Consider the following 69,635-nt stretch of genomic DNA (forward strand, 5'->3'; position numbering starts at 1 on the left):
CTTCATTTTAAAGATGGCTCATCTGTGGCCAAGAGAGGTTCAGTGACTTGCCCAAGGTCACATAGTCAGCAACTGGCAGAATTCCTATTCAAATCCATATTTTCTGACTCCTTGTTCTTTCCTGGTTGACTATTATGCAATCCTCAATGGCTATTCCAACATTCTCCTTTCTCCTCAAATCCCTGTTACCACTCACATATCTCCCAATAGGTGACTTTGCCTTCAACTTTTACATTTCCTCTACTACTCAACTTTTCTATCTTCCTTTCCTCTTTTCATCTAATCCCTGAGGAAAAAGTTGCATTTCTCCTTGTCAAAACTAATGACTTTACTGATGCCCTTGATCCCACCCCTTCCTGTCTTCTCTGGAAGCTTGCCCCTTCCACAGTTAACATTCTCTTTCTCTTTCATCTTCAATTTCTAAATGTCTTTTCCTACAAATAGGCTCAGGTGTCCCTATCCACATGTAATTCTATAAACAGTATCCCCCTCCTAGTTTGCTCCAACTAAAGGCCACCCCATGTTATTCTCCTGATCCCGGACTCCAGAGAAACATGCTTCTCAACCCTGAAAAGGCTTGTTACTTTGGATTCTTGGTACCCTACACCATGAAGGCTGGAGGATAGGAAGAGGCTATGTCAAAGCTTTGTCAGAAAGAACTGGTCACTAAGCCAAAAGTGGCTCACTCACAACTCTCTCTCTCTCTCTCTCTCTCTCTCTCTCTCTCTCTCTCTCTCTCTCTCTCTCTCTCTCTCTCTCTCTCTCTCTCTCTTCCCCCAAGCTGCCCCCCCCACCAGTGAATTCTTGGAGGAATTCCTTAGACTGTTAAGGGAGGAGCTGGTGCCCTTCCCCTCTATGATAGCACCACATTGGTTACAAGTACATGCCAACTAAAACACATATCCTACCTAAGCAAACCTAAAACTAGGTCTTGAGCCACTTTTCCTGTTTTGTTTCTTTCCTAAGTATAGATGACTAAGCAGAAATTCTAATACGGACTTTTCCAGCCTTGGCAGTCACCTTATGAATTAGACTGATCAGGAGCCCTGGGGCCTCAGTCAGAAACCGGCTGCCCTTTGGGAGGAGACCGAGTTTCTTCTGAGTTAAGATGACTGCTAGCAGAATGAGATCAATGCTGATCTGGCTTACCAGACAGAAAACATGGATCTGTAGAGATTTGTTTAGACAGTGCAAGTCGAGGTGAAGGTGAAATGTTGATTTAGCAGTCACACAAAATGCTTCATGTTTTGATGTTTTAAGTATCTGCTTCCTCAGAGAATGTAACAATAGTTATAAATTATTACTGCTGCTTATTTAAGTATCCTACACCTATAGGAGCACTGCTCACTTATTCAATAGCTCATAAACTACCTCAATTTTCTCCTAACTAATTTTCTTAAAGCATCATCCTTAGTTACTCTCAGATTCAGCATGTTTTTTTCTTGAGTGATTACAATTTAAACAGCTCAAGCCAGGAGAAAAACATAAATCCAATAGCAAAAGTTTCCCATTATGAAAAGAGCTACTATACATATTTCTGTACATATTTTAAAAGTAACTATATGTACAATAATATACACAGCATCTCTTTTTGTAATGCCAAAGAACTAGAAACTAAAGAGGTGCCTATCACTTGGGGAGCTACTGAACTCTGATCAATGAAATGACTATCCATGATTCCACGCACTTAACCACAACCACATCCATCTAGTCTCAGACAGAACCATAATACTCAGCCAATCAGAAAGCAGTGCCACCAGGATGCCCAAGCAGGATGTGGACCCCAAAACTATAGAAGGGACTTTCCCTAAGTAGGCACCTGCACAGTAATAGCAGAAGCTGTCCTTTAGGTGAACTTGTGATGTAAAGAGGCTTATATTTATATTATATTATATATAATTATATTAAATTATATATTTATATATGTTATATAATATACATAATATATAATTATAATATGATATATAACATTATATTATATATTTATATAACATATATTTATAAATATATAAAATAATTATTTATTTATATGATATATATATAAATATCATACGTACATAGCCCCCTAATGAGTTTTTCGTGGGTATTGCACGTGCAGTTCTACTGTGGCTGGGACTTTACTATTACTTAATCCTTTAACAAATCCCTCCTGCCTTTTAATATTCATAATTTCTGTTATGGACTTGCTTATTTACCCTACAAAAACTCATCTTGCTTTCTCTCAAGTTGCTGGTCCCTCTTGGAACTTAGCCTTCTTCGTGAGAGGCATCAATTTCAATAAATGCGTATACTTAGATTAGAAGTGATCTAACTCTGAACTCTTGGAGACGGTTCTGCCATTACACATCATGAAGCCACAACAATTTTTGGCATCCCTGGGTGGGGCAGAGTCTCTAACTCTGCCCACCACCACCTCCTCCATGTGGAGCAGAGCTTTTGATTTGAACCCCCTCTAATCCAAAGATAAGTCTACCTTTTTCCCTTCTCTTAGCTGGGAGGTCCTTCAAGCACCTAGAATTTGCCTTCCAGCACCTAGAAATTGCTTTCAAGCACCTAGAATTTGCCAGTTGCAAGCATCTTGGGCACCGCTGCACTCTAGTGCCCAAGGTCCTTGCAGTTGGCAAATTCCCTGTAGACAGAGCACACTGAGAATTTTGAGGAGAGTTCTTTCTGAACTCAATTTTTTTTCTTCATCCTTTGGTGGGACACCACTGAAAAGATGAATGTCGCTATAGGGGAGAATATCTTAGGCTTACTGGCATTCAGTCCCAACTCCCATCCCATGGGACTACTAAACTGTAATAGAGCCTGGTTTCTGTCTAATCTGGAAGACCAAAAAAAGCTATCAGTATCCATGCTTTCTGTTTGTATTTGCCTACTCTGTGTCTGTGCAAAAATCTCTCTGCATCTGCCACCTTATAAGATTTAAAATTCAGCCAGCCAGAAAAGAAAACAAAACCGTACCTGGACTGGAAACTCTCTCTCTCTCCCTTCCTCCCTCTTTCCTTGAATCCTCACCAAGTTCTGGAAGTGGAGGAACAGACAGAAAAAAGAGGGGGAAACTTCTCCCCTCACGTCCATCTGAGAGAAAAAGGGTCACTTCACTGATCAAAGAGAGGCAGGGTTTAAGGCTTCACTTTGCTATACGACTAGCACTTAACCCTTTCCTGGGTCACAAAAAGAGAAAAGGTTTGCGTGAGACTGGGGGTGAGGGGGTGGCAAGGTAGGGGCAGTAGGTCTGCTTTTCAGGGGGACCTATAAGGAAGTTAAAATATTGGGGCTGGGGGCAGCTTTATTAGGATTCCATCACTGTTATTAAGTTGCAATTGAGGAAACTAAGGCAAAAGACAAACAGAGGTTAAGTGACTTGCCCAAGGTCACAAAGTCAGTAAGGCTAGTGTGAAGCTAGATTTGAACTCAAGTCTTCCTGACTCCAGACCTACATTCTACCCACTGCACCAACTAGCTGCCTCTGAGGACAGGAAAGCTTCCAGTGTTTTGGGTAGATCCTCTACAGAAAATGGGTAGGGAAATGTGGAGAAGAATCCCACAGGATAAAGAAGCTTTAGGTTTAAAGGCTAGATCTAAAGCACTGGGTTATAAAACTTTCAAGACTAGGCTATGGATGAACTACTAAGTGAAAAGGAATCACTATACAAACAAGAACCTAAGTAAACTACCCAGAACACCTAGGCTAGCAGAGGTGTGAAATGGACCTTGGACCCATCTAGTTTTAATTGCTTCAGTTCTCTGGGGGGCAGGGAGAGAACTGAAGCCAGAATTTGATAAGAGGTTACAATTTCCATGCTTAAAAATTAAGTCATCAGTTCTGAGCACTGAGCCACTTAAAGAACTGGCTTTGAAGCTTAGAAATGGCCAAGATGCATAGAGAAAAATGGACCAAGTCCCTCAGACTAAGGCAATAACCTGAGACAAAGAAAATAAGTTTCATCTAAGTACCAGCCATAAGTACACCCAAGGAATGTGATAGACTCATAACCCACAGAGTAAGAGTCAGAAGTAAGAATGGGCTATAGAAATAGGGCCACCAGGGCTTAACAAAAGACTAGCTTTGTAACAAAGACAATTGTGCTTCTGAACCATATTTTGTGCTTCCCCCCATGGCTCCCTAATGTGATCTTGTTACTACTAGTAACTACTACTAGTTGGTTCCCATATGTGACATTAGCATATGAGTTAAATTTATGGACACAAGAATAATAAATACCTGCGATGTCATATTCTCTTGCAGTATTGGCTCATATTTGCATGAATTTCTTTTAAAATGCCAACAGGTTCAAATTAGATCAGACTACTATATCTGAGTATAGTTCACCAAGGGGAACTGTACTCAAAATGGTCCCCCAGGCCTTCCAAGCTTACATTCAGTCTTATTGGCTTACACCTGTTAGCAGGCTAAAAACCTAAACAAGCCCAGAAGACTTTCTTCATTCACAACATGGCATCTCCCTGGCATTTCCACCCCACCCCCATTCCCGGGTTTCACTGTAATCTAAGAGATGAAATGTTGATTAAATATTAAAATATGACATCTGCTACTTGTGGTTTAGACTCATTATCTCCAACCCTTAAGGATATTTTATTCTCTCAGCTCTCTTCTGTCATCACCCATAGACTCAGACACTTATGATGCTGGGATCACATTGTTTTTAATAAAATGGAACTGAAACGCAAAAGACAATATAGACTCTTTCTTTCACATTTTGTCCTTTTTAGGTCTTTGGTGTGGATGGAAAATTCCCCGGTCACTCAAACCTGGCTCAAAAAGAGGAAAGATTGGAGAGATATTCACTCTACCATTTTAGGTTCACAGATTAAAAGAAATGGAAGAAAGATGAAATCCCCCATTCCTAGTTCACCAACAACAAAATATGTACAACTATAAAATATGTCATATCTGTGGGTCCTTAGCCAATCTTGGACAATTCTAGCTTTGCTAATCAAATGAGTTACTATTTGTAAAACTCTTAATAAGTGCTTGGCACACTTATTCCCTCCTCTGCTGCATCAACTACTCTCTGGCTGCTGTAGCATTCCTCACCAGGCTTCTTGCTACCAATGCCTCTTCTACTTGTCTCCCAAACCCTGTAAGCTCCTCTACAGGAGTCTGAATCAGAATGATGAAAGAAAAAGAAATGTGAACGAGAGAACATGTGATGGATTGATCAGTGTTATTCAACTACTCCTATTTGCCCCACACCTAAGTACTTTTTTAAATTATTTTTTCAACTAAGAATCAGTCATTTTTTTTCTCCTTCCCACCTCCCACTCAGCCCTGAAAAAAGAAAATCTTCTTACAAACAGCACAACAAACTCCCCCATTGTTGCTGAGCTGTGTCAGTTGTGTGTGACTCTTCATGACCCCATTAAGAGTTTTCTTGGCCAAGATACTGGAGGGGTTTGTCATTTCCTATCCAGTTCATTTGACAGATGAGGAAACTGAGGCAAACAGGGTTAAGTGACTTGTCCAGGGTCACCTAGCTTCTAGGAAATGTCTGAAGCCAGATCTGAACTCAGGTTTTCCTGACTCCAGGCTCAACACTCTATCCACTGCACTACCTAGCTGCTCCATAATGAATTTTAATGAATTTTTACTGAAATTTTAACAATCGGTTCTCATGACATCTATATGACATCAAGCCACTGAGCAGTGTTCAAGGTTTCAGACCAGGCCCCCTTGCCCCAATGTGGAAAAGTATTATTAAAAAGTGGGAGGGGGTGCCTATTGCCATCTGGAAGAATTCCAACTATCCTCTACCTCTTTCATCATCTCACTCCCATGGTTCATTTAACTCTGTTCTTTAAGAAATAAGTCCCTGTGAACTGAGAGTAAAGTCCAAACTATAAACAAACATTGTAGTGAAAGTAGAGACAAAAATTTTGGAGTCTAAACAGTTCCAGGCAGAAAGAAGAAATCCGGTCACAGAGCGACAGAGAGCTCACCCAGGACCCCACCATGAATGTCCTGGTTTTTGCTCTCCAGGTAGTCCTGTGTCTCCTGACTCTGCCTCTTCACCTGCTTGCCCTGCTCGGCTGTTGGCAACCCCTATGGAGTAAGTACTTTCCCTACTTCATGGCCGCAATAACTCCCAAGAGCAACCAGAAGATACAGGGTAAGAAACGGGAGCTTTTTAGCCAGATCAAGAAGCTGGCCGGAGCCTCTGGGAAGGTGACTTTGCTAGAACTTGGCTGCGGTACAGGTGCCAATTTTGAGTTCTACCCGGCCGGCTGCAGGGTCACCTGCCTAGATCCCAACCCCCACTTTAAGAAGTTCCTGACAGAGAGTATGGCCAAAAACAAGCACCTCCAGTATGAAGATTTTCTAGTGGCTCCAGGAGAGGACATGAGTCAAGTGGCTGATGGCTCCATGGATGCAGTGGTCTGCACCCTGGTCCTGTGCTCAGTCAAGAGCCCAAAGAAGGTCCTACAGGAAGTCCAGAGGGTGCTAAGGCCGGTGAGTAGGAGGACAATGGGCGTGAGGGCCGTGGAGTGAGTGATGGAAAAGACCCCAAGACAGCAGAGGTGCAGGGGAATGAGTCAATGCTAATACAGGCATTATTTCTAGAGGTAATAGAATTAGGAGAGCAGAGTCTTCTTGAAAGAAGGAGCTCAGGGTAATTACTATGCTATCATGGGATCCAGGTGTTTGGGGGACCAGAAAGTACAAAAATTGGGGTGGGGGTCCTTACTTTGATGTTTTGAAAGACCCAAATTTTCAAGGCCTCAAAAAAATACAATTTTCCAGGGATGGTGAGGGAAGGCCCTGAGGACTTGGCTGGGTGCCCTGATAGTAACTCTTAAAAAATATTGGGGATGGGACATACAGCCTGGTGTGCTTAGGACATGAGATATTAGATCTAAAGTTGGAAAGGACCTTGTAGGTCCTCAGATCCAACTCCCTCATTTTACAGAAAAGGAACCTGATACAGAGAGATTAAGTGACTTGCTCCTTGTCAAGCCATGCTACTTGTTGTCTCTCACTAGGTCAGCAGGAACAAAGAAAGGGGTAAGCCTTTCATCCTATGGCAATCTGCACTGCCCATCAAGGGTTCCTACAACCTTCTCAGCCTCAGTAGTCCAAATCCCAGCTACAAGGGGACCAAAGAGCTTCACTGCTGAGAAGGACTGGGCGTCACTCTGGATGTGATCATAAGATGAAAGATTAAGAGTTGAAAAATGCCTTATTGGTGAATGAGTCAATCCCTTCATTTTATAGATGGAGAATCCAACTGATTTGCATAATAATCAAAATAATTCATATTTAGGCAGAGCTTAAAGTTTTCAGTGTTCTCCACACAACAATCCCATGAAATAGATTTACAAGTACTGTGATGCCTATTTTAAAGACAAGGAGACTGAGTTTCAGAGAGGGTGCTTTGTTCCATTACACAAGTATTAAGCATCAGTCAGGACTCAAATACAGTTCTCTGGACTCCTGAGTTCTTTCCATAGCCTGGTAAGCCCCTGAGGAGTTAGAGGAATGTCAAGGTGGGTCAAAGGGACCAGACTCCCACTGAAAACTGTCCCTTGACTCTCACTGAACTAAAGTGAGAGGTGGAGGCAGAGGAAAGAAAGAGGACGTCTGCTCCAGGGGTCTGTATGGAAGAAGCATCACCTCAACAAACATAGCTAGAACTTCAAATGTGGCACCTCTGTAACAAGCTCTTGGCCTTTGTATATCTCTTTACCTTCCAAAGTACTTTCTAAATTATGGTCTAGCCTGACCTTCCCAACACCCCGAAAAGAGGGTATGGCAGAGGTTACAGTCACAAGATCTCAGCATTAGAAGGGCCTTCAGTGTGTCAGGGTCTCTACCAACTCTGGCTTGTTAGGTGTTCATTAAACATGACATGTTGAGGAAATAACTACATACCCCTTCCCATTCAAAGCATGGATAACTTTAAAATATCCTCAATAAGTATTCATCCAGTTTCTGTTTGAATATTTGCGGAGATAAGAAACTCAGTAACTCTCTAGGAAGTCCAAGTATTTGGAAGAGTTCTAGTTTATTAGCAAGTTTTTTCCTTTTCACCTAGTGATATTAGTTTGGTCTTCTGGAGTCACACAATTTAAGCCTAATAATATTAATCTCGTGCTAGCGAAGCATTGTGAGATTTGCAAAGTCTGTTCTTTCACAATAACCCTGTGAGGAGATATTATAAGCATTCTGACTCCTGTTAAATGTAAGGAAAATTAGGCTTGAGAAGCATTTTACCCACAATCACACACATAAATTTCCAAGGCAGTATTTAAATCCACTAGGTGGCACAATGGATAGAGTGCCAGACTTCCTGAATTCAAATCTGACCCCAGACACTTATTAGTTGTATGACCTTGGGCAAGTTGTTTAACTCTGTTTGCCTCAGTTCCTCATTTGTCAAATACTTGGATAAGGAAATAGCAAACCACTCCAGTATCTTTGCCAAGAAAACCTCAAATGGGGTCACAAAGAGTCGGATGAGACTGACAAACGACTGAACAACAATTTGAACCAAGATATCCTGACCTCTACTCCCATGCATTTCTACCTCTCTAATACATCTTATTAAATGTATTTCAAATATTTGGAAACAGCTATCTCACCTCCCACCCACACCCCATGAGTATCTCCTCCAGGTAAGCATCCCTCCAGCCCAGTTCCTTCAACTGATCTTCAAATGACAAGGTTTTAAATCCTTGCTAAAATGTGGAACTCTGAACCAAACACAATACGCCAGATGGAGCTGAACCATTACCCCAGCTATTCTATCAAACCCAGCATACCATCTCCAGTTTCTGAGCACCCCCACAGACTGACCCCCTCCTTCCTCCCACCATGCTGTGACTTACTCCCTCCTTCTTTTCCAAATCCTCATCATTCTTTGAGAATGATAAGGCACTCAGTTCATGGGCTGCCATTTCCATAGTCTTCTCTGACTCCCCCTGATTCCTGATGCCCTCTTCTTTCTCAGATTTTCCTAGAGCTCTCTGTCAGATATCTCCCTTGATCCCATCACCCCCTACCTTGTATTTGCTCATCTGCCAACATGTTACATAGGGCTATTTTCATCTGTTGCAATCAGTACCTTGTACATGGTAGGAACTTAGTAAATATTTGAGGAATCTGAATTTTTAGATGAAAAAACTAAGACACCAAGTGGTTAAGAAATTTACTCAAGCGAATTCATGACAGAACCAAGATTACAAACTAAGACCTTTGACTGGGCAGAGGCAGGCACCTTCCCACTCTGTTCTCAGGTATACCCACCATTCAAATATTTGTAAATAACAAAGAGCATGGACTTTGACTGGGGGGAGGGAGGTGGGGAGAGGAGAGGGACCAGAAAGGATCAAAAGGAAAAATGTCTCTGACTCTAACCTACCTTTCCCAAAAGTTATAGCCCTTGGCTTAAAAAAAATTTGGGTTTGGCGAAGATGGGGGGAGTTGAAAAAGGCAGACCCCTGAGTGACTTTGTAACTCTACCCCTCCTCGACAAAGGGAGGCATCTTCTTTTTCTGGGAGCATGTGGCTGAGCCCCCTGGAAGTTGGGCCTTGATGTGGCAGCAGGTGGCCGAGCCCACTTGGAAGCACATTGGTGATGGCTGCTATCTCACCAGAGAGACCTGGAAAGAGCTGGAGAGAGCCAAGTTTTCTGAACTACAATTTGAATGGCAACCCCCTCTCTTCAAGTGGCTACCAGTAGGTCCCCACATCATGGGACTGGCTGTGAAGTGACGTTATGGCACCATGAGACCAGCTGGATTATTCTATGCCTCTCTTTGCCCATCTCAGCCTGTTCTCTCTCTCTAAGAATACCCCATGAAAGGAGATGCCCTTGACCTCTCTATCCTCTACTTTCACTTCCTGCTTCTCCTTCCTTAGCTGGGCCTCCTCACTTCTCTTACCCTCTCTGTTGCCATCTCACCAGACCCCCATTCCCTCTTCAACACGCCCTCTCACTTATCCCTCCCATGACTTTACCATGAAACCTCTACTCTTTACCTGACCAGTTCTTCAGGAATTGATCTCTATTCTGAAGTGTAGACTTATCTATACATATCTCTCATCCTCTTTCCTCTCTTCTTCCCCTCTTTCATCTTCCTCTCCTCTCTCTCCCTACCTCCCCAGGCTGCTATTTCAGTCTACCTTCCTCCCACCCAGGTTTCCTATCGTCTCCCCAGCCCAAACTTTACTCATGTCATCTCTCCTCTCCCTAATAAAGTCTGTGTCTAAAAATCACTGGATTGATCTGTCAATCCCACCCCATACTCAACGTGGTATGGAAAATATAGGATCAAAAAACTAGGCCAACTAGGAGGCATGGGGCAAGTAAAGGGGCCCTTTGTGGAGTACTTAAATACTTTTTAATAAATAGACACAAAAGCCACTGAGACAGCCCAGAAAAGTGAGGTCAAGGGTTTAGGGGGGAATCCCAGGCGAAGCCTCTCCCCCTCCTTCCTGCCCAGAGCTAAGGCACTTCTAGAGAGGCACTAGGGATTTGGTTTTTTCAAGAATTATCAGAAGTTAAGAGAACCATGATTCTTTCTCTAGCCCCTTCCTAAGTCCTTGACATAGTGGTCCTGCTTCCTCTCTCCTGGTTACTACCTCTATAAGCTCCCAAAACCAAGGAGGATAGGATTAGGAAGGTAGAGAGGGGAGAGAGAGCAGTAAGGCAGGGGGAGAGTCTGTGATCCCAGACTCTTCTGGTAAGCCAACAACCACTCTCTCTGCACCCATGCTCCCCACGCTAAGAAGGCATCTCTAGGAAAATGTGGGGAGGCAAACTGGCTTTAGGACCACAGAGAAGAGAAGTGTCAGAGCCATGCCAGGGAGACGTGGAGAGCTGAGCTAGGCACTTCCCAGCTCTGGATGGCCACTGGTTCTTGGTTCTGAGTGTCCATCGGGACCCAGGATAGGATGTCCATCAGTACTCTCTCTCCGGGGGGTACCCCAGTTATTCCTCAAGATGGTTCCTGTTTTCTCCTCCTTGAATAGCTGCCGGTCCTCACGGGGTATCTTTACCGCATGGTATTGGGGTACTGTGGCCTCGGGGTACCGCGCCCGCTTGAAGAATCCCACCTAAAAGAAGATCCCCAGAAGTAAAGGGTTAGGCAAGTCATGGCCACAGGGACACAGACACCCAGTTCCAATCAGTGGCTCCCCCTCTCCTTCCTCAGGATGGAGGAAAGGTGCATGTGGTTCAATTATAATAGGAGCAGGAGAGGACAGACGACAACCAGTACAGGGCTCCAAACACTAACTGGCAAGAGAGGTAAGTACTGTCTGGCCCGAGTACACTGGGCCAAGGAAGCATTCTCTCATACTCCTTCCTTCTCCAGGGGTCAAAGGGACCTGAGGTTAGAGTGAAGAGCCAGAGGTAGAGAAAGAAAGGTGATGTTAGAGAAGGAGTAACAGAGTGGGCAGAATGCTAGGCCTAGAGCCAGGAAGGTGTAAGTTCAAATCCAGCCTCAGACAAGCTATTTCACCTCTATTTGCCTATTTTCCCATTTGTAAAATGGGAACAATAATAGCACCTCTCTCCCAGGATTGTTGTTAAGGATAAAAAGAGAATATTTGTAAGGTGCTTTATAAACCTTAAAGTGCTCTGTAACTGCTAGTTATTATTATAATTAGACCTGTCACCTTCCTCAACACCAGGAGCCCCATGGTGAGATCTTATGGGCCTCCTACCTCTGCCGGCAGTTGTGGCTATTTTTCACTCAGACTGGCTCCTTCCTGCCCACTTCTCCTGCCAGAGTGTCCCATCCCTTGTATATTTACCCCTCTATGCCCCCATAGACTCCTACTGAGGCTGGGTCCATTATACTTGAGCTTTGGCCCCTTATATGTGCCATTTGCAGACCCTACACCTTCTCAGCTTTGCAAATGGAGGTAGAGAATCCTGAAACTATCCAGTCATGCCTCTTGTATATAGCAGGCTAGGACCAAGTCACATGCTCAGACTCCCACAATCCTGTGCCACCCCTTCACAGGCTAGCTCACACTCACCGCTACACAATCATGCCTCCTGGAACACACATGCAGGATATCTCCCCAAATCTCCCACATGCTCACACTTTCCAGGTCTATGCACATTCATTCCACCATCCCCAAAGCTGCATATACTCACCCTTCCATACTCAGGCATGGTCCTTCCCTCCCAACTCCTGCAGGCTCACACACACTCCTGCCTCCTCACTTCCCTTTGCACACTCATGTCCCCAGAATGCTGAAGGGACCAACCTCCCCAGGGGCATGTGCACACATACACACAAAGTTCTATTACCCCACAGTGCCTGGGCCCCCTTGGTCTGCAGCCGAAGGCTGCACAGCCAGATGGGCCCGGTGATAATTGGTGGTAAATTGTAGGCCTTGGTTGCTCCGATGAAAGAAACCACACTGGAGTATTGGAGGAGGAAAGGGTCAAAAGAGAAAGGGGATGGGAAGGCCCAAGGGCAGGAGAGAGAGAGAGGATGGAGGGAGCAAGGGGGCTAGCATTCTAGAATCCCTGGAATATTCTGTTTGTCTATCTGAGAGAGTTACATAGTTCCACAGGATTCCTGCAAATTTTAATGGGAACAGGGGATTGAAGCTCCAGGGTTGATTTTATGTGGGGGTCACCTTCATCAGATCTTCTCCAGAAAGTTCTAGACCACTCCAAAAGCATATCAGAGCTTTAACATGGATGAGGGTAGACATGCATGGGTCTTCATCAACATATGTGTCTCCTTTCTCTCCATATGTGTCCCTCCTTTAGAGGATTCTCTGTCCCATGTCTTGGGGGAAAGGGAAGTTCTAAGCTCATTTTTCACTGCCTCATGTGTTTCTAAGTACCCTCAGACTCCCCCAGGATCTGGGAGCCCAGCAGAGCCACCAGCCTTGCTGACCTGTCCCCAGCCTCATTCTCACCTTCCACATGAGAAGAACAAGCAAAGCCAGCACCAGGATCCCAGCCAAGACAGCCAGTAAGATGACCCACCAAGGCACCCCACCAGCCACCACAGCCATGGGGTCTAGGTACACAGCCACAGGGATCTGCAAAGGAAAGGTTAACAAAATGACAAGGAGAAGGAAGGGAGAGGCAAAGACAGGAAGGAATAAATTGTTCTTCTTCTCCCATTTCCAAGCCCTGAGCATCACCTGTGTAGAGAAATCTCTGAATTTCAGATTCTGTATAGATGACTTGACAGCGATATTGGCTCGGACAATCAGATCCAAGGACTTCACGTCAGTATATTCCTGCAGTTGGAGATAGAGAGAACAGAGTTCAATGAAACATCTACACACACACACACACACACACACACACACACACACACACACACACACACACACACACACACACACCTCACTCCCCATATCTAAACTCCCAAGCCTCTCTAGGGTCCTAATCTCCCAAAAGCTTCATACAACTCTATGACAGTTATTAAAACACTTACTATGTTCACAGTAGGATGCTAAGGGCACAAACAAAAAAAATGAAGTTTCCAGAAGTTTCAGGGGTCTTTAAATTAATCCACAATTCAGGTGAAAGCCAGCACAGTGAAACCAACCATCTGAGTTTCCGATGGAGAAGGAAAAAATGAGGTAGCTTCTGATAGAGGAAAGTATATTTGCTGCTCTAAGGTCACCTGTTCCTACCCCTGCCCTCATCCTAAGCTGGAGCAATGTTTGGGGCCAAGGTGGAAGAGGAAGGCCCAGAGGTTCTAAAGTACAAAACTACTTGGGAGGTTCAAAGGGGCCACAGAGAGAAAAGAAGCTCAAATACCCTTGACACCCACCCAGTGCCCTTTACCTCCAGGAAAGTGCTGTTCCATAGGCGGCCCCAGACATGGAGCACAGCCTCTCGGTCAAAGCTGTAGAGTGGGCAGCTGTAGACAATGCATCTGGCAGTACCATTCTTACAGTCCTAGATGCAGACAGGGAAAGGCTCTATTATCAGACCTCACTATACATCCAGCTATCCAAAATCTCCAGATCATCCTCTTCCAACCACATTATTTGCTCCAGGCTCAGAGTTTCCCACAGGCCACCGCCACCCCACTCCCCATTGCTGTTTCCAACATTCCATATTTTTCCTTTTCCTCTGTACAGGAGGTGTAACAGATCACTCTGGCAGTCTGATGAAGCCCATAGACCCCTTCTCACGAATAGTGTTTTTAAATATGTAAAATAAAATACACAGGATTCAAAAAAACAATTACATTGAAATATAGCTATCAAAATTTTTATTAAAAATTCATAGGCCCCAGATTAAGACCCCCTCAAAAAAATCCAAAGTAATATTAGACTTGCTCCGTTTGGCCCCAAAGAACAAAACCAGGAGAAATATGGGTGAAAATTGCAAGGTTTGATGTCATTAAAAAAAACCCTCCTAACAATTTATAAGTATGTAGTAGGAAACTTCAAAAGCAGTGGGTTTGGGGGAGTTTACCTGCCAAGACAAACCCAGGAACTATATGAACACAATTACAAAACACGTTTTACACAAATACAGTCAGATCTAAACAATTGGAGAAATATTTAATTGCTCATCAATATAATAAAAATGACAATTCTACACAAATTAAGTACTTATTCAGGGCCATACCAATCAAACTGACAAAAAAAACTATTTTACAGAGCTAGAAAAAGTAATAATAAAATTCACCTGGAAGCACAAAAGGTCAAAGAATATCAATGGAGTCAATGAAAAAAAATATGAAGGAAGGTGGCCTAGTAACCAGACCTCAAATTGTGTTAGAAGGCAATAATCACCCAAAACATCTGGTACTGACTCAGTCGTAGAGTGGAGATCAGAGAAACAGACTAGGTACACAATATACAGTATTGTGAACATAGTGATCTAGTGTTTAACAAACACAAAGACACAAGACCTCACTATCTGACAAAAACTGCTTAGGAACACTGGAAAGCAATATGCCAGAAACCAGATATAGACCAGCACCTTATACCATATACCAAGATAAGGTCAAATTTATAATTTAGATGTAAAAGGTGATATCATAAGCAAATTAGAGAAGTATGAAAATTTTTACCTGTCAGATCTATGGATGAGGGAAGAATTTGCGATCAAATGAGATAGAGAAGGTCGTGAGAAGTAAAATGGATCAAATGATCATTAAATTAAAGGGGAAGTTGTACAAACAAAACCAATGCATGGAAAACTAGAAGGGAAATTTTATAACATTTCCCTGATATAACCTTTGTTTCTCAACTAGATAGAGAACTTAGTCAAATTTATAAGAATACAAGTCATTCCCCAACTGACAAATGCCCAAAGGATATGAACAGGCAGTTTTCTGAAAAAGAAGTCAAAGCTATCTCTAGTCATGTTAAAAAATGTTCTAAATCACTACTAGTTAGAGAAATACAAATTAAAACACCATTCTGATGAGTACTTTGGAACTATGCCCAAAGGGCTATTAAACTAGGCTTATTCTTTGACCCAGCAATACTACTACTAGGTCTGTATCCCAAAGAGATCAAAGAAAAAAGAAAAGGATCTATATGTACAAAAATTTTTATATATTTATCTTTCTGTGATGGCAAAGAAATGGAAATTGAGGACCTGCCCATCAATTAGGGAATGGCTGAATAAGTCGTCGTATATGATTGTGATGGAACACTATTGTGCTTTAAGAAGTGACAAGCTGGGGGCAGTTAGGTGACACAGTGGATAGAAGACCAGCTCTGGAGTCAGGAGGACCTGAGTTCAAATCCAGCTTCAGACACTTATTAGCTGTATGACACCCTGGGCAAGTCACTTAATCCTGATTGCCTCCAAAAGAAAAGAAAGTAAAAAGAAATGATGAGCAAGATGCTTTCAGAAAAATCTGGGAAGACTTATATGAACTCATGCAAAGTCAAGTGAATAGAACCAGAACATCCTATACAATAAGAGTAACAATATATGATGATTGACTATAAATGACATACAATGATAAATACAATGATCCAAGACAATTCCAAAGGATCCATGAGGAAAAATGCTATCTAACTCCAGAGAAAGAACTGATGGAGTCTGAATACAGATTGAAGAATAATTTTTTTACTTTATTTTTCTTGTGGGGTTTTTTTTGGTCTGTGCTTTCTTTTGCAACATAGCTAATATGGAAATATGTTTTGCATTATTTCACATGTATAATCTGTATCAAATTGCTTGCCTTCTCAAGTATGAGCAAAGGGAGGGAGGGAAGGAGAGAGTTTGGAACTCAAAAACAAATGTTAAATTTTTTTACATGTAATAAATAAAATAAGAGAAAAATAAAATTAGAAGGGAATATATGGGGAAAATAGTGGGTTTTCCTCCACTGGAGGTCCTCAGACAGAGGCTTGAGGCTTGTTGGATATGTTATAGTGGGAATTCCTTTTCTACTGTGTGTTGAACTATATGCCCACTCAAAGTCCCTCCAATTCTTAATATCCTGTGGTTCTGTGATCCCCAACAATCATCTAGCCTCCACTAGAAGACCTCTAATAGGAGGAAACCTACTTTTCTTGAATCAGTTTATTCCATCCTGGATCAAGGGTTCTTAATCAGAAATCTGTGATCTTTTTTTAGAAAAATATTTTGATAACTGTATTTCAATAGAATTGATTTCCCTCATGATCTGAAGTATTTTATGGTATACATTTAAAACCATGATTCTGAGAAGGGTTTCCCCAGACTACCAAAGGGGTCCAAGACACAAAAAATATTAAGAACCCCTGCTCTGTATCATCAATGTACTGCCCAAAATGGAAAAAATTTAGACAATTAGAAATGGAGTTAGGAAGACTTAAGTTCAAATCCAGCCATCAGCACTTACTAGCAGTCTGACCCTAGGTAGTAATAATAACAATAGCTAACATTTATATAGCACTTACAGTGTTATGTGTCAGACCCTGGACTAAGCACCTTATAAATATTATCTCGTTTAATCCTCACAACAACCCTGGGAGCTAGGTACTATCATCATCTCCAGAAGAAACTGAGGCAAACAGAGTTTAAGTGACTTGCCCAGGGTCACAAAGCTAACAAGTGTCTGAGACCAGAACTCAGATCTTCCTGACTACAAGCTTTGCATTCCATCCACTGGGGGTGGCTCAGGAGGAGAAGCGAGGCTGGTGACCTGCACAACCTTCCCTCACTCAAAGCAAAGTCAAGTGCAAGTCATGTCATCATTTCTCTGATGGTATGGTCCTCTTCAAAAACAAAGGACGAACACAACCTATGAGTAGACCAAGCTGCCTGAATGAAGACCCAGCTAGCTGGGTAACTCAGCTCATCCTCTCCCTTCTGTCTTGCTCTCCCCTTCCTTCTCCTCTCCAAAGGAAAGGAAATTTAGATGGCCAGAGGATGCTTAGTTAACGGGGTTTACTGGCTAGATTTCTTTCCTTCCTTCTTTCTTTCTTTCTTCCTTTCTTCTTTCTTAAAACCTTAAACCCAGTGCACTCTGAAGCCCACAGATTGGAGAGTAGGTCCCTGCCCAAACTCCACTTAATGGCTGTGTTGTGGACCCTGCTGGCTTAAGAGCGATTATCAACAGTAATTGTTGCTGTTTCCCTCCCAGCTTGATTTAGTTATATTTTTTTCTTTTGCTCATTAAAGGGGTCATTCCCTGACTGCTTCTTAAAGAGACCTATTCACTGAATGGGTGTTACCTCACTCTAAGTGAGTACCTGAATAGGCCTTAGCTGAAAAAAGACCAAGGCCTCCCACTGCATCCTGGGTCATCTCCAGTCATCATGATGAATATTTGGTCATCGTATTCAGATGGCTCTGGAGGAGAAGTGAGGCTGGTGACCTGCACAGCCCTCCCTCACTCAAAACAAAGTCAAGTGTAAGTCATGTCATCATTTCTCTGATGGTATGGTCTTCTTCAAAAACAAAGGACAAACACAATCTATCCACTGCACCACCTAGCTGTCTCAGCCTCTGATTCACTTTCCTTATCTGTAAAATGAGAATAATAACAGCACCTCCCTTACAGGATTGTGGTGAAGATCAAATGAGATAATATCTGTAAAGTTTTTGCAAACCAAAGCATTACATCAAGGCTGTATGTTATTATCAATAAAGGCCGGTAGGTGGCATAGTGGAGAAAGCACCACGTCTGCAGTTAGGAAGACCTAAATTCAAACATGAAAATGTCTTAGACATTTACTTGCTGTGTGACTCCGGGCAAATCAATTAACCTATGTTTGGTTCAGTTTCTTCATCTGCAAGGTCAGTTGTTGTGAGGATCAAATAGCAAGTACTATATAAGTTTATATAGGCTGAAGAGTTATTGTAAAGTCTCCACAAACGCATATCCACACCAACCATGCTATTCTGATCTTTCTTTAGTGCCAACAAAATATGCAGCATTACTCAATATAACAAATAAGCAAACATACCTTTTGAGAACAGAACAGTGCCTCTCCAATAATCATCTTACTATTTTTCAAATGTGAATGTAGTGGTGAAGAAATATATACATTTATTTAAAAGCATTATTGAACTCATGTATTTTCTCAATCAACAAATACTGATAGCCCAATTGCTATCATGTAAGAATCCTGGAATTTTTTTTTTACATTAAAAAGAGAGTTCTTCATTGTTCTAAATACCAATGGACCGTAAGATTCCATTAGTAATTTTGACCACCGTGTCACAATGATGACTTCTATTGAGTTTGAAGTCTACTAAAGTCCACCAGGTCTTTTCTCATAATTAATTGTTGTCTAGCTACATCTGCCCCATCCTGTACTGGAGCAGTTGATTTTGCTTTGACCTAAGTGCACGATTTTGTTTTTATTCCTACTAAATTTTATCTTGTTTCCTCAAGTCAGCAGTCCAGTAAAAAAAATGTACATGCCATTGCTTCCCTCATCCAAGTCTTTGTCAAAAATTAGAGAGATACCAGAGATTCAAGTAAAAAATTACTAGAATTAATAAACAACTTTGGCAAAGTTGCAGGGTACAAAATAAACCCACACAAATCTTCTGCATTCCTATATATTAGCAACAAAGTCCAACAGCAAGAGATAGAAAGAGAAATCCCATTTAAAGTTAGGGTAGACAGTATAAAATACTTAGGAGTCTACCTGCCAAAACAAACCCAGGGATTATATGAACACAATTACAAGACACTTTTTGCACAAATAAAGTCAGATTTAAGTAAGTGGAAAAACATTAGTTGCTCATGGGTAGGCCGTGCTAATATAATAAAAATGACAATTCTACCCAAATTAATATACTTATTTAGTGCCATACCAATTAAACTATCAGACAATTACTTTCTAGAGCTGGACAAAATAATATCAAAATTCATTTGGAAAAACAAAAGGTCCAGAATATCAAAGGGACTAATGAAAAGAAATGCTTGGGAAGGTGGCCTAGCGCTACCAGACCTCAAACTCTACTATAAAGCAGCAATTATCAAAACCACTTGGTATTGGCTAAGAAACAGAGAGGTAGACAAGTGGAATAGACTTGGCACTCAAGATGCAATATGCAAGGAATATAGCAACCTTCTGTTTGATAAACCCAAGGACCCCAGCTTCTGGGATAAGAACTCATTGTTTGACAAAAATTGCTGGGAAAACTGGATAACAGTGTGGCGGAAATTAGGCATAGACCCATACCTGACACCGTACACAAGAATAAAGTCCAAATGGGTACATGATTTAGGTATAAAGATTGATACCATGAATAAACTGGAGAAGCAAGGAATAGTGTATTTATCAGATCTATGGAGAAGGGAAGAATTCTTTACTAAAGGAGAGATAGAATGCATTATGAAATGCAAAATGGATAACTTTGATTACATTAAACTGAGAAGTTTTTGCACAACCAAACCCAATGCAACCAAAATCCGGAGGGATGTAGTAAATTGGGAAAGAATTTTTACAGCTAAGCTCGGGGATAAAGGCCTCATTTCTAGAATTTATAGAGAACTGATCCAAATGTATAATCATACAAGTCATTCCCCAATTGATAAATGGTCAAAGGATATGAACAGGCAATTTTCAGAGGAAGAAATTAAAGCTATCTATAATCATATGAAAAAATGCTCTAAATCACTATTGGTTAGAGAGATGCAAATCAAAACAACTCTGAGGTACCACATCACACCTATAAGATTGGCAAACATGACAGAACAAGAAAATGATAAATGCTGGAGAGGATGTGGGAAAGTTGGAACACTAATTCATTGTTGGTGGAGCTGCGAGCGCATCCAACCATTCTGGAGAGCAATTTGGAACTATGCCCAAAGGGCTACAAAAATGTGCATACCCTTTGACCCAGCAATATCGCTACTAGGACTATATCCCCAAGAGATCATAAAAATGGGAAAGGGTCCCACATGTACAAAAATATTTATAGCAGCACTCTATGTAGTTGCCAAAAACTGGAAGTCAAGGGGATGTCCATCAATTGGGGAATGGCTGAATAAATTATGGTATATGAATGTAATGGAGTACTATTGTGCCATAAGAAATGATGAACAAGAAGACTTCAGAGAGGCCTGGAAGGACTTATATGACCTGATGCTGAGTGAAAGGAGCAGAACCAGGAGAACTTTATGCACAGCAACAACCACAGTGTGTGAGAGTTTTTTCTGGTAGACTTAGATTTTTGCAATAACACAAGAACTTCTTACCAAAAAAAAAAAAAAAAAAATCCCAATGGAGGATCTCAAGGCAAAATGCCTGCCACACTCAGACAGAGAAATATGGAAGTCACTCACATATTGTAGCAGATCATGTTTGTGTATGTGTATGTGTTTGTGTATCATGTTCTGATTTGTTATACGATTTCTTTCATTTATCTTAGTCTGACTACATAGCATGACTATAGTGAAAATATACTCAATAGGAAAGTATATGTGGAATCTATACAGAATTGTATGCAGTCGTGGGGAGGGAGGGGGGTAGTGGGGAGTAGGTGGGGAGGGATAAAATCGCAATTGTATGGCAGTGATTGTTAAACATTACAAAATAAAAATAAAAATAAAAAATTAGAGAGATAGAGAGAGAGAAAAAGAAAGAGAAACAGAGACAGAGAGCACCAAGGATAGAGTCCTGTGGCATTCTACAGGAGACATCCATCCCAATTGACATTGATCCATTAATCAGTACTCTGAATCCAAATATTCAGCTGGCAGTCCCACCTAACTATACCATAAAATCCAGCCTACAATACTCACTCTTGTCCACATCCCTTCAACGCTTATATACAGTCAGCTTTCAACTATCTAGAACAAAAGAAGGAAATATCTGGACCACAGGGTATGATTTCTTTTAACATATATTGTCTTTCCTAATTCAGTCAACTATGAAATGAGTCTGCAGTCTCTGAGCTCAAAATGACAGGATCATAGGAGGTTGCCTAGGATAATGAAGAGGCTGGAGAAAAATCAGCTCAAATTAAAACCTTACTCACACAAATAGCCTAGAACTAGCTACTCAGCTATCATCAAATACATTTTCACTTGTCCCTGCATGCTAAGTAAGCCTTAGGGAAATCAATCTGTGGGCATATGTTGCTTCCTCTAATCCCAACACCCATCCTCTTGGGAGCCCTCCCAGGACAAGAACCCTATCATCTCCTGCCTCTGGAGATCCTCCTCATCTCTACTCACCACCCCATGCTCAACACAAGACTCTGTCCACAATTCATGGTGCTGATTTTCACTACCAGATTATGCTGAATACCTGCCCACTATAGGCTCATAGGATCTTTGTATTTAGAGCTAGAAAAGATCTTAGAAATTAATCATCCCAACCATCTTCTTTTGCAGATGAAAAAACTGAGAAACAAAGACGTGAAATAATGTGCAGATCATACCTGTAGAAAGTACTAAAGGCAGCCTTGAACAAAGATCTTGTGATTCATAATTCAGAACTCTTTGCCTGTTGTAATCACCCAACTCTCATGTCTTTCCTGCATTGCCCTTACCAGGGTAACCTTTTTCTTCTTCTCTGCAGAGGTCACAGACCACCTGAGGCCTGAGCTACTGGACTTGGGCTCTGGCTGTCCCAGCTCCCGCCGCTTCCGATCTCCACTCTCAAAGTCCTAGAGAGGGAACACAAGAAGTTCCAAACTCAGAGCCTCGGGGGAATGTCCATTCTTTTTCCTTTCCCAGGTTAGATGAACACCCGGAGGAACCAGTATTAAAGTGTTGTCCTCTCCACCCCTAGACCTATAAGATATCCTCTTCAAGAATTTGAGCTCCATTTATATAGCTTCAATAGTGTAGCTACCACCAATCCCAGGCCTCTCCCCTCAACCCTAGCCCCAACCATACCAGTCCAAGGATGTTAGCTTTGGGGATACAATTCCCCTGTTGCCCAGGTCCTCGACCACCCTCCAATTCCACTCGCATTGGATATAGGAGCCACTTCCCATTGGCAATCTCATGTGGCCACATGATATTTAGAAAAGCTGAGCCCAAAGTTTTCAGTGACTGGCCCTGGTTAGAGACCTGTGGGTATAAAGTAGAATATGGAAGAGGAATTCAGTGACAATGCAGGACCTGGCACTCCCTGCAGTTTACAAATACACGTGATTGTACAAAGATAGAGAGCTAGGAGGAGAAGCCCAAGGTGAATAGAGAGATGGGATGAGAGGTGGACCAAGAAGGGGAGGAAGGGAGCAGGGCAGAGATTCCACTGAAGACTCAAGAACCAAGACTTTGTACCAAGTACTATCACCTAGAGAGAATGCTGGAGACCACAGTGGGGAAGTAAGAGAGATCAGTCCTGATAAGGACAGAAGTCTGGGAAGCAAAACAAATATCCCTTCCTCCCCCTACCTAATGGATCAGGGGAAAGGCATGTTTCTGTCTTCACTGCTCAAGGGCCACCATTCCTGTTGAACAGGGATTCTTAACCTAAAATCTCTGAAGCTGGCTTTCTAAATATACATTTTTTGATAACTACTTCAATAAAATTGGTTTCCTTTGTAATCTAATGTAACTTTATTTTATGCCTTTAAAAACACATTTCTGAGAAGGTGCCTATAGGCTTTATCAGACCATAGCCAAAGGGGTCTAGGACACCCACAAATAGGTTAAGAATCCCTGAGGGGTGAGATTGATTCAATCCAACCAAATGAATATTTATCAAGTACTTGCCACATACAAAATACTATGCTAGGCCCTAGTCTAAGTCACCTCAGACATCCTTTCCACCACATGGACATATGGACCCTTTTCCTGGAGACAGTCCCCCCCTTTACAGGTAAGGAAATGGAAAGCCCAGACCAGTTAAGTGATGTGCCCAAAGTACACAGGTGATGAAGAGGCAGAGTCAAGATTCATGCCCAGGTCCTCCAACTCTACTGTATCATACTCCTTACAAGGAGTCTGGGGTAAGTAGAGCAGCCCTGGGCCCAGCCATGACTCAACTAGGTTAGTGAATAGAAATGGACAGAGTGGGAGGGGATGTGTCTAAGGGATCACTCACCGTGATCTCATATTTGACCTTGCTGCCCACATCCCTCTCCGACTGCATGGCCCTCTCGCCCCTCACCACACCAGAGAAGAAGAGCTTCTCAGGAATTACCTTCCTAGGGAGAGAGATTGGGGAGAGGTGGACATAGGAAAGGGAAAGGGAAAATAAGCACAGAAATTAGGGGGAGTTAAGTATGGAAGTGAGGAAGAGGTGAAAACGTGATTAAGGTCAAGAGCCCAAGGGAAGGAGAATAGTCCAAGCCTAGAAGCTGGTAGAGGGTATCCCATCCCCATCATGCTTCCCACTCATCAAGATCCACTCAGAATACTAGAAGTTTACTCACCCTACAATAGACAGGGGTAACTCAATGACAACTCGGGCAAGGGCAGTGACTGGATGCAGCTCCTGCTCGCTGATTCTGGGGGGTGGCAGTGGGAACAGGGTTGCTGGAGGTGAAAGTATAAACAACACAGGCTTCCAAGCCCTGTCCACCCTAAAAATGGCAAGTACCCCTTTCCACTTCTCTATGACCTCTCCTAGCCCCAACACGGCAATGCCCCTGGTCTTACGTGGCCAGTAATAGCTCCACCTCTAGCTTAGTGGTCTCGATTGTGATGCCTGAAGTTCCCAAGATGAGGTAGAAGGTAACCTTGGGGGGAGGCATGGGAAAGAGAGAGTGAAGGAAAAGGGCTGAGTTTTGAGCAGTCACCAGACATGAGTACAGGAGGCAAAGAAGAAGTCAGAGATCCCAACCTGGGCTCCTCTCTTCATGGGGTTCCCCAGCTCACATTCCACTCGAGAAGCATTCTCATTAGACACACAAAGGGGCTTTTCCTAAAAGATAGGTAGAGTCAGGCTAGACTGTTGGATATCCCTGTACCTCTGTTCTTTCCCAGGTATTTATCATGGGGCCCTTACCGCAGGCTCCAGAGCCCGCACCCCCACATAATTCAGAGCGGTGGGGAGGGAAATGAGGAGCTGAGCTTCATGGGCATCATCCCCATCAGCCTCAGGCTGGTCTGGGTCTGAGGGCAGATTGGTGACAGTCAGCTCCAGACCAATGACTGGCTGCCCACTCAGGGCAAACTCAGCTGTGATTCCATCTTCATCCCTGGAAGAGTTAGAGATGGCATTCACTACAGGAGCTATTCTCCTCATCTCTATCTGTTTCTGGTCTCACCCCACCTAACCCCAGTCTTTCTCTGGTATCCTCCCTTCAGTTCATTCCTCCTTCTGCCTCCTTTTCTTCCACCCTATCTCTTTTCTCTCAATTCTCCACATACTCCCTGCTACAAACTCATATCCCAGATCCAAAATACAGGATCAGTGTTTGGTCTGGAAGAAAGTCCATCAGTTCCCTTTACTCTGCCTCTTCTATAGGTGTATCCTATGATCAAGAACTTCTCTGAGGTTAACCTCTTTCCTCAGTCCCTCTCATCAGTCTGTCTTCTTTGGGAAAAAGAAAAACAGGTCTTCCTACTTCAAAGACTTCACATGTAACCCTACCACCTCTGAGATTTCTATTCTGTGACCCAGATACTCTGGTCTCTTCATTTCTCCCATGCCCTCCCTCCTCCACCTCCTCACATTGGCAGTGGATGGAACTCTGTGTCCCCAACCCGGGCACAGAATCGGGCACGGGCAAGCTGCAAGTTGCTCTGGCAGATCTTATCTTCTCCACAACCTTGCTTGAGGAAGTGAATCTAAGGATGATAAAGTAGAGAGAGAGGGGAAATCACTGTAAACCTCTCCCTCTAGCAATGGTCTTCCCACCCAAACATACGGAATTCCATGCAGGGCAATGATCTCTCTCACACACACACACACACACACACACACACACCTCTGCCCTCTGGGTACTTGGCTGGTGGGCATTAAGGATGGGTGGCAGAGGAAGCAACTCTTGTCCAGAGACCTGACGCTGGATTCGGGAAGACCGGAGGCTGTAGGACAGGGTCACTATGACAGCCCGAAGCTTGTCCTTGACATTATCCTGGGAAGGCAGATGAAAATAGGGAAGAAACCAGGTTCTAATGGAGCATACATATAGTCCCCAAGTCTTCAGCCCTCCTCATGTCCCAATCAAAGGCCCAGTTCTTATTGAGCTTGGGCTAAAAGAAGCTGAGAGATGCAAGCATGAGGCAGGATAAAGCTAGAGAACATCCAGTCTACAGAAGGGAAGGCTAGAATGCTCCAGACATTGCCCTAGATGAAAAGTTCTAAAAAAAAAAAAAAAAAAAAAAAAAAAAGAATTTCTGGAAAACTATGTATAACAAAAGCTCACAATTGTTCACATGTCCCTTTTTTGCTCTTTGTATATTGTCACGTTCATAATAAGACAAAAGAATGAGTCTATGGAGGAATAGAGCCTATCAATCCTCTGGACAAAGATCAAGAAACAATTTTCCAAATTTTCAAGGTACCACTACCAGGAATAATAATATAGAGAGAGAATTATATATTAGTATTAATAGTAGTGATAAAATTAGAATATATCAACAGATATATATATATATATAAAACTAGGATAGTATTTCAAGGTTTGTAAAGTCCCTTCCTCACAGCAGCCTGATGAGTGAGGCAGCACAAGTATTACCCATCCCCCATTTTGCAGCTGAAGAAACTGAGACTCAAAGGTTAAATGTATAGCTGAAAATGATACTCGGGTCTTCTGACTATACTAACTCCAACAGACCTCTGGAAAACAGAGAAAAAAGAGTGAAAGGGAAGGGAAGTCACATCTCTATAGTAGCTCCAATGCTCCAAACACTATGCTAAGCACTTTTTGTCAATTTTATCTCATTTGATCTTCACAACAACTCTGTAAGGTAGGTACTATTACTAACTCCATTTTATAGTTGAGGCAAATAGCAGGTGAGTGACTTGCTCAGGGTAACATAGCTAGTAAGCATCCAAGGCTGGATAACTCTATCCACCAGACCTCTAGCTGCCAAGGAAGGGGAGTGTCTCTATATCTCCTGGCATTGGAGAAAAGCCCATCCATGGGGACCTGGGGCACAGATGAAGAAGAAAAATGGGATGATACTGGGAGGGAATTTAGGGACATTTTTTGAGTACTGGATAATAAACAGAGAGAAAGGAATGACTGGAAAAGGGAGCTGAAGTGGAAACAGGAGGGATAAGTCAAGGGCCTGCTCACCTGCAGCTGGAATGTGGCATTCCCACAGGCTCGATCATTCTGGTGCCTAAGCCACACAGTGCCTGAACTCTGGTGTTTGAAGTCAGTAGGGCTTCGATTCAGGAAAGACACACGAGGAACCTGACCCCGGAGCCGCCTATCTGTGTCCCCATCTAATATATAATTCAGGCCTGGTAGATGGGAAGAAAGGGCTGAGAAACAATCCCAGCCTACCCCTGCCCACTTCTCCGCCTCAGCACCTTCACCCTCACCCATACTGGCTATCCTGGAAAAAAAAAAAATCAATGGCCTTCACTCACCAACACTAGGATTGTAGCTGCTGGGATTGGCGATATAACTGAAGCAGACTCTGAGGTCCACACTATGGGCAGAGGGAAAAGTTCTCCAGGTCAAGTATTGTGAGAACTCAGAGATCCTGATCCTGCCCAGCTTCTGTCCTAGGGATGTATTGGCTATGTACTTGATGCACCAAGTCAAGGTGAGGGAAGTCACATTTGGGAAGCAGGGTTAAAGGAGGGAGGAACTGAAACCCAGAGTGTCCAGAGCCACTGGCCCTAAGACCAAACACTCTGAGGATTTATTGTTAGGTAGATTAGATTATCTCGTTCAAACTCCTTGTTTTAAAGATAAGCAAAGTAAGGTTCATGGAAGTGAAAAGGGACCATATTCCCAAGTTCTCTCAGCTGGCAAACATCAGGCAGGATCTGGACTCATACCTAGATCTTCTGACTTCTACACCCAGTGTTATTGCTCTGACACCAGCTGTCTCCCTCAGTTGAGCCTTTCCCTCCCAACTTCCCCAGGGGCCCTGCCTCACCAGACCATCTGACCATCAGCACAGTTAGGCAGCTCTAGATCAATGGCTCGAGGTGAGATAGAGATGTCATGAGAGACGTGGAGGACTGGATGGGACCTAGGGATTGACATGATGGTGCAAAGTGGAGAAGGATTATATAATTAAAAATCAGGGACATCATCAAGAATACAATAAGGTTACATCATTGCATGAAGGAAGGAAGGAAGGAAAAGAGGAAAGGAGGGAGGGAGGAAAGAAAGAAGGAAAGAGAGAGGGAAAGAGAGGGAAAGGAAGAAGGAAGGGAGGAAGGGAGGAAGGAAGGAAGGAAGGAAGGAAGGAAGGAAGGAAGGAAGGAAGGAAGGAAGGAAGGAAGGAAGGAAGGAAGGAAAAAGGAAGGAAGGAAGGAAGAAAGGAAGGAAGGGGGATAAAAATCTAACTTTTATGGTAGTTATTGTAGAACATTAAAAAAATAAAATAAAATAATAAAAAAAAACAATTGGAGAAATACTAATTGCTCATGGGTAGGCTGAGTCAATATATTTAAAATGAAAATTGTACCTCAATTAATTTACTTATTCAGTGTCATACCAATCAAACTACAAAAAAGTAATTTTATAGAAATAATACTAACAAGATTCACTTGAAAGAACAAAAGGTCAAGAATATCAAGGGAGTCAATGGAAAAAAATGTGAAGGAAAGTGGCCTAGGAGTACCAGATTTCAAACTATATTATAAAGCAACAATTGTCAAAACAATCTGATACTGGATCAGAAATAGAGTGGAGATGAGTGGAATAGTTTAGGTAAACGAACACAGTCATCTAGTGTTTGACAAACACAAAGATGCAAGCTTTTGGGACAAAAACTGCAAGAAACTGGAAAACAATTTGGCAGAAACTAGGTATAGATCAATATCTCACACCATATGGCAAGATAAGGTCAAAATGGGTACATGATTTAGACATAAAGGGTAATATCAACAGCAAATTAGGGGAACATGGAAAATTTTCCCTGTCCGATCTATGGATAAAAGAAGAATTTGTGACCAAACGAGATAAAGAAGATCACAGGAAGTAAAATGAATCATTTTAATTACATTAAATAAAATAGGGGTTTGCATAAACAAACCCAATGAAGCCAAGATTAGAAACAAAGCGGGAAACTGGGCAGACATTTTTACATCAAGTTTCTCTAATGAAGACCTCACTTTTAAAATATATAGAGAACTGAGTCAAATTTATAAGAATACAAGTCATTCCCTAATTGATAAATGCTCAAGGATATAAACAGGCAGTTTTCACAAGAAATCAAAGCTATATATGGTCATATGAAAAAATTCTCTAAATCACTATTAATTAGAGAAATGCAAATTAAAACAATTTTAAGGTACTACTTCACAGCTATCAGATTGGCTAATAGGACTGAAAAGGAAAATGAAAAATATTGGAGGGGATATGGGAAATTGGGACACTAATGAGCTGTGGGTGGAGTTGTGAATTATGAATTGGTCCAAATTGTGAATTGATCCAGACATTCTATAGAATAATTTGGAACTGTGCCCAAACAGCTATAAAATTGCTTATACCCTTTGACCCAACAATACTACTACTCAGTCTGTATCCCAAAGAAATTAAAGAAAAGGGAAAAGGACCTAAATGTACAAAAATACTTATAGGCTTCTTTTCGTGGTAGCAAAGAATTGGAAATTGAGGGTGTGCCCATGAATTGGGCAATGGCTGAACAAGTAAAAGTATATGACTAAGACAGAATATTTTTGTGCTATATGAAATGACAAGCAAGATGGTTTCAGAAAAATCTGGGAAGACTTACATGAACTCATGCAAAGTGAAGTGAGCAGAACCAGGAGAACATTTACATGGTAACAGTAATATTGGAAAGATGATCAACTTAGCTACTCAGACCAAGACAATGATCCAAGATAATTCCAATGATGAAAACTGCTAACTCAGAACTGATGAACTCCGAATGCAGATCAAAGTATACTTTTTCACTTTCTTTATTTTTCTTACTTTATTTTTTGTCTGTTTTCTTTTGCAACATGGCTAATGTGGAAATATGTTTTACATGACTTCACATGTATAATCTATAACAAATTGCTTGCCTTCTCAAGAAGGACTAGATAGGGATGAGTGAACATGGACCTCAAAAAAATTTAAATAGATATTAAACATTTTTATACATAATTGGAAATATTTAAAGAAATAAATAAAAATATTTTTTTAAAAAATTAAAGAAGTGGTTTCAGAGAAATTTGAGCAGATTTCTATGGATAGATGTAAAGTGAGAAGAGCCAGGAGAATAATTTATACTGCACTATCAACAATGTAAAAAACTATAATTTTGAAAGACTTAAGAATTCTAGTCAACACAATAATCAATAGTGATTCCAGAGGCCTGATGATGCACCATGCTACCAACCTCTAGACAGAGTGGCAATGGACAGTGCCAAAACGGGCATCTATTTTATTTAGCTAAGCTTATTGGTTACAAGGGGTTTTTTTCTTTTTCTTTCCCCACTGGGGAGAAAAGGTGGGAAGAATCAAAAATGAATTACTGATAATTGAAAAAAATGAATTACTGATAATTGAAAAAAATTTTTAAAAAAAGGAAGAGTGGGATGGGAGACAGTGGGATCAGGACCCATGTCAGGAATCAGAGATATGGTCAGACCCTTACCTGAAGAGTGCAACAGTATCAGCCAGTGACCCCACCAACAGGTCAGGATAATCATTCCCATCCACATCCAGGCCCCCGGACAGTGAATAACCAAAGCTCTCTATACCCACGGTCTCACCTTCCAGAACCTGGGAACCAAAGATAGAATACCATCTTTGCTTCAGCCTCCCATCTTTTCAAAACTCCTCCAGTAACCTCTTTGCACTTCTTTCAAGCCTCCATGCACCCTCACCCCTCCCTCTGATGCCTGATCCTCATTCCTCTGGCCAATCCAGCCTCACCTGAGCAGGTTTGGGGACAACCCCCAGGCTGCTCCCATGATAGATGAAGACCTTCCCTTGTCCATCAAAGGGGGCACCTACTGCTATATCTGAGAGAAACAAGCAGGGATGGGGAGGCTCAGGCAGGAAAGATAGTCTAGGCTCCCAAACTTCCCTGACCCAACTTGAGTCTCTCTCTTCCCCTAACCCCAGCCCATCCTCCCTCCCTCTAGTCTCTTTATTCTATTATGTCACTCTGATCACTCACAGACCTACCTGGAAAACCATCCTGGTTGAGGTCCCCCAGGGTGACCACACTGACCCCAAACATAGAACCAGGAGATCCAAAGAGCCGAAGGGGAGAAACCCCTGCCCAGCGCCCTGCCTGGTTCACGTATACATACACAGCACCCCCCAGCTCCTCCTGGCGCTCAAAGAAATAGGGAGCACCCACCATCAAATCTGCCCAGCTGGGAAAGGACAGAGAAGAGAGGGTCAAGTTTGGAAAACCCTGCCCAGAACCTTCCCCAGTCTAGGAGAAAGTGGCCAGAGCAAAGAAATTACCCAACACCACCCAACAATAATCAAAAATAAGACAATAGCAGTCAGAATAGGGTCCTGGACCCTGAACCCTTTCCAGTTAACTCTTCAAACTTTCCCTGCCCTTAAACCATTACGAGTTAACTAAAATCCAAGAGCCTGCTTTCCCAGTGCCAGTGGTGAGATGCGGGTACTTGAAGCCCTCCAGGCTAACTCTGGCAGTGCCCCTCATACTGGCCCGTCTTACCCATCATTGTTGAGGTCAGCCACAGCTAGTGAATAGCCAAAGGCAGATGTCAGGCGATCCCCAGGCAGCACAGCCTCGGGCACCAGACGGCTAGCACTGTCCCTTCGAAGAATCACCACAGCACCGGTGTGGTTGGCCCTCGGGGCCCCTGCCACAAAGCTCAGCTCATCTGCCCTCATCAGCCCCTTCCCCGAGTCAATGGAAAAGCCTGGGGAGAGGAATCAGAAGCAGGAGAAAAGCTGACAGATAAGCACTCCACTATCCCCCACCTCCATGCATTTCTCAATACTGGAAGTCAGGAAACACCAGAGGAGCGGTGGCCCACCCACTGCTCCCAGGCTTCTTTCCTAGATCTGTCTCCCCATCCCTCCTCCAAACACAAGAGTACAGCCACACACTATCTCTCCCCAACCCTAAAAGGCAGGAGAAGTGGGACTCAGGGCTGCCTGCAACTGCATGGGGGGGGGGGGGAGAGAAACATCACAGTGCATAGGATGGGGACACCCTAAGGCTTCCAGAAAACCCAGATTCCACAAGGCCAAACAGAGCAGGCAGTAGAAAAAGTACATGGGGGGAGGGGCAGAGGAGTTAGTCCCACCCCAATTTTTAGATGGGTAGGGGAAGAAAAGCCTTCTCCCCATTCCATACAGTGCCCCAGACTCCACGAAGTCTGAGTATTCCTCAGTACTTTATCTTTCCTGACACCCACCCCCCCATTCTTCCTTCTATCACCCAGAGCAATAAACCCTCCACAGAGTGAGAGGCCATTAGGCAAACCTCCCTCCACTCCCACAGCTCTCAAGCCTCATTCTCTCCCCACAGGAGGAGATGTGAGGGTAAAACAGAAACAATAACTTACCAACACCCAGGCTGATTTGACCACATTTTTTTTCCTTTCTCCCTTCTCCCCCTTACCCTGGGGCAGAAGAACTTTCTTGTGACCTCTAAGGAATGAGATGCCCACCCCCTCTCCATACATCTTTGAGTGTCCCAGATCAACAGAGAGTCCCCCGTGATGGCTAACCCTCCCCCAACCTACTATAATCATGACCCTGGTTCTGTTCATAGCAGGAATAGGGAATGGTAGTTCTCCCCTCTTGGATATGCCTATAGAGTTCCTGAGTCTCCATTTCCCCCCTCAGTCTTGTCTTCTCCAAATGCCCACACACCCCCACCAGCTTCATTTCTGTCTCAGAACCCAAAGTTGGCATCACCTTAGTAAACAGGGAGAAAGGAGAGAAGACCAGTGTCACCCAGGAGAAAAAAGGAATCCTATAGGTGAAGACCTCAATGGACCAACAGATGGGTGGGGTGAGGGGCTTACAAACCTAAGTAGCTATTGAGGGCCAAGTCTCCAGCTGATCCCGTGAGCCGGTCAGCGGGTTCCAGGGTTTTATACACCAGCTGATCAGGATCTGAGCTATCAATGTTGGTCATAAAGAGTAACCCTGCGAGAGGAGGAGTGAGAGGGGAAAACACCAGGGAGAGGAGGAGAGGAGACATCCAGAGGTGGGGGGAGGGACATCAGTATGGGGATGAGGGATGGAGAGATAGACAGACCAAGAGACAAGGTAAAGGAAGATAGAAAATGAGAGAAGGGGTAACAGAAAGAGAAATATAAAACCAAGGACAGGAAAAGACAAAAGAGAGAGACCAGTATAGAGACAGAGGGAGGGGAGTATGGAGGGGAGGAAGAGAAAGGAAAGCAAAGGGTTAGAGCAGCCCCGGGCTGGAGAGCCCCATACCAAAGTAGCTGTTGGCAGGGACAGGGATAAGGCGGGGGTCCTGCTCCTTTTCTCCCCCCGCCTCGTAGGGCCCGTCGTCCAAGTGGGCCAGGTCCATGGAGCCCTGGGCACAGAGTTCCACCCGGGCAGTGCCTGTAACAACATTCCCATTTAGTGCCAGGGGAAGGAGTCACTCCGTCTGAACCCTGAGTAAATCAAACAACTCCCCTCAATCACCCAACCACCCTCAGCCCCAAGCCTCCTAAAACCTTCCAAACTCAGCACTGCACTCACCAGGTGTCAGCTCAGCCAGGAGCAGCGTGCAGAGGTGTGGGCTCTATGTGAGAGCACGGGCTGCAGTGCTCATGCATTTCGGATGCTGGAATGTGCATGTGTCTGACCTCAAGTGGACCTATCCATGCATTCAGGTGATCATGCTGGGATATTTATTCATGTGTGTACTTGAACAGAGGAGGACACATCACATGTTCATACATGTGCTGGCCTAGTAGGGTATATATGCACACACATGTGGCCCATGCCACCAGGACACATGATTGTGTACATACTGGGTTGACGGGCCCTTGGCTCTATCTCTAGAGCAGTGAGGGGTGCAGGCATCCCAAGATCCCAAAGGTAGGAGAAATGGTTAGAAGAGGGAGATTGGAGACAGCTTGCATCCCATTCTACACCCTCCGTAAGGAGAGACTCACCTTTCCAATTGTAGGTGCCAGGTGCCCCAAAGAGGAGGTAATGGTTGTCAGGGGAAAAAGCAGCTGAGGTTCCCTGCTGACAGAACCCAAACTGGTCGTGGCCCTGGGGACGCCCCTCGCAGAATTTCCAATCCCCTCCATCCAGCTCATCCCGAATTGTCAGGTCCTCACTCAGCACAAAGCATCGGCCAATTACATCCCGAGTCTCCAAAGTCTGGGCCACGCGCTGCCTTGCCTCATACAAGTGGGCACAGGTCTACAGGATATGGGGAGTCAAAGGTGTCAAGGTTCCTCACATGCCACCACTGCCAAAGGTACATGGATACAGACAGGACCTTCTCATACCAACACATACTGAAGTGCCAACCAAAAACTGGACACAAGCTACATCCTTACCAGTACTACATGCCCTGGCCCACCTTGTGACACATAGCCACGTATCATGCATATCTGAGGTATTTGCATGCACATAAGACCATACCATCTCAGAGGCTTACATGTTCCACACTGCCCCAGGTGTCCACATGCGCAAAAAAAAAAACCACATGATCAAACCCCAACACGATCTAGATACACACACATGCAGCTTAAGACTTAGTTCATGCTGTCAGTAATCATACAGAAGTCAGAGATTCAGAGATGGAAGGGAAGTTACCTAGTTCAGCTGATCACTAAGTATTTAAAAAGTGTGCTAATGTGCAAGGCAGTGCTGGAGATACAAATACAAAAGGGAGACAGTACCTGCCCTTCAGGGAGTTTACATCTTACTAGGTTAATACAACATGTTCACAGATAAGTAAATACAGTATACTTACAAAATAAATATGTACTGATTGGGGGTGAGGATGGATTAGGAAAAACACTTTGAAGCAGGTAGCATTTGAACTAAGCCTTAAAAGGTTTATAAGACAGAGGCAGGGGTGAAGTCCTAGGCATGGAAGACAGATAACCTGTACAAAGGCATGGAGGTAGGAAATATCTTGTAAAAGAGAAAAAAAAAATAGGCTAACCTGTCTACTTCATAGAGTGAATTGAGAAGTGGTTATATGTAATCAGCCTGGGAAAAAAAATGGACTGGAACCAGATTATAAAAAGACTTAAAATGCCAGGAGTTTGTACTTTATTCCAAAGACAATAGAGATGTACTAAAGCTTTTTGAACATTAGAACGGCACAATCAGACTTGTGCTTTAGGAAAATCGATAGGGCAGGGGAGAGAATGAATAAATGAATGCAGGAAGACCTGCCTCTGAATCATTCCTATCCCCTTTTCTCTGCTTTTGTAAATCATACTCATCCTTCCAGGTTCTTTCGTGTCCTCTAATCTCCTTCATGAAACCTTCCAGGACAAATCCATCCTTTTCTGTCCTTCTCTTGTAATTTACTGCCCCTTATTCATCCATAAACCATATCTCACCTGGTGGTGTTGCTGTTTGCCAGAGAACAAAGTAGGATCCTTGAGGGCAGTACCCCCTGAAGTCCCAGAGTTCAGAACAGTACTTTGCATATACTAGATGATCAGTAAACGCTTGTTGAATTAATAAATGATCTGGTACCATGACAAAATTTTAGTACTTTTAGTTAACTTTTCTCACCCCTCCTCCACTAAAGCCCAATTTCATTGCTTCCCCCTGGCATTGATATGATCCTTGGATGCCATCAGCAAAGTGGAGTCTCTGCCAGGTCCTCCAAGCTGGAAGGATTCACAATGTAGTCATCAGGGCAGGCTGTCTGTCAACAGGGCACCAGCCTAGCTAAGTTTGGAAAGGCTCAACATGAGAAAGTGGGCCAGGAGGTTAGGATTTTTTTCCCCCACCTTGACAACTCACAAAGAACAAATGTCTAAAATATCCATAGTGGAATAGTGGAGAAAACTCCCACATCTCATCATATATTCTTTAAAAATTCAGCTAGAGTGAAATGAGCAGAACCAGGACAACACTGTCCACAGTAACAGCAACAGTGTGCAAGGACTGCTTCTGATAGACTTAGCCTTTCACAGCAATGCAAGGACCTAAAACATTCCCAAAGGACTCTTGAGGCAAAGCGCCATCCACATCCAGAGAAAGAACTATGGAATCAGAACACAGACTGAAGTAGACTATTTTCTCTTGTGTTACGTTTTGGTTTGGTTTGGTTTTTCTCATGGTTTCTCCCATTCATTTTAATTCTTCTATGTAACATAACTGACGTGAAAGTGTGTTTAATAAGAATGTATGTGTAGAACCCATATAAGACTGCATGCTATCTTGAGAAGGGTGGGGGGTGAAAGGGGAGAAAAATTAAGACTTATAGAAGTGATTGCTGAAAATTGAAAACAAATAAATTAATTTTTAAAAATTAATATAAAAATAAAAACTCAGCTAGGTGGTACAATTAATAGAGTGATAGATTTGGAGCCAGGAAGACAGTAGTTCAAATACTGACTTAGAAACTTACTACCTATGTGACCCTGAGCCAGTCACTTAACCTCTTATCTCAGGATCCTCACTTAGCCTTAGTGTCCTCTTCTGTAAAGCGAGAATAATAACAGCACCTCCCTCACAGGACTGCAGTAAAGCTCTCAGTATAAATGGTAGCCCTTAGCTAGGACTATTATCAAAAATTCAAAGTATTCCAGCGTTTCTCATGTTTTATCTCTTGCATTGACCCTGTATTCCAAAAAGAAGAAAGTAAGATCCTTCAGGGCAAGGGTGGAGTACATTTGTCTTTGTATCTCCAGCACGCAGGATAGTACTTTACTATACTGAGCACTTAATAAATGTCCTACCAATAGATAATCAATTTCTTAAGCGCCAAGAGACTTCTTTGTATAAGAAATAGCCCAATACAGTGTTAAGTCAAAGCTCAGAGAACACTTGCAGAATGAATGAACACCCACTCACACGCAGTAAACACTCACCACAACTTTGCCCCCAGGGCCCTGGCTCCTAAGGCTGACTCCCAGCCACTGGTTTTCTTTGCTCTCCTTCTGCACTTGAGCTGTAGAAAGGACAGCAGAGAGTGAGGGGAGAAAAGTCAAGCTCAATATTCCTACTCTCCTCCCTTCCCCGTCCAACCTAGGTGCCCTCCCAGTCTCAAACCTCCTTGGTCAATGTCCACTCGGTAGCAATCATTCTCATCGCTGGTCAGAGGACAGGCGTAAAGACCTCCAGTGCGGTTAGCCGCCTGTCCTGGGAGGGCTACAGCTTGGGGGGCACCTACCAGAAGCCTGTAGAATGGGAGGAAGGAAGGGAGGGAGTTAGAAGAGTCTCATTCTCCTCCAAGACTTATTTATCCTCCTGACAACTCTGTATAGAAGGAATGTCCAGGCTGAGAGGCCCTTGGACGCCAGGTGGCATCCTGACATTGAGCACAACTGAGCACTGGATCTAGAGTCAAAGGACCTGGATTCAAATCCCTCCTCAGACACTCCTGCCTCAGAAGTCCCTTGTGCCTTAGTTTCCCTCTATGTAATAAAAACAATAACAACAGTTATCATTTATGGAACACTTTAAGTTTTGCATAGACATTGAATCCTTACCACAGCCCTGAGTGGTGGGTGCCATTTTACAGATGAGGAACCAGAAGAAGGCAGAGGTTAAATGACTGACCCAAGGACACAATTAGCAAATGTATGAAGCTGGATTCACTTCACCACCTAACCTCCTCTAGACATACAGATGTCCCAGAAAACACCAGAGTTGTCCGCAACTCTTACCACAGCAGATTCCCCCACAAATATCTCCATTCAAAGGCCACAGAACATGTGTTTCCTCTCTGCTTATTATTGTTAATTTGAAAAAACCGCTTATTCCCAGCACCTGTTCCTAAATGCCCCACCCCCTCCACAGTCCAGAGCTCCTTTGCCAAGTTTGCCCCCTCTCTCTGACCTAATTTGTTCCCTATCAGATGCCAAGAATGCTGGGGGTGAAGGGAACAGGTGACCACAGCTGGCATGGAGAGGCGGTCTGGATGCCCCATTTCAGGAGGTTCATTTTAGTCCTGCTATCCCTGCTGGTCATAGCAGGAATGACCACCATCCCCCAATTCCCCAGGATTCTACCAGTCATCTCTACTGTTTAGAGTTAGGCTCAGGGTGAAGGGAGGAAAGAATCAGAATGGTTTCCCTGTCTCTCTCTAAAGTCCATTCTCCAGCCTCCACTCTTCTCTCACTCTCCTCCTCATTCCAATGGTTCTTCCTCTCTATTCTGCTTCCTCCTCACTCCCATTCTAACACAATTCCCTTTTCACATCCCTCTATACTCTCCCTATTTTCCCTTATCCCTTTCCCCATTCTTTCTCTGGCCCCTTTCATCATCTCCCCATTTCCCCTCCTTCCTTCTACCCTCAACCTTTCCACCACCACCACTCCCACTTTCCCAGCTACAATTTTTTTGGCCCAACAATTTTCCATAGTCACAGCCAAGGCTCTGGCCCCAAGGGTGAGTTATGCTGGGAATGGAGGATGACTGAGCCCCCTGGGGCAAAGTAGCAAAGAGGCCAAGAGTGGGAGTGTAGGGGTGGGCTTGGGAGCTGAGGAGAGATTGAGAGGGAAAAATAAAATATGCCCATTTAGCCACATAAACCTTCCAGGACTCAGGACGAAGGCAGGATTGGAGGCAAACAGTTTTCTTCAACCCTCTTAGGGTCTTCTGACTCCTTGCTCCACCTCCCCTACCAACAGTAATCATTAACCATTCACTCACTCCCCCTTTCAAGAAGCAAAGCCAGTGGCAATGGTAAGCTGGAGAGAAGACACTGTCACTTCAGGGGTGCAGGAGGAAAGGGTAGATAATTCCGGAGCTGTCAACCTGTAGAAGCCTATACCTTTAAGACCCCTGGACGGGGCAGTAAAACTTTTAAGGGAGCCAGTCCAACACTTCCATCCAAGGGGGCCCTGGGAACATCCCTGAAGAACAGTGTGGCTCTGTGTCAGTGGGTACGTGAGCACAGAGACCGACAGCCCCTCCAGTGTTCAGAACACTGACACCAGAACAGTGATGATTAGCATTTATACGGTGCTTGATGGCTCAGACACACTTTACATATAAGGCTCAGGCTTTGTATTGCTTGCAGCTTTTAGCACAGTACTTTGCACACAGTAAGTGCTCAGTATACATTTGTGGAATGGATGGATGGACAGACCCATGGTCAAGTTAAGAGAGATGAAAGTCTCAGCAGCCTCAGGATAGCCTCCAAATGCACCCAGCAAACACCTGAGAGCCCATCCGCTGCACACACATGCTGAGCCCTGATTTGCAGAGGGTCAGGGTTGTGTGGAAGGGGCTGGAGAAAGTCTTTCCCTCCAGCTCCTCTGGGGACAGAAAAACTAAGTGTACAGATGGGCCCAGCCCCATGGGAGAAAAGGAAAAGGGAGGAGTCTGAGAAATGGAGAAGAGACTCTTCCAAGGACACAGGCACAGACAGACAAAAACTTGGGCCTCAACCTTCTCTCACCTTCCTTGGCAACCCTCCCCTCCTCACTCCCTGATCTTGACTCAGGCTTTCTGGGCTCTTGTCAGCTCCAAGCTCACGAATTCCCCAGTCCCTGGCTCACTCCAGACTCTGGATGGGATAGTAGCTGCAGTGGCAGCCACTGCCAGGAGAAAAAAAAGGAAAGAAATATTCTCAGCATTTGGGAAGGATAGGAAGGTCAGGGGCAGCATGAACTTGGGAACCTTTGTCCATGTCACCCTACATTCCTCCAGGACACCACCACAGAGGGGCCTGGATTGATAGGTCCCACTGGACCCAGGTCTCTCCCTGGGGGGGAGGGGAGGAAGAAAAAGAGAAGTATCTTTTTGGGAATTCTCATGCTTAGGGTACCTCCTATATGGGGGTCACTCAGTCTGGGGGAGATTCTCCTGAGACTTCCTCTGTGGATTCTGCTGGAGGAAATACTATGAGATCTCTCAGGCTGGTGAGGACTTCCTTCTTTGGGGTCTCCTCTATGAGTTCTCTCAGTCTAAAGGTTCTCTCAATCTAGGGTACCCTCCTCTAGGGGGTCTCCTCTATGGATGCTCTCAGTATAAGGGGTTTCTTCTGTGAAATCTCCTCTGTAGGATTTCCCACGCTAAAGGTTCCATCAGTCCAAGGGGGTTCCCTTTGTGGAGTCTCTATGTAGGTTCTCTCAATCTAAGGATTTTCTTGGTCTGAGAGGCTTCCCTCTGTGGGGTCTTCTCCATAGGTTCTCTCAATCCAAGGATTTTCTTGGTCTGGGGGGCTCCCCTCTAGGAGGTCTCTCCTGTGGGTTTCCTCTGTCAAGTCTCCTCTGTAAGGTCTCTCAGTCTAGGAATTCTATCAGCCTGGGGGCTCCCTTTGGTGGGATATCTCTGCAGGTTCTCTTAGTCTTAGAGTGCTTCCCTCTATGGGGGGTTTCTCTCTAGATTTTCTCAATCTAAGAATTGTCTTGGTCTGTGTAAGGGGGTCTCCTAGTCCAAGAGCTTCAGTCTAGAGCATTCTTCTGTGAGCATCTCTCAGACCAGGCATCCCTATAAAGTGCTGGGCAGTTTTTTTTTTCCCTAATTTAGAGAGAGAGGGAAGGAGAGGATATTTGGGGTGCATAGAGAAGAACAGCAAGGCTGAAACTACAACAGGAAGAATTTTTAGTGTCTTCCTATCTTTCCCCTCAACAATAGGTCTAGAAACCTCCCCTGTACAGATCTTTCTGTCATTCTAGAATGAGGAAGGGGCCCTGCAGCTTAAGCAGAAGAGTAGTAGAGATGACCCTGGCAGTGTATGCTCATCCACCAAAGTCCCCCCCACCCAGGCCCAGCATACCCCAGGAGAGAGGATTAGGCTCTACCTTCTAAATCAGTCCTCAGAATGGCAATGGGGGAGGGGGGAGAAGGGGCTAGGAAAGCTGGGATGGGGTGGGGGGAAACTAAGCCGGTAAAAATAACTTAGAATTTCCCTCGAAATAACAGCGTTCATCATGTCCTAAAAAGGCCTCCAAGTCTGGAAGACTTGGGAATCTGGCAGAGGGCTCCATGCTGGAGGATGGGAGGGACTCCAAAAGAGGACAGCTACTCTTCACACACACACACACACACACACACACACACACACACCCTTATAAGATCTTTAGGGACCCCTGGGACCACAACCTACTCTCATTTGACAGGGAGCAAAGAAAGAGATAGAAACTAGCTCTCTCTCTTTAAGAAAGAAAAAAAAAAGAGGATGAAATGGCAGCATCTCCTGGTACTACTGCCCCAGCCCCTTCCAGAAAGATTGATTGACAAGGGGGAGGAAATCCCAGGGGGCTGGCACTGATCGAAGTAATGGACTCAATATGACTTGGGGGAGGCTCTGGAGTGGTGAGTTGGGGTAAGCTAAGACCCCAGCCCTAGGGTAATCAGAGTAACAAGCATCATAAAAGAGAAAGGAGGGAGGATGCTGGTGCAGGCAGATTTTTTTCCCCTTCTTATCTTTATCCCTCATGAAATAACCCCTACTCACACAGGTAGCTAAAGAAGTACCCATAGCACACATAAATTATGAAGGAGTCCACCCTGCACCCAATGGAGGCACTCTTAACAGGTCCTAAACGATCCAAAACCAACCCCGTTCCCACCCCCAACCTTCCCATAGATAAGATTCCATGATGCTAAGAGTTTGGAGTGAGAGGAGGGAAAGGAGCAGCAACACAGCATCCTTCCTGGGGTCTAAAGGGAAGCTGAGGCTCAAATTACTTGGATTCTTTTTTTATAGCTCCTTCTTTTGAGACCCTGTTTGCCTGGACTTCTGCCCACCCCCAGCTAGAAGAGTGAATCATAGCTTCCAAAGCCCATTCCATCCCTCTGCCTGCCCTACCCTTGCCAACAGAGGTGCCAGGTCTCTATCTCATTTTTTAAAAATTAAAAATTAAAAAACCAAACTCCTGGAAAGGAGACTCCATCAGCCTTCCTCCCCTCCAGACGACTATCTCTCACTACTCTGACTGCTGGGAAGTTATTTCTGGTGTCTAACCTTCACGCCTTCCACAGTAGTCTCAGCCCCTTCCCCCTCGTCGGAACAGCCTGAGAATGGTATGTCTCCTCCCTTTATGGAACCTTTTCTGGTGAGGACTGGGTACTGTCAGTTACTGAGTCAACCCAAATAACAGGTCCTAATGCTATTAAGGTTGCTACTAGAATAACACCCACTCTTAGGGCTGAGGAAGGCAGGAGGCTAATTAGCAAAACTTCAAATTCCCAGTCCTCACATAATGCAGAAGTTGGGTATCGTAGGGATATAGGAGAGGAGGGTGGGGCTCTGTGCAGAATACAAGAGCTAAGGTATGAGGGAAAGATCAGGAGCAGATGGGGGAAATGAAGGTAGGGAGATAAAGATGGGTTGAGGGCAGGGGGCAACCTAAGACCACTAGAAGTGAGTGACTCACCAGCTCTGAGGACGGGGCCGAAGCTGCTGATGCAGGGCCACGGAGAAGCCAAACAGGCTCCCAGGATCGCCCTCCTTGCGCAGCGCACTCATCACGTCTAAGTTGAAGGCATCGGACCCTGAAAGCAGCCACCCCAAGAACAGGGAGCCCCAGAGGCAGCAGAACCGCAGGGAGCGAGCTCCAGCCATGGGGACCGCGGACCGCCGAGCCCTTCTTCAAGGACCTAGATCCGCGCTGAACCCTCTTGTTTCCAGGATCTCCTCTGATTTCTTTTCTGATGTCTTCCGATCGCCCTCTCCTCTCAAGTACGCCTCCCGCACTCTCTGTCCCTCATTCCCTTATCCAGCGACTCCTTCTCCAACAGCTCTCGGTCCTCAGCCCGGACTGCTGACCTGCTCAGCTCTGGCTCAGTCTCCCACTCCTGTCCCATCCCCCGGGGGCACCGCCCCTGGCCCCTCCCCTGGCTCCTCCCTCAGTCCTAGCAGGTGGAAGAAGCCGGTAAGGAGTCAGGGTGAGAGGGGACCCTTTCAGTTCCCCTTCAGGAGTCAGCCACGCCTTCCCCACCCCACCCCATCCCACCCCCACACAAAGCATCGGCGGCTCGGGCCTCCCCGCTACCCTCCCCTTGGTGAGAGCTGTGCAGTGGCTGCCGGCCTGGGGTGGAGGCGGCGCGCAAGAACCCGCGGGAAAGAGAGGAAATTAGAGGGGAAAGGGAACTAGGCAAATTTGGGAAGGAGAAACAGAGAGAAAGAAAGAAGAATGAAAGGAAAGAGGAGGTTGGGGAAGAGGAGAAGGGAGGAGGACGGAAGAGATGCTCAGAAAAACCAAAGAGAAGATAGACACGGAGTGAGACAGGCAAAGGGCTGAGGAGCCTCTGCTCCTGAATATAATTTGGGCTAATACCCTGGCTTGTGAACGGATACCTTAGCATTCATGCTTCCCCCTCTCCCTCTCACACATACCACCCCTACCTCACAAGAACCCAACCCGGGGGAAAGGCTGTATCGGCTACAACTTCTGCCTCCTAGTTTTAGGGGGGCTGGAGAAGAAAAAGAAAAATGAAGGGAAGCGATAAGGACATGGGCAGGCTGGAAAAGAAAGAAAGAAAATAGGAAGGAAAAGGAAATGTGGAGAAATGAAATGTGGAAAAGAAAAGGAAATGTGGAAAGGGAGAAAGCTGAGCAGACAGAAGGGGAAAAGTCACTGGGTGAAAGAAGGAAGATTTTTTTTTAAAAGGGGTACTAAAAGTGTGGAGAAAATGAGCATAGAAGGAGGCAGAAGGTTAAGAAGGGGGAGGACTGGGGTCTGTTCCCTTCATTCTCTACCCTCTCTTCAGCATCTGGCTCTGTCCATTTGGATTCAAGGGCAGAGAGAGGAAAGGTGCAGAGTGCTAGGCTAACTCCAGGAAGGCTCTTGGGTCGGGCTGACTAGGGATTCCAAATGGGACCAGCATGTCCATCCTTCCACACGCTTTTACACTATTGGGACAAAGGCCCAAGCACACACTTCTGGAAAAGGCCAGGAGAAGAAAAGGGGTGGGGAAAAGAGACCAGGGAACATTTTCCAACTTCCATGCTATTTATAACTCCAGCTAAGCACTAGGGCCAGTAAGAGATAGGAAACAATTTAGAAGGCACCAAATCTCCTCCCTCCCTTTCTGGGGTTCCCTCTCTCTCATCGGGTATGTTTCCATGGGTTGGTCTGCCTTTTCGCTTTCTTTTGTCTTTCTGATTGGCTCTGTCTCCTCTTTCTCTACCTCTATCCCTTGTCTCTGTAACTACTATGATCTTTCTTGTTTTCATCTCTATATCCTCTCTTTCTTTCTCATTTTTGCCTGTTCCCACCTCTTTTCCTAAGATTCCACCTCTATTCCTGTATCTTCTCTAACTCTAATCACTGCCCCCTTCTATGTCTCCTTCGGTTTCTCTGGATGTTCATCAGGGACCATATTTTAACTTCTTCATCACTGAAACCAAGAGAATGGATTAATTGCTCTAAGAACAGGTTTCCAGGTCTCCTGAATGTCAGGCCAGAGCTCTAACTCCTAGAGCATGGGACCACCTCCCAATATTTCCTGTACCACCGCCACTTCCCTGATTTGCAATTTCATGATTTCTATTTACTCTCATCCCCACTCCAACCCGCTGGCTTCACCAAATCCCAGGGTTCAAGCTCATGCCAAGAATCTTCCGACTTGCCAAGTTCAAATATTTGGGAAGTCACCTCACCCAACACAGTAGGACTAAGACAGAGAGAAGGGAGAAGTCTCCCAGAATTAGCCCAACTATAAATAACCTTCAGACAGTCAGAAGAGAATAGGGGGTGGGGGCAAAACAGTGTCATCAGACCAAGCTGGATATAAAATTAGACCCATAGATCTGTGCCTTTGAAGGGAAGTAAAGGGCCCTTGAACATGGGCTGGGAGGAGTCACTGGGGAAGTAGTAAAAGGAGAGAAGAAAGTAAGGGGAAGCTGGGAATAGTGAGAATTCATTTGAACAAATGACCTATCAATAAGATGCCATCAAGTTGCTTATGTGTGAGTAAAGAGCATAAGACTTTGTAGAATAGTGCCGATCCAACCAGTTCCATACAGAGACTTTGGCCCTTCCTGGGATGAAAAGGAAAGAGGGAGAGAGGAGAAATGGGAATGGGAGTTTTCTCAAATCCACTTCCTAGGCTTCCAGCCTTCATGCCCTTTCCTGTGTTGGACTCTCTACTATTCTCTTCCAGATAATCTTATTCTGTCCCAAACCATCCCAAACCAACTACAGAATTAACTTTTCCCTCTATAACACCTGAGAAGACAACCTTGGAGCCTTTGTCCTAGAAACCATCCCTTCCTTCTGAGTACCCGACAAATAAAACACATTCTCACTTCAAGTTCCTCCTCAGAATTGGAATCTCTTTACCTCTGACCCCTAGCCAAAACTAAGGCCCAAGTCATGGCTGGGAATGACGGAGAGTAAACATAGCCAATGGAGAGCCAATTTGGCCATTGTGATGACTGGGGAGCTGAAGGAAACTTTAAACTTTGAAGAGAAGGCTCTTACTTTATGAGAGGTTAAATCTCAAGATTTGCTTCTTTTTGAATTTTGGTCCTCATCTTGAACTTAACTAGACTATTCCCCACTACTCCCTCTTGCAAACCCTAGGTTATTTCCCTCCACCTTGGTCTCCCTGTTTGTAAGGTGCTTCTCTATGCTTCTATGCTCTTCCTGAGCTCCTAATACCTCATGTCCTCTTAATCTCCCTATCCTTACAAGCTAACTGCCTTTCCATCTAGCTCCAAGCATTTATTCAGTCATTTATTCAGTCACTTTGGATCCCAGTAATCCAGTTTGGTATTCTGTATTTAAGGAGAGGTAGGATGAATCCCAGAAAGAAAAAAAAATGAATGAAAGGAAGGGGGTTAGAATCAGGTTCTTTCTTTTATCCTTAAAAAGAAAGGCTGGGGATGGGGAATGAGGAGTGGTAAAGATGATTAATAATAGGCTAGAAGTGTCATTCTACAAGAAAGTGATCACAGACTTGTCTCCATCTCTCCCAAGGACTGAACAAAGAAAATTGGGCTTTGGCTATAGCAGGAGAACTTAGGTTAGACAGAATGGAAAGTCAGGACAGAGAGGAAGGCATAATTATTATGTAAGATGACTTGGGAGAAGAACAGGGTGTTGTCAGAAATACCCTGCCTTCTGTTCTTTCCTCAACCAGAGGAGAGAACAAAAAGTAGAGCTGATGTGGTTCTCAGACTCAGGGGAGTTTGCTCACCCAATTGTGAAACTGACAGTCATGCCAAGTAGGGATAAGGAGTTTAAAATAAAAAATGAGCCTGGCACTTATCACTGTCATGTGCCACTGGACCCTCTCCTCTGAAAGCACATCAACCCATGTGAAAATATTGGTCCCTACCCCCTTCCCCTCTGCCTCCCTCTATCTTGCCCCTCCCCCCCATCCCCACTCCCATCCTTGTCAGTGGAGCACCTGGTCCTACCCATCCTATTCAACATTTTGCTGGCTCATTGTAGAAGAGATCTTAGGGGAAAGGCTCAGAGTGGGGGAGGGAAGGCTGAGTAAGACTGCTGTAAAATAGTCATCTCTGTGATGCTCTCACACTTCCCGCTTCTATTGATTATTCCCTCTCTGGAACTGAGCCCCAGGCTGATCCTTTTCCCAAATGCTACTCTCCTGACAGGATCTCCTTGTGGCTACTGTCCAACAAGTTAAAGGGGTAGAGTCATGAGTGGCAGAAACATGAAACCTCAAAGCTGTCCTCCCCCAGACTCCTTAAACATCTCTGTCTGGGGAAGTTTCTCCCGTGGTTACAGCCCTCCAAGATGAGAGAGTCCACAGCTCAGGCACAAAGAACACTTCAGCACTTACTCACTTTATCACTTCACCTGACATATAATATACTGCCTTATATTTCCATCCAACTTTTTCAAGGTAGGTCAGTCAGTAAAGAGTAGTCAAAATGCCTTGGATTTCAGAGTCAGGACAATGGACTCTCAAATCCTGTTTTTAACACCTTGCTTCATTCACTCTGTGTCTATGGGCCAATATATACCAAATTTTTCTGATCTCATTTCCTCATGTGTAAAATGAGGGGGAAAACATTTCTACATGAAGGTGTGACCAAGATGTTGAAAGAATTCAAGTCCATGTCATGAGGTAAGGTGAAGAAAGCAGAAATGCTTAGCCTGGAGAAGAGATGATATAATAGCTATCTTCTGCTCTGTTCTTTTACATTATTTTGTTATAAGAAATGACTCTTTGGATAGGAAGGAGAGACATGCTTGGAAATGAAGGTCATGCAAAAAGCAGTAAATATAGCAACAAAAATTAAAATAGAATTTATAAAAATATCTTTCAGTATTTCACAATGGATACTCAGTTCTCTCTCTTTCTCTTCCTTTCTCTCCCTCTGTCTCTCTGTCTCTGTGTCTCTGTGTCTGTCTCCCTCCCTTTCTCTCTGTCTCTATCTCTCTCTCTCTCTGTATGTCTGTCTCCCTCCCTCTCTGTCTCTCTGTCTCTCTCTGTGTCTGTCTCTCCCCTTCCCATATCTAACCTCAATCTACTGCAGCCACCCCATTTCTCTTTTTTGTTCTGTATGTATGATCTTCAATCATCTGTGCTAGGGAAGAGGAGAACATAGCATGTATTACGTAAAAGAGCTAATAATGAAATAGTGAACAATGCAAAAAAATAGTTTTCTTTAGCGGAGATACGCCATCTTTTTGGCAGTGGTTTCTTATATTTTGCTTCTGCTAAGACTGAAATGAGTTTGTATTCCCTGAGCACCAATCTCTCCGGTAGGGGGGAGGAAGGGAAGTCCAGATTTTTAGTTCCTACACATAGTTTATCAAATTAACAGACTACCTCTAGAAAATCAAGAGGTTGATTAATTATTTACATTATCAAGGGCAAGGAGATAGACCAAGACATTTGGTGAGAAAGTAAAAGGAAGTAGGGGAAGAAAGGGAAAAGTTCCTGACATTATGAGGTTGTTTGTAGAACATGGAGGGAGAGTGCAAAGCCAGGAATCAATCTGGGAATATGCCAGCAACTAGGAAGGGAAGGGAGAGAATTTCAATGAGACCAGGGCATCTCTAATCCCCCAAATGCCCCAGAAAGAGGGAGCTATCATGGATAGTCTAATGACCTTAACTGTCTCAGGAGCCTCAAACTCAAAGAAAAACAGAACCTTCAGAGGTTTGCAGGAACAGAAATCAGTCAGTTAATAAACATTTATTAAGTACCTACTATGTGCTGGACACTGTGCTAAACAATGGGGGGGGAAAGGCAAAAAAAAAAAAGTCCCTGCTCTCAGACTTCCTAGTTTAATGGAGGAAACCACATGCAAACAACAATGTCCAAACAAGCTATATACTGGATAAATTGGAAGTAATCAGCAGAGTTAAGGCATTAGAAGTAAGAAGGATTAGGAAAGACTTCCTGTAGAAGGTAAGATTTTTTAGGCTGAGACATAAAGAAAGCCAGGGAAAACAAGAGATAAAAATGAGGAGGTAGAGCATTCCAGGCATGGGGGACAAGCACAGACAGTGCCCAGAGTAGGGAGGTGGAATGTCTTGTTCAAGGAACAGCAATAGAGCCTGCATTACTGAATCACACAGTATGTGGGGTGCAGAAGGGAGTCAGATTGTAAAGGGAGGTGAGTCTTTTCTCAACACTTTCTAAAAACATACCTCCAAAATAAGTTCATAACAATCACGAACACTCCCTCCTGGCTCTACTATCTCCATCATTCTCTCCTCCTCTCCCAAAATAATCCCTCTCCTCCCTTTTTCTCCTCCATACTTCCACATTTCCCCCAATGTCCCCATATCTCCCCTTCCCTCCCTCAATACTCTGCCCACTCCTCCTCTCCCAAAATACCCCTAATGACCTCCTCTCTTCTCCATTTATGTCCCTCATATCTGAATCCTTCCCTAATTATATCCATCATCTAGAAACCTTCCCCTTCTCTCATGTTCCAATGCTAACTAAAGTCTTCCTGTTCCAGTCCTCCCACTTCCCATTTCCCTTTCTGCCCAGACACCCTTCACCCCCTTTCCCACTCTTCTTCCAATTCTCATACTCTCTCAACTCCCATTCAGATGCCCCCTCCCACGGTGTCCCTGCCATCATTCTTACCTGTCCTCCCCCCAACGTCTCCTATATCTTCTTTTCCTCTTTTCCTATAATATCTCCACCATCCTTCTTCCCTTCTCTATTGCCCTCTCCCTTCCATCTCACAGAATCACAGAATTCAGTTGGAAAAGATTTCATGAGTCATCTAGTCTAACCCATACCCAAAAATAATTTCTACTATAAGATTTTTAATGAATCTTCATCCAGCCTCTGCTGGAAGACCTCCAAAGAAGAGAAACCCACCTCCTCCAGAGGTAGTACATTCCACTTCTGGACATCTCTAATTGCTGAGTTTTTCCTGACATCAAGCCTAAATCTGCCTCTTTGGAACTTCCATCCACTGTTTCTGTCCCCTCTAGCTGGAGTCAAATAGAATAGAATAGATCTTTTGATCTAGTTTCTTTTCCTCATAAGAGCCCTTCAAAGTCCTTGAAAATTCTTTTGTTTCTCTTATTCCCCAGGAGTCCTCTTATCTATGATAAGAATCCCCAGTTCCTTCACCTTCTCATATAACATGAAATAAAGGCCTTTCATCCTGGTTCCTCTCCTCTGGACTCTCTCCAGCTTATCAATATCCTTCTTAAACTGTACCTAGAGCTGAGCTCAATATTTTAGATGTGGCCTGGGGAGAGCAGAGTGCAGCCTTATTCTTGAAAACTGCGCTTCTCCTAATGCAACCCAACAGCACGTTAGCTTTTTGGCCTCTCACATCATACTGCTGACTCATAATGAGTCTGCAATCCACTAAGACCCCCCCATATATTTTCATACAAACTGCTCCCTAGCCATGTCTCCCACCATCCTGAACTTCTGGAGTTAGCTTTCTATTTATTCCTATTGACTATTTTCAGTCAAATGATATAGCCTGTCAAGACCTTTTGGGATCCTGTCACCCAGTGTGCTAGTTTTCCCTCCATGTATCATCTACAAATTTGATGAGCTTGGCATCCATGCCTTTATCCATGTCATTGATAATTAATCAATCAAAATACTTAAGTGCTTGCTGTGTGTCAAGCTAGGGATACAAGAAAATAGTCCCTGAACTTACTAAATGAACTTAATTCTATCCAGGCAACTATGTATATATATATATATATATATACGTATACATATGTATATACATATATACATTTATATACACATATATATGTATACACACACATATATATACACATATACATATGCATATATATGTATGTATATAAAATTACTATTGTCATTATGATCATCATCATCATTATATCACTTACCATGTGCCTGCTACTGTGCCAAGTGCTTTACAATTATTATCTCATTTGACCCTCACAACAAACCTGGAAAGTAGGTGCTATTATTATTATCCCCATTGTACAGATGAGAAAAGGGAGGCAGACAGAGGTGAAGTGACTTTTCCATAGATGTTGTCTGAGTTCTCACTGGAACTCAAGTCTTTCTGACTTCAGGCCCAGTGCTCTATCCACTGGATCACCCACATGCCCAAAATATATTATATATATACCAAACATATACAATTTCAGGGGAAACACGGGGAGTCTGGGGATCAGGAAGGCACTCCTGTATTGGTTGGCTTTGGAGCTGAGCTTTGTAGGAAACTCCTTCCTATGTACAAACAAGCTACAGCCAGCATAAATTGGACATTATCTCAGAGAAGGCACTAACATTAAGGACCACAAAGGCTTCTTGGACAAGGTGGGACGTTAGCTGAAAATGGATGGGAAAAGATAAAGGAGGCTTAAAATCACAGGGCCAAATAGAGGTCCCAGAGCACACCGGTGGAGACGGCCAAGCCAAGTAGAAGGTGGACCATTAAGGGTTACTCTTGGAAGTTCTCCTCCCCCTCCTCTCTCCAGCTGTCCATCAAGTCCCCCATGCCCCGCCTCCTTTTTCTCCGCCCCAATGACCCAACCCCGCCCTTCCACAAGGGGGCGGGCCGGGACCCCGCGTGACGTTGGGCCACGTGATGCGGATGCCGCAGAGGCCGAGGCCGTAGCTGCCGAAGCCGGAGAGCCCCCGACGAGCCCCGACCCCGGCCCGGCCATGCTGTCCCGCTTGCTGAAGGAGCACCAAGCGAAGCAGAACGAGCGCAAGGAGCTGCAGGGTGAGCCCGGGGCCCGCCCCGCGCGCCGTTCCCTCCTAAGGCCTGCGGCTCTGCCACTGCAGCCCGGGCGGACCGGCAGGCTGGACGCGCGGGGCCCGCGGACCCCGTTCTGGTCCCCACGGCGACAGCCTTCCTCCCTCCCCCCGCCTTCCAATCTGGCCCCGCCCCCTTGTCTCCGCCCCTTATGGGGAGCGCGCCTCCCATTGGCCCTGGGCGATGGCGCCCCTGGAGTGGGAGGGGCTTGGACGAGGGGCTAGGGAACTGCGGGGGAGGAAATCCCTCTTAGAGATCGACCCCAGAATTCCTCGACCTTTGGGTAACAGAAGGAGCTCGGGTGGCGCATTCCCTGCTCCCGGCGCTAAAAACATGAAGCTTGGTAGACAGAGCCAAGGACTTGGAGTCAGAAAGATCCGGCCTGAAACTGACTACGAGTCCCTGGGCAAGTCACTGTCGGGGCCCTCGTCACCGGTCTAGACCACTCTCCAAGGGGGCAGCCGGGTGGCAGGAGCTCAGATGTAGACTAGTGGCTTAGCCGAGTGACCCTGAGCAAGTCACTTAACCTGGCTCGATTTTCTCAGCTGTAAAATGAGGACAGGAGTAGCACCCACCTTCCCCAGGTGTTGTGCGATCTAATGAGATAATACTTGTGAAGCACCAAACTCAGGGCCTGCCACATACTTAAGGTTGATATAAACGTCAACTCTCGTTAGGAGTAGTAAGACCGTAAGTTTCACATCCTCATTGGCGAAAGCAGTGCCTCCCCCGGGACTTTGTAGGTCAGTGAAATCATGTCCAGTCCCAGGCTCGCTAGGTGGTTTTACGAATCAAATGAGATGACATGTAAATTGATTTTTAAAACCTTAAAGCGCTGTATAAACGATAGCTATCATCATCACCATTATTACTTTCATCGGACACAGGATGAGAAGGGGGGAACCCTAAGCTCCACTCTGGCCAAAAGTTCCTCTCACTAAACTCCTCCTCTGGGATGAACCTTGGATTTGGAATATTGGGGATCAGGTTTGAATCCCACAGGCCTCTGTCACTCCTAGCTGGGTGTCCTTGGACAAGTCACCTAACTTCTCCAGCCTCAGTACCCTCAAAAAAAATTTGAGGTTGTAAGTCTAAGGCCTTTGCCAACCCTAAATTTCTGATCTTCCAATCCCCAGAAAAGAGGAGGCGAGAAGCCATCGCTGCTGCAACCTGCCTGACAGAAGCCTTGGTGGACCACCTCAATGTTGGGTATGCCCCTTACCTGGGCCCCTCAGACCGGGCATGGCATGTTTTACCAACACCCCCATTTTCCCTCTTCATTGCAGGCTAAGCCTTCATCCTGAAGCCTGAGGAGGGGGGTCTGCTGGGAAAACCAGATTGTCCACATCTCTGTGGCCTAGCGTCAGTGATGCCACCTGCCCACATTCTGTTTTCCCCTTACCACATCCAGCTGTCCTTTCAGTGGGAATGCAGCCTCTCTCTGCTTACCACAATTCCCCCTCCCCACCCTTCCGGCAGGCCCACAGTGCAGCTAGCCTGACAGGCACAGCTGAACATATGGCAGGCCTGTGCCAGGGGGTGGCACAGGGCCAGGCTTCTACTTTCCTCTCTCTCTCTGGGTCTTTAACTCTCCATGTTCCTCAGAAATGGCCAGTTGGAACCAAGGGGATGGAGAGGGATGCTCAGCCTACGTTAGTGTAGAGGAGGGCCTGAATTTCAGCCCTTTTTGACTAAAGCAGAAAGTAAGTACTTTCTCCCTGGACAGAGGAGAGAATAATGTGATCTCTTGTACCCAAGGGCAGGGGGCTATGGGAACTGCTTGGATATGGTTGTGAGGCCTGAGTCACCTAAGTGTCAGCCGTTTGTGCTCTGGGGTCAGACTTAGCTCAGATTAGCTCATTTCCCTTAAGAGGTGAAAGCTATTGATTGGGGGATGGGAAGGCCCCTGAAGGGAAAGACAAGTAAATGGTCCTTAATTTGGGGGATTGGAACAGATTGGGGATGTGGGTATCAGAAGTTTCCCACCAGCTCAAATCCCAGACCTGGAGGCTCTACTCTGGAAGGAAGTGAAGGGGAGCACTCCCTTCTTGCTTCTTGACCCCTGTCTTTCTGCTACCCTGGCCTCCCCCACCCCAGCTGTAGCTCAGCTGTCTCCCAAAGAGCAGGAGCTGTCTGCCCCAATTTTTTTTCCCTCCTACATTGGCGCCTTCTGGGCTGCCAGTGCCCACAGCCTATGAGGCTCAACTAGCTTCTCCCCCTCTGCCATCCCCCCCTCTCCTCAGCAGGGGTGGGGAGGGGGTGAGGAGGGGGGCAGCTGCCCCGCTTCCCAATGCACAGGGCAGTTTAACTAGAGCTGGATTTGAAAGGGTTTTGTGTGGCTGCCCACAGCCCCTCTCACTCCCCGGAAGAGAGAACAAAGACTCAGTCTGTCCTAGCCCTGGTCAGGTGTCTTGCCCACTCTCCCAACCCTTCCCTCCCCCTTCAACCTCCCTGATCCCCTGACTCCTTCAGCCCCCGCAGATTCCACCCTTGGAGGCCTAGAAGGGTGCTGGCTATAGGGAAGTGGGAACTCACTGTGAGGTCTCCAGCTCTTAGTGTGGGGCAGGGAGAAGAAACACAAGTACCCCAACTTGTGGGAAGGGGCTGGAAGGAGACATGTCCTGTCCTCTGTCATATCCCTGCCCCTCTGTACACACACACACACACACACACACACACACACACACACACACACACACACACACACACACACAGCCACCTTGTTTGGGATGGGCGCTTCATGGAGGTGAAGAGAAAAGCTGCCCTACTCTTAGGCCTCTGTGTATGTCTGCACAGGATGGGGAAAGGGGGAGGGGGAAATGACAATCCCTCAGGGCCCCTCTTCTCTTGACCCAGCGTTCCTGGGGTGGGGGACGCTCCCCCATCCCACCCCCAATTCAGGGAGGGGTCCAGCTTTCCTTCCCCATCAGACCCAACTCAGCTTCTTTCTCTGATCCCCAGGGCTCCCAATCACTGCCAGATGTTTTCCTACTGCTAAATTTTCCCAGCATCCCCCCACCCCACTCCCTCTTCCTACCCTTGATTAACCCACCCTTCCCCCATAACCTACTTACCAGATGCACAAAAGCTCACCAAGATAGGAAGCGGGTGAGGTATGCTGGTTGAAAGCCAGCATCGAATTAATGTGCTAAGAAGAAAAGAGCTTTTTTTTCATTTATATGTGTTTGTATTTTATTTGAATTGTATTATTGACCATCCAAAAGTTCAAAGATTTAACTCTCTAGTTCTCTCCTCTGCTTTAGGAAGTTAGGCTGGGTTGGGCTGGGCTAGAGAGTCCCCCCAGAAGAGGCAGAGCTGACACCCCCTCTGACCCCTTCCCCTCCCTTTGCATCACACTTCCAGCGTGGCCCAGGCCTATGTCAATCAGAGGAAGCTGGACCATGAGGTGAAGACTCTTCAAGTCCAGGCCGCACAGTTTGCCAAACAGACAGGCCAGTGGATTGGAATGGTGGAAAACTTCAACCAGGCACTCAAGGTAGGTCCCAGCAGGCTTCTCCTTCTCTGTTCCAGCTCCTCCTGTGGTCCCTTCTATTACATTTCTCTCTGGTCCTCAGCGGGACTTTCAGGCCCCAGGAATGGCGGTAGGGAACCAGAAAAAGCCAAACCAGAATTCTCCCTCCTGCTCACCAGCTTCCTTCCTTCAGGGCTGGCTAAGCAGCAATACCTTACGTTTGTATGTAGCTTTTAACTCGTGCTTTCACATCACCCTGTGAGATAGGCAGGGTGGATGTTAGCCCATTTTGTCACTGCTGAAACTGAGGCATTTAAGCAGCTCAGCTAGTTGGCTAATCATACTATAATTAGCTGATAGTTAGCTGACTCCTCACTCAGTTCTTAAAACTGAATCCAGAACTTTTGGGGTCTGTGAATTTGTTTATTTTTTTAAGTAACTATATTTTGATATCTTGGTAACTATATTTTAATATACTTATCTGTAAAATGAGCTGGAGAAGGAAATGGCAAACCCCTCCAGTGTCTTCAAAAAGAAAAACCCAATGGGATCAAAACTGAGAACACTAAACAACAAAGTTTGAATAGACTTGGTGTCCTTTGTGATCCTGCGTATCTTACTTTGCTTATTTAACAGCACCTTTCTGGGAAAGAGTCCTTGGACTTCACCAAACTCCCAAAGGGCACAAAAAAGCTTATGAGCCCCAGGTTTGAGGTTACAAAGGGCCATTCATTATGGAGAGGGGAGAGAAAAGCACTTGGTCTGGTCAGAAGCAGGTGGGCAGAGGGGCCTCTTTTTGGGAGGTGGATGACAAGAAGATTTCGAGGCTTTGTGGCACTACCTACCTCTAACCTCCCTTTTTTCTATCTCCTCATCAGGAAATTGGAGATGTGGAGAATTGGGCTCGGAGCATTGAGCTGGACATGAGGACAATTGCCACTGCTCTGGAATATGTCTACAAGGGGCAGCTGCAGCCAGCCCCTTCTTAGCTCCTTCCTCCCTCCTCCACAACTACTCAACTGGCAGCTTAGTCACTGAGCTCTCTGGCATCTCTTCTGTCCCATGTTTTCTCAGCTAACTGGGGGAAAGGGAGGTCAGCAGGATTCCCAATAAAGCATGAGTGTCTGGCCACATGTAGTGTATGTTTGGAGGGGCAGCTGACTGCAAAGAGAAGAGTGGTTTAGGGAACTTTAGAACTAGCTCACCCCCAATGCCTTGTCAAGCATAGAAAGGAAGGAAGGAGGCCCCATTTTGGAGTACTGGTTGGCCACCCAACGTGATTCAGGGCAGACCCTAGTCCCTAAGCACAGGGGAAAGTGAGACAAGGAGCAGCTGTTCAGGACCCCAGATTCTGGTTGTCTTCCACCCCATGCATACAGATATTCCCTGCTGAGGCTGGCACAGAGCAGTCATAATTTTGGGGCAGGCCAGGGCATAAAGTGGATAAGGCACTAATCTAAGTAGCAGGGGGTAAAGAGGGGACATGGGAAATGGGGTTAGGTAGAGCTCCTAGGGGAAGAGTGGCAGGTCCACCCCCCTCCCTCACAATGGGGGCCACCCACCCCTCCCTGATGGCAGGGAGAGACCATCAGGGTAGGAGATACATAGAGAAAACAGATCCCAGACGAGAGTCCCTGCCAAGGATTAGGTTGGGGTTTACCCAATCCTTAATGCCCTGGCTGCCTGGATTGTCCACCCCTTCCGGACTTTGTACTCCAGTGCTTGTAGGAGCCAGGCAGGACAAGGGGTAGAGGGTCAGAATTCCTGAGAAACAACAGGAGAACGGGGACACCGTGCTGTGAAAGCTAGTTCCTGAGGTAAGCCATGGGCAGGTGGAGGAGCTTCCAGTTGGGATCATGGAGCAAGGTTTTGGGGACAAGGAGGGGCAAATAGTAGCAATTATTTGTTACTCTGTCACTTTTAGCTTCTTGAAGTGCTTCTGTGTACATCAGCTCATTTGCTCTTCAGCCACCATGAAAGGCAAGCAGGGTGGACATCAGCCCCATCCCACAGATGGGGAAACTGAGACTGGGGGAGGTTAAATCCTTGCCAAAAGTCACATGGCAACAACTTTGACTAGAACCTAGGTCTCCTGACTCCCAACCCAGGCCCCCCAAAGGAAGGCCTGGCTAAATTTTGATATAAGGCCCAGGTTAAATTTAAAGACTATGGAAGGGCTGGCTAGGGAGGAGAGGACAGCACATCCCTGCCGCACAGAATAGTGCTAAATGAGAAATTTCTACACCCCTCCCCATCCCTCTCATGCAGATCCACAATCAGTGATGCACCTGTGAGGTCTTCAGCTAGTCCTAAACTCTGCATACATCTGTCTTTCTCTCTGCTGAGCCTTCTCCCCACCCCTGGATGCACCTGAATGACTGTTTAGGCCTGCCCAGACTAGCCAGAGAGGTGGCAGAGTCCAGAGAAAGAAAAGCAGATTTCAGAATGTGAAAGGAGAGTAGAGACTCCAGGAGATAGCCTAGATAGATTTAATTTTGTAATTAAATCCTTAATTCAGAGGCACTAGGGCTCGCCTACAATGTGGTTGCTCCTGCTTCTTGGGACCCTGCTTTGGGGAGTACTGTGGTTTCTCCGAGACCGGCTAGTGCTTCCCCCCAGCGATGGTTTCGTATTCATCACCGGCTGTGACTCGGGCTTCGGCCGGCACCTGGCGCTTCGGCTGGACAGACGAGGCTTCCGAGTTTTGGCTGGTTGCCTGACAACCATAGGGGCAGAAAACTTGAAACGGGCTGCTTCTCCTCGACTCTGCACCACACTCTTGGATGTTACTGACCTCCAAAACATCCAGCAAGTGGCTGAGTGGGTGGGGACGCTCGTGGGAGAGAGAGGTGAGTGGAAAGAGGGAGGGAAACAACATTAGAGATGCCCGTGGCACAGGAAGGTGAGTGCTCCCCCCTCATTCCTCCAGCCCTGGGCATCCGATCAAGTTTTCACTAGGAGTAACAGAATAACTCACATCCCACCTTTCTGTGAAATCTTCCCTGATTCCCCCATGTCAGTAACAATCATTGGTCCATTTCATGAGCATTTTTTCCACCTGTCCAGTATGCTTATACATCTGATATATCTTATATGTAATCATATACACATGTATTATCGTATGTTTTACACCCCTAACTAGACTCCTTTAAAGGCCAAGCCCATATCTTACTTAAACTTTGTAGTTCCCCCAATAGGTAGCCTAATACTTGACTCACAGGCATTTAATATTCATCTAATGGAATCAGGGTGCTTCCAGCTCTCAGGGGGTTGATGGGACCTGTTTTTATTCCCTATCCAACCACCACCAATTCCAACAGGGCTCTTTGGGCTGGTGAATAACGCAGGCATCACTGGGATCATTGGCCCTACCCCATGGCTGACTCTGGAGGATTACCGGAGAGTGCTGGAAGTGAACACACTGGGTCCCATTGGAGTTACCCTCGCCCTGCTGCCCTTGCTACAACGGGCACAGGGTCGAATCATCAACATCACCAGTGTCCTGGGCCGTCTGGCTGCCAATGGGGGTGGCTACTGTGTCTCTAAATATGGTCTGGAGGCCTTTTCTGACTGCCTACGGTGAGGGGGGAAGGGGAGATACAGGCATCGCAAGGGTCACCTCCAGAACACTTGAACGTGTCACCCCAACTGAGATCATTCCTTTATTCCAAAGCTCCACTAATCCCTTTGTCCAGTCTGCATCACTCACTTGCCTAGGTCTTTGTCATTGCCCCCTGCCCATGTCCTACACATGGATCCTGTCTCCTCTGTCAGGCTAAGCATGCCCAAACAAGAAGAACCATGTGTCTTTTTCCTACTCATTCTAGTACCCAGAACAGGGTGCAGTCTGGGATGAAGGGAAATGAGCTCCAACCCTATCTTCAGTGGTGTAGAATTTACAGAATTCAAATGACTCAAGCCCACCATGGCTTCCTACTCTAACTCACATGTGGGGGGATCCCTCCATTTATATCTCCCATCCTGTCCAGCACATGTAGCTTGTAGGGGACTACCCTCATGGGGCAAGAACTCGGGGGAAAATCTACTTTCTGATGTTCCACACTTCAGACGGGACATGGCTCCCTTTGGGGTACGAGTCTCTATCGTGGAACCAGGCTTCTTCCGAACAGCAGTGACCAACTTGGAGTGTGTGGAGGGGGTACTTCAGGCCTCCTGGAAACGGTTATCTCCTGCCACCCAAGCCAACTATGGAGACAACTTCCTCCCCAAGTGTGAGTAGCTGGAGCTGAGGGTACAAAGAGCCCATTCTGAACATGAGAGATGAAGAGGGTGGAGCACAGCACCTGTCTGGGGGGTCATGGTCTCCCCTATCCAAATAAACTGGAGGGACAAGGAAGGTAGTATATTGTCTACTTACAATAAGGGAAGGAGGAGGGAACAGGTAAGAGCATGGCTCCTTCTCCAGTCTGACTTGTAAAGGAGAGGAAAGAAACAAGGGCCTCAGGAGCATGTGGCCTTCCTTCCACACAAATAACCCTGGAAGCTCTGAATGTCCTGAAGCAAACCAGAGCAGTGAAGAAAATGAAAACTGGGCAGGGGAGGTTGGGTGAAGAAGGAAGATCTGATTTCTACTTCCTTCCCCAGACCTGAAGATACAACGGCTCATCATGAACCTGATCTGTGATGGGGACTTGGGCAAGGTGAGCAGCTGCCTGGAGCATGCACTGACTGCCCGCTACCCCCGCACAAGATACAGTCCTGGATGGGATGCCAAGTTGCTCTGGCTGCCTGCCTCCTACCTGCCTGCTGGCCTGGTGGATGCCATACTCACTTCTGTTCTTCCCAGACCTGCCCAGACGGTCTGCTGAACCCATTTGCAGGAAGGAAACTGAGGCACAGAATGGAAAGAAAACCCTATATACTATAATCACTGCCCAAACTGAGCCACCCCATCCGGACCTTCATTCCTTTTCTGAGGATCAAGATGTTTTTTTTTCAAATATCCCAGCAGTTTTGCAAACTTCCTTTTGAAAAAAGGCTGTCATAAACTGAGTGGCCACCAGAGGGAGTGCCAGATAACACACCTTTATTCTGGGTTCAGTTAAGGGTGCACTTCACAATACCATCACTGGATGTCACCCTTTATTGCTACGTGAGTCCCAGTCGGGTCTTAGCCCGTCTTCTTCACTGGTACCCATCCTCTAGTCAGAGCTAGACATCCATCAAGACTGGCACGGTGGGGGCAGTGAAAGGAAGTTTTTTCTGTGAATAGGAACCTCACCCATACAGGAAGGCACATCAGGAAAGCACAAAGAATTTTTGCAGATCACTCCATCAGTGTATCAGCACAGGGCACAGCCTGATCATGGTGCCACAGGCTCAGAGGGAAGAAGCCAGGCATCACTGATGCCAAGTCCTGGGCTCCCACGGTGTCTTAACTCTCTCTTCCATTCCCAGCGACTCATGATTCACCCCACCAGTCCCAAAACCAAATTCCTGGCTGCCTCCCTATATACTCTGCCATAGCTACCAAGAGGACAAAAGGTCTGGAAGGCTGTGGGGACACAAGTGAAGGAAAATGAAACATGGACTGTGAGGGGAGAAAAACACCAGAGATGGACACACAAGAAAAGGGTCATGTGAATAGATGTGGAGATGAAAGATAGGGCATCATGATCCAGGGGAAAGTTTGTGAAACTGGATTATGAAATAAAAGATCCAGGTTCAGATATGGGTTCTGTATCCTTAGCACATATGTTCATGGACAATTTACTTTCCCATTCTGGGCCTCAGATGAAATTACCTCTAAATTTTCTCCCAGTACTGAATAATTTTATGATCCTAGGGTATATGGGAGAGGGGGCAAAGAGGCCAGTCCAGGACCTGAGGAACAAAAGGGTCAGAAGCCATAGATCTGAAGGACAAACTGACACTGTGGTTCTTTTCAGAGTGAAAAAAAAATAATCCATTTATTAAATGAAAAACTCAGGACACACTAACCCACTCCCTTATTGGCTTGAGAAGGTAGTGAGGGCACAGAGCTCCCCTACATCACCTCATAGCCACTTCTGATACTCTTCATGAGGCAGCAGGCAAAGATAACTCCCAGAATCTGGAAGGAAAGAAATATGTGTGTGTGTAAGTGGGTGGGGCAGGCATAATGAGGAATATGACATGGGTAGAAAAGTACATATTAGGGGAATGAGTCCAAGCCCAGGCAGACTGGCACTAGGGATGGCAGTATACTTAGTAACCTATTCCCCAAGAGACAGTTGGCTCTGTACCACCCCACTCTCACCACCCTACCCCCATCTCCACCTCCCCAGCCCCACTCCCACCCTGGAGACCTCCTCACCTCCACAAATGTGACACCCAGTGCTACACCCGCCAGCAACAAAGCTTTGTTCTTTAGCCAATTTCCAATCATCTCCACACAGCCCTGGGAAGATGCAAGGGACTTTCACAAACTTGCCTTGCTCATTTCTACCTTGTCCCCAGGCCTGGCTTCCCTAAGCCCTACCAGGCCTAAGTCTGTCCTGGCTCTCTTCAACCCTATACCAGACCCAGCCTTTAGTTTCTTCAGATCTCCAGTTCCCTGGGCTTCCCCAATCTCCTAGGCCCTCCTTGAGGAAAGAAATGCCCCCATTCCTAGATTTCCCTCAACACTCCTGACTTTCTAGAGATCTCTAACTCCTCCAGTCCCCCTCATTTCTGATCCTTTTCTCTCTCTCCAATCTTTTAGCTATGCCTAGCCCCTAACTACCACCCACCCCACATACTTCCTGGTTAATGTCAGAAGGTTTGAAGCCAATTCCACAGCCTTGGGTGGCATTCTGGCAACAAGAGTCAGGGACCCTGTTCTTGGGCATTTGAGGTACACGCTCCCAGTCTGTGTAGTTCGTTGCTCCACAGCATTTAAACTAGAATGGAGAGAAAGGTTGGTGAAGAAACTGGCAAAATAAAGGGGAAGACCCTCCATACCTAAGGCTCATGGGCCAGGCTAAAGTACCCCTAATGCAAAATGTGGACTATGAGACAACCAGGTGTCGGGAGATTGGAAGTGAGGTAAGGACAAAGAAGCCAAAAGGGTTTTTCCAGAAGGCTGGAAAAGATTAGATGGGTGGATGTTGTGTTCAAACACTTTCTGGGCCATCCTATCCCCCAACTATTCCTCAAGAGTGGCCTATCTCTAGGGAATTACCACTACCCCGAAAGCTCACATTAAAAAAACTTTATTGATGCTTTTTGGTTTTGTATTATAATCATTTCCGGATATATCCCCCTCTCTCCCATCCCCTCTCCTTCCATCACCCCTCACCCCCGCAACTCACTTCTTTCTGCAACTCATCCAAGAACCGGGATGTGGTGTTATTCTTCCCATACTCCATCATCTCATCCTGGAAGCCTTTGTCAAACTCTGACTTCACCTGGGAGATGGGGGAAGAGTAGACTTGAGGGAAGCTCCCTTGCCAACCTCCATAATGGGAACCATAGTCATATCCCACCTCCCTAGGCCAAACTCTATCCACTTCATCACAATCTACTTACCTTGTTCCTGAAGATATACCCAGCAATGGCTGCAGCCACCTCTACTAGGACAATGAGGGACAGAAAGATGGCAAACTGAAAAAGGGGGGAAAATGGGGGGAGAGAAAAGATGGAGTCCCAGATCAGATTAGGGGTCAGACCTGCCCTCACTATCAACATCAATATCATCATCATCATCTTTATCTCCCAACTGGTCCCTTACCCCTCACCTTCTACCTTTGCTATAGGATGATTCAACATCATTTTCATTCCTCCCTCCTGGTCATGGACCTCTGTTCTTTCATCCCCTGGGTCTCCCCCGGTACTCCCAATCCACTGTCACTCCCCCCCCATCATCCTTCAACCTCTATGCCCCCTCTTACCGTGGTCATAAGACAGTAATTCTCCTTACAGGTAGCACAACAGCCCAAGAAGGCCACAAGGAAGAGGAAAGTACCCAGGGCTATGATGACAACAGGTACCACAGAGCCTGCGGTGGACCCAATGGGTATGGTCTGGTTCAAGGTGAAGTGGACTGCCACGCCCACTGCAATCAGCCCCACAGCACAGGCCTTCAAGAGCAAAGGCAGCAAGACAGTTAGGGTGGGGTAGGGGTAGGACCTAAAGCCCTGCCCAGCTTGCCTCACCCAACACAAACACACCAGATAGACTCCTCCTTACACTAGAGAAACAATGCAGCATCCTGAAAAGAGCAAGCGCTCAATGGTTCAAGACCTGGCTCTGATACTTACCCACTTTGTGACCCTGGACAAGTTACTGAACCTAATGAAGGAGGACTTACTGATTAGGGAATAGCTAAACAGATGGCGCTGTAGGGATGTCATGGAACATTATCTCAGAACTGATCAACATAAGGAACTCAGAGAATCCTGGAAGACTTGGATGAAGAGATGCAGGGCCAAGAAAGCCAAACCAGAAGAACAGCATATCCCATTATTGGAACGATGTAAATAGAAGCACTAAAAAGGAACAGAAACCTCAATTTCCATGAACAACTTTGCTTATACAGAACAAGGCATGAAACACCTATGGGTCCTACGGGTTCTGAAGGTTGCATATGCCATCAGAAGGGACTGGCCAGTCAGTTTTGCTTAGCTACTTTTGTTTCAAGGAAAGAGAAGTTAAGGTAGATCGGGAAACCCCCATAATGTTTACTAAACAAGATGTACATACACACATATGTGTGTATATGTATATAGATAGATACAGATATATCACTTAACTTCCCTGTGCCTCAGTGTCTTTGTCTGTAAAATGAAGATAGTGTTCTCTCTAACTCACTACAGATTGCAAGGAAAGGGATTTTATCAACTAGAGTACTCTATAAATTTGAATAATCACCTTCCACATTGGAGCTCCCCAGCGTTTATAATGTATAATGTGTGTGTCTATCTGTGTTCATACATAGTAGATGGAGCACTGGACCTGGAGTAAAAAAGACCAGAGTTCAAATCTGACCTTAGATATTTACTAGCTGTGTGACCCTGAGCAAGTCACTTAACCTCTGCCTGCATAAAACTAGAGAAGGAAATGGCAAGCCACTCCAGTATCTTTGCCAAGACAATATGTTCCATGGAGTCACAAAGAATCGGACATGATTTAACAATAAAAACAAGAAAATATGTATGTATATAAGTGAGTGAGTAAGTGAGTGTGTGTGTGTGTGTGTGTGTGTGTGTGTGTGTGTGTGTGTGTGTGTGTGTATCCCCGACCCTAGAGTAGGAAGGCTAGGTGGTGAAGTGGACAGAATCCCAGGCCAAGATTCAGGAAGATTCATCTTCCTGAGTTCAAATCCGGGCTCAGACATTTATTCACTATGTGACCCTGGGCATGTCACTCAACCCTGTTTGCCTCAGTTTCTTCATCTGTAAAATGAGCTAGAGAAAGAAATGGCAAATCACTCCAGTATCTCTGCCAAGAAAACCCCCAATGGGTCACAAAGACCACAATTGAAAAATGACCAAATCGTAACAATGATCGTGTGTGTGTGTGTGTGTGTGTATATGTGTGTGTATGTGTGTGTGTGTGTGTGTGTGTGTGTGTTGTTTAGTCTGACTCTTTGTCACCGTATTGTCTATGGAGTTTTCTTGGCAAAGATACTGGAGTGCTTTGCCATTTCCTTCTCCAGTGGATTAAAGCAAACAGAGGTTAAGTGGCTTGGCCAGGGTCACATAGCTAGTAAGTATCTGAGCCTACATTTGAAGTCACTCATGTCTTCTGACTCCAGAACCAGAACTCTATCCACTGAGCCATCTGGCAGCCTCAACATGTGTGTATAAACATACATATATGCACAGATCTACATGCATATGAATGTATACACACATATATACATATATAGTTGGGGAATATAGACTTACCCTTGTACTTCCTCCCGCTCCAGGGATAGAGAATGGGATTGCCCATTCTTAGCCAAAAGCAGTTGGGGGAGGGGTTTCAAAGAAAGGGGAAGAGGTAAGTCCCTGACCTCCATTTACTCTCCCCTAACCCATCCCCCACAGATGCTACTTCCCCCAAAACTCCCTCACTCTAGGAATCCATTCAAACTCAGGTGCCACTCCTACACAAGGCAAGTCCAGATTCTCTCCTAACCCCGACCTAAATTACTTGGTATCATTTTGTATCTACTTTGTATTTACTTAACTGTGTACATATTATATCTTCCCCCTACCTCCCAGTAATCACTGTGAGCTCCTTAGGCAGGAACTTTCCCTTTTTCTTTCTTTTTTTGGGGGGGGGAGGGGGCATTGTATCCCTAGTGCCCAGCACATAGTAGGTACTTAAAATATTTGCTGAACTGAATTCAATTCACCTGAGCCCTCCTCTTGAACCCAACTAGAAATAATGGAAATAAATACAAGCCTAACCTCAAGGCATACATTCCTGACTTCACTTGAGTGATGAAACTATATCCTGTCCCATGCCAAACCCCCAAGGTATTTCTTTGATCCCTGGGTGCCCTGCCTTCCCCTCTGCCCCATCTCCTCCAAGAGGCTGGGCATTGCTCACAATGCCACTCTCCCCCTCCATTCCTTTTTTGACTGATCACTCCACTTGACTCTCTGCTACTTGCCTCAGAACAAGAGAAATCTCTCTCCTCTGGCCTGCTACCAGGGTAGCTCCTGATTGAGATCAGTTGTAGATCAGGTTAGAAGGGAGGTCAGGGCGTTATCTCTTACAAGGCAAACAAGTTCTTTCCTTCTTTCAGGGGAAAACAGGATTGGGGGCATGGAAGATGGGGGGGACATAAGGGGGATGATGGTAGTAAGCAAGAGGCTTCCAGCCTGGTCCCCCTCCCTAAAGCACAATTCACACAGAGGTTCCATCTCTCAATTCAGGGTCTGAAAGGAGCTATAGACTGAGGAGGCAGGGAGGGGAGCTTGCAGAAGATAGCATCTGGCTGTTGTCTGGTTGCTCCACTGCCCATTACTACAGTTAGTTGGGTCATCAGACAGGAAAGGCTAAGGCTGAGGGGGCGGGGAAAGAGAGTGGACAAACTGGGGAGTTGAGGTAAAACAAACGGCTAGGACACATAAGTGTTAGGGGTTCCTAAAAGAGTGGGGGTGGGGGCTGTTCTATATTTGCTTTCTAGCTGACCTCACTCGTGGTATTCCAACCTACCACACACTCCATCCCAGGCCTTCCCCACCATGAAGGTCCCTCCTAGCCCCAAAACCATGTTAGCTAACCTCCCTTGCCCCAGCTCCCACCTCCCCATACAACAATCATCAACTTGCCCACTTCCACAATCCACCCCCCCCACCGACACACACACACACACACACACACACACACACACACACACACACACACACACACACACACACACACACACACACACACACTCCCACCTCCTACCGCCGCTTACCCAAAAGGCCAACACTAAAAGGTAGAGCAGAAACTTGACACATTTCATTCCTCCTTCTACTGCCATGGCTGCTGGCCTGGGGGAGTGAGGCAAACAGGGGAGAGCGATCAGCAGCGCCTGGTGGGGGAGGGGACCCCGTCTTCCGGGCTCCCAGCCCACAGGGACTTCCCAGCAAGTCCCCCCATTCCCGGCCCCTCCCACCCGGAAACAAGCGGTCAGCTCCACGTCTCCCAGCCCCCTCCACTAGAGCCTGGGGTCTGATGGGCAGGAAAGTTCAGAACCCCAACTCTAGCGGGCCTCGCCCCCGCCTCTTCCGACTAGAAGAGAACACCCGAAGAAAAGGAAGGCCCGGGCCGGACCCACTGACAACGGGCTGGACAGAGAAGTTCCAACCTCAACCCACGCCCCAGTGCACAATTTGCTGGCTCGGTATTCCCCTCTCCCAGCCTTGGGCACTTCTCTCGCCTTCCCCACCTCCCCTCCGCCATTACGTCCCCCCTCCAAGTCCTGCTCCCCTTGTCCCACTCCACCCCCAGGAAAAAAAAAGTGTGGCCACCCCACTGCCTCGAAGTTCGTAATAAAGTTTTTAAAAGACTTGATCGCCTAGCTGAAAGACCAGGGAGTGTCGGGAGAGGAGGAGAGTGGGGAGTGAGATGGTGGAGAATGGCACGGACCCAGAAAAGTGAATCTCTCCCTTCTTCTCCACCCTTTTGGGGTCCTCAACGTCCCTCTCCTCCCAGCCTCCAGCCCACCAGCCTCACCTGATCTCCCCGAGGTCCTGAGATCCTCTCCCCGCAGCTGTTCCTGCTCTCTCTCGGCTCAGATCCCCAACTCTGGCCCCGCCTGCCACGGCCCCGCCCCGGCTCCAGCCACTGCTGCCCCCTCCCCCGCAGGATAGTCTGGTCTGCCCGCCTCATGTGACGCGGGAGCAGCTGGAGCCTGAGTCACCCGGGCTTGAAAGAGGAGAGCGCCCCCCCAACGCCACTTTGGTCACACTTCTATTTATGCCCACCTCCCTTAGGTCCTTGGAGCTTTCCGAGGTGCCCCTAGCCCCGTTGCTACGAGATGGTCTCGCTTCCTTCTCTGGCCCTCTGGTAAGTAAGGGTGGCAGCTATGTGTAGGTCCCAGCCCCTATACTCACTTCTAACGGGACATTGGGCAAGTCACCTTCCCTGGCTTCTCAGTTTCAGTTCTAAAAATGAAGACTAGCTGATCTCTTGCACCTCTTTTCCAGAAAGCTGGAATCTCCTCTTTGCCTCTCCCGTTCTGAAGGGAAAAGAGAAAAATGGAGTAAACTTCTCCATCATTTTATATATCTGGAGAACAATTACTGGGAACTGGGAGGAAGCGAGCTGCTGAGTCAGAGGAGAGACTAGGACGTCAAACCTGAGTCCCAGCTTGTCTTGGGGGAGAACACACACCCCAAAGCCAGTGGCAAAGTTACATACATCTAGGCTTCTATTTCCTGGAAAGGATTTGTCACTGAACCACTGAGCAGCAACTTTAGGTGATGTGGGCAAGAGGAAAGGTTACAGAAGCAGGCTCCTAACTTCTCCATTTTATTGTCATTTCTCTAAGGTTAGGGATCTATCCCTCTGAGAGTAGTGGAAATTCCAATAGGATGTAATCTCCTCCAAGGCAAGAGCCGAATTTGGTGGTTGTTGGGAGGTTTTTATAATCCCTAGGGCCCAGCACAGTGTTTTCTACACAGTAGGCACTTACTCACATTGAACTGAATTCTAGGGGTGAGGATTTGGGAAAGAGAGGGAGCAAGGAAGACAGCATCCCTATGCCCCCTCCTGGGGGTGATGAAAAGTGTGTTCCTTGCTTTCTCAACCTTTGAACCAGACTTATGGGTTGAGAGAAAGGGATCATAGGATCATAGATTTAGAGATAGAAGAAACCATCAGGGTCATATAGTCCAAGCCCCTTAATTTGGAGAAAATTAAGCCAAAAAAAGTTAAGTGACTTGCCCAAGGTCTCACAGGTGATAAGATAGGACACAAATCCATTTCCTTTGACTCCAAATCCAATGTTCTCTCCATGCAAGGAGAAATAGTTCAGACTGCACCATCACCCTCCAAATTCCCTATCCTTTAACATAGGAGCATTCAGACTCAGGCAGTAGTAGCAATAGAGCCCTCCCACTTCTCACCCTCCACTTTTGTCAGGCTTGGGTGGGAAAGTGATGAGAGAAAGGAAATATGGGAAACAGACAGAGGAGAAGACTAGGCTGGAAACCAAGAAGCCTGGGTCTCACATCCTACATAAAGGGACCAAGCAATGCTGCCCTATCTCCCATTCTTTGAGAATGGGTAGAGCTGATGCTGCCTTTCCTAGAGACGGAAAGAAGATTTAGGGAGTAGGAATGGTCTAGGGTAGAGGTTCTTAGCTTTTTTGCATCATGAAACCCTTTCGCAGTTTAGTAAAGCTTATATATTCTGTGTTATATTTAAATATTCTGTATTATATATTCTATATAGGATTATGGAGGAAACCAATTATGTCAAAATAGTTATCAAAATATTTTAAAAACCAAAATCACAGATTCCAGGGTAAGAACCTCTGGTCTAGGAGAAGATATTTTGAGAGGGCAGCAAAAGGAGAGCTGAAGTTGGAGTTGAAGATAATATTGGGGGCCAGAGCTCCAGGGGGCTAGGGAGACAGCTTAAATATAAGCTAAACACTATATATATATATATATATGAAAAATGGAGGGGAGGGATGTGGGAGGACAGTGAAGACAAATGCCAAAGAAAGACAAACTTTATTCATCCTCAAATAAGTTAATAATAAGTTAATAAGTTAAATAATAAGTAAAATTGTATATTGTATAATCGTAGATACCTCTTCAGGGGTGGTGGCTCCCCTGTTCTCCTTCTCCCACTTTGGCAGCCACAGTTATTGAAGACGAAGAAAATTTCTCAAATGACACCAAATGTCTCACCAAGTGACACCAATCTTCTCAAATGACTCAACGTTGGAAATAGATAAGAGTTTTATTGATGGAAATGAAATAGATGGAAAAGATTCATGATCATCTTTTTGCTGCCACCCAAAGAATCCCAAGGACCTTTCCATCTGACTTACAGCTTCACTCTTATGTGTTTTTAAAAGGTTCTTAAATCTGGAGTCTGTGGAAATTTTTTTTTAATATTTTGATAACAATTTCAATATAATTGATTTTCTTTATAATCTATATTTTTATATGCGCTTAAAACCATTATATGACAAGGGGTCATATAATAAGAAAAAAAGACAAAAAGAGTAGAAAGGGGACATTTGTAGGAGAGAGAGTCAATTATCCTCTAATTCGTGGATTTGACAGCAGAGTAATCAGAGACTTCAGTACCAATTCCAAGTGATTACAGTCTATGTAAGACACTAAACCACTTATTTGTGCCAAGAGCTTTGGGCTCCTGAAAGTGACTGGTGGTAACTAACCTGAGGCAGAAACTTATGCCCATCCTGGTACTCTGGCAGGTTGCCTACCAGCTCCACCACTCCCCAGTCTCATACCTGAGCAGAGCATTTGGCTGGTAAACGTTCTAGGCAAAGTTCATGACCCCAGAGAAGATATCTGCTAGACAAAGAAGCTTATAGCCAGCACCAAAGGCCTTTTGGAGCCAAGGGCTACAAATAAAAAAACATCTAGTGTCTGCTAGGTTAATACCTTTCCTTCCTTCCACTTACAACCACCACTCCCAGATGAATAAATATCTCAACAATGATAAGTATCTAGGTATCCTGGCATGAGAAATTCCAATGAACTCAAGACACTTCTACCTTCTAGGGGAAGGGAAAGATGGAAAGACATCGGAAGGAGGAGGAATGGAGATGGATATGGGCGTAAGGAATAGGAAAAGAGAAATGGAGATGGGAAATAAATGGAAGGATAGAGGTAGCAAAAGATTGGCAGTAGGGAAGGATGGAGTAGACTAAATTTGGGATCAGAGGGCATGTCTTCAAATCCCAACTACTACCAGTGTGACCTTAGGCAAATCATTTCTCACTGGGACTCAGTGTCCCCATTATATAACTAGACGTGCTTACCTTTATAACATTAAGCTTGGCCATTAA

General features: G+C 45.4%; 5 protein-coding genes and 1 long non-coding RNA gene across 10 annotated transcripts in view; 4 read left to right on the forward strand and 2 right to left on the reverse strand.

The window, feature by feature from the left end:
* The first annotated feature begins 5,855 nt into the window (after positions 1-5,855).
* On the forward strand, positions 5,856-10,240 carry TMT1B (thiol methyltransferase 1B). Of its 2 annotated transcripts, none has more exons than XM_072654947.1 (2): positions 5,856-6,475; positions 7,006-10,240. In XM_072654947.1, exons 1-2 carry the CDS (start codon positions 5,978-5,980, stop codon positions 7,138-7,140), a joined length of 633 nt encoding a protein of 210 aa, XP_072511048.1. In that variant the 5' UTR covers positions 5,856-5,977; the 3' UTR covers positions 7,141-10,240. The 2 variants fall into 2 exon arrangements, with proteins under 2 accessions (XP_072511048.1, XP_072511047.1); XM_072654946.1 differs by having other exon boundaries at positions 5,865-6,475; positions 9,500-10,240.
* On the reverse strand, positions 9,154-42,377 carry ITGA7 (integrin subunit alpha 7). 3 transcript variants are annotated; one of them, XM_072654945.1, is made up of 26 exons: positions 41,927-42,377; positions 36,645-36,772; positions 36,464-36,543; positions 33,563-33,818; positions 32,871-33,002; positions 32,454-32,573; positions 31,126-31,333; positions 30,615-30,808; positions 30,360-30,448; positions 30,079-30,206; positions 27,403-27,498; positions 26,885-26,946; positions 26,586-26,755; positions 25,269-25,418; positions 25,013-25,128; positions 24,344-24,536; positions 24,179-24,259; positions 23,995-24,074; positions 23,769-23,843; positions 23,438-23,540; positions 22,279-22,455; positions 21,930-22,046; positions 13,797-13,910; positions 13,142-13,240; positions 12,911-13,036; positions 9,154-11,080 (listed from the first exon to the last, which is right to left on the reverse strand). In XM_072654945.1, the coding sequence occupies exons 1-26, from the start codon at positions 42,112-42,114 to the stop codon at positions 10,850-10,852; spliced, it is 3,513 nt and encodes a 1,170-aa protein (XP_072511046.1). In that variant the 5' UTR covers positions 42,115-42,377; the 3' UTR covers positions 9,154-10,849. The 3 variants fall into 3 exon arrangements, with proteins under 3 accessions (XP_072511046.1, XP_072511045.1, XP_072511044.1); XM_072654944.1 differs by lacking the exon at positions 32,871-33,002; XM_072654943.1 differs by lacking the exon at positions 32,454-32,573 and having other exon boundaries at positions 41,927-42,374.
* Positions 42,378-50,473: 8,096 nt separating this feature from the next.
* BLOC1S1 (biogenesis of lysosomal organelles complex 1 subunit 1) lies at positions 50,474-55,309 on the forward strand. Its single transcript, XM_072654969.1, has 4 exons — positions 50,474-50,673; positions 51,843-51,915; positions 54,070-54,202; positions 55,057-55,309. Exons 1-4 carry the CDS (start codon positions 50,613-50,615, stop codon positions 55,165-55,167), a joined length of 378 nt encoding a protein of 125 aa, XP_072511070.1. The 5' UTR covers positions 50,474-50,612; the 3' UTR covers positions 55,168-55,309.
* A 596-nt stretch (positions 55,310-55,905) lies between these two features.
* Positions 55,906-59,873, forward strand: RDH5 (retinol dehydrogenase 5). The gene is made up of 5 exons (XM_072654956.1): positions 55,906-55,995; positions 56,697-57,027; positions 57,499-57,757; positions 58,247-58,410; positions 58,784-59,873. Exons 2-5 carry the CDS (start codon positions 56,718-56,720, stop codon positions 59,005-59,007), a joined length of 957 nt encoding a protein of 318 aa, XP_072511057.1. The 5' UTR covers positions 55,906-55,995; positions 56,697-56,717; the 3' UTR covers positions 59,008-59,873.
* A 207-nt stretch (positions 59,874-60,080) lies between these two features.
* CD63 (CD63 molecule) overlaps positions 60,081-69,635 on the reverse strand; it is a 12,402-nt gene continuing 2,847 nt past the window's right edge. The window contains exons 2-9 of one of the 2 annotated variants that reach the window (XM_072654962.1): positions 66,697-66,821; positions 65,556-65,631; positions 62,050-62,238; positions 61,688-61,762; positions 61,471-61,566; positions 60,919-61,059; positions 60,495-60,578; positions 60,081-60,251 (exon numbers count right to left, since the gene is read on the reverse strand). In XM_072654962.1, the coding sequence (XP_072511063.1) occupies positions 60,186-60,251; positions 60,495-60,578; positions 60,919-61,059; positions 61,471-61,566; positions 61,688-61,762; positions 62,050-62,238; positions 65,556-65,621 (717 nt within the window). In that variant the 5' untranslated portion in view covers positions 65,622-65,631; positions 66,697-66,821 and the 3' untranslated portion in view covers positions 60,081-60,185. Of the gene's footprint in view, positions 60,252-60,494; positions 60,579-60,918; positions 61,060-61,470; positions 61,567-61,687; positions 61,763-62,049; positions 62,239-65,555; positions 65,632-66,316; positions 66,518-66,696; positions 66,822-69,635 lie in introns of those variants that run through there. The other variant, XM_072654961.1, reaches the window with a different exon arrangement.
* LOC140534215 (uncharacterized) lies at positions 66,430-68,687 on the forward strand. Its single transcript, XR_011977213.1, has 2 exons — positions 66,430-66,649; positions 68,399-68,687. It is a non-coding gene; the product is annotated as an uncharacterized lncRNA (long non-coding RNA).

This window comes from Notamacropus eugenii, chromosome 3, assembly GCF_028372415.1.
Source record: "Notamacropus eugenii isolate mMacEug1 chromosome 3, mMacEug1.pri_v2, whole genome shotgun sequence".
Classification (NCBI taxonomy): Eukaryota; Metazoa; Chordata; class Mammalia; order Diprotodontia; family Macropodidae; genus Notamacropus; species Notamacropus eugenii.

Coding starts and splice junctions, on each gene's coding strand:
- TMT1B (XM_072654946.1), top strand. CDS start 5,978: ATGAATGTCCTGGTTTTTGCTCTCCAGGTAGTCCTGTGTCTCCTGACT. Junction 6,476..9,499: donor TCCAGAGGGTGCTAAGGCCG/GTGAGTAGGAGG, acceptor TCCTCGACAAAG/GGAGGCATCTTCTTTTTCTG.
- ITGA7 (XM_072654945.1), bottom strand. CDS start 42,114: ATGGCTGGAGCTCGCTCCCTGCGGTTCTGCTGCCTCTGGGGCTCCCTG. Junction 24,260..24,343: donor TGCGGGCTCTGGAGCCTGCG/GTAAGGGCCCCA, acceptor CCTATCTTTTAG/GAAAAGCCCCTTTGTGTGTC. Junction 13,241..13,796: donor GGAACAGCACTTTCCTGGAG/GTAAAGGGCACT, acceptor CTCCAACTGCAG/GAATATACTGACGTGAAGTC.
- BLOC1S1 (XM_072654969.1), top strand. CDS start 50,613: ATGCTGTCCCGCTTGCTGAAGGAGCACCAAGCGAAGCAGAACGAGCGC. Junction 50,674..51,842: donor CGAGCGCAAGGAGCTGCAGG/GTGAGCCCGGGG, acceptor TCCAATCCCCAG/AAAAGAGGAGGCGAGAAGCC. Junction 54,203..55,056: donor ACTTCAACCAGGCACTCAAG/GTAGGTCCCAGC, acceptor TCTCCTCATCAG/GAAATTGGAGATGTGGAGAA.
- RDH5 (XM_072654956.1), top strand. CDS start 56,718: ATGTGGTTGCTCCTGCTTCTTGGGACCCTGCTTTGGGGAGTACTGTGG. Junction 57,028..57,498: donor GACGCTCGTGGGAGAGAGAG/GTGAGTGGAAAG, acceptor CAATTCCAACAG/GGCTCTTTGGGCTGGTGAAT. Junction 57,758..58,246: donor GCCTTTTCTGACTGCCTACG/GTGAGGGGGGAA, acceptor TCCACACTTCAG/ACGGGACATGGCTCCCTTTG.